Here is a 72089-nt window from a genome sequence, read left to right on the forward strand (position 1 = left end):
TGTGTTGAAAGCTTTTTCTTCAGGATTGAAAGGTATAAAGGTGTAAAGCTCAGAGGATTTAACCTCCATCAGTATTTATCACAAACCCTCCTCTCCTTCCTTCTTTCTGTCCTTCTTTCCTTCCTTCCTGTACTGCAGCAGTTAGTTGCCATAGCCATCAGACCCTAAGACCAGTGAATACACTAACACAGCGATATGGCTGTATTCAATTCACTTTAACCGTTAATCAATACTGATAGAGCCATGTTCCAGTTGATTATCATTCTAAATGTCCCTAATTGAGATTCAAGGTGTAGAAACTAGTCTATTTGACAGATGACATAAACTATACAGTATATTCCAGACTGTTCCATAATGGCAGAGAGAGCAACGTGACCAGGACAACTTGTCTCTGTGTGCCACTCAGACATGCTCCGGAGTCCTAGGGAGGATTATGTTTCAGAACTTGTCAAGATAACAGAATTCACTTTTATCATGTTTGCCAAATACATGTGTTATCTGCTCCATAGAAACTGCTCTACCTAATGAATGGACAAAGATAAGGAAATAATTTACCAGCCTGAGGCTGACTATGCATGTGTGTGTGTGTGTGTGTGTGTGTGTGTGTGTGTGTGTGTGTGTGTGTGTGTGTGTGTGTGTGTGTGTGTGTGTGTGTGTGTGTGTGTGTGTGTGTGCGTGCGTGCCAAGTGTGTGTGTTTTCACAGGGAAAACGGTGTCAAAATGTGTCGAGGGGAGCAGTCAAACAACTGGACAACCTCTGAATATGTATTGGAAAAGACCGTGGTAAGATATGATATATGCTGCATGGTAAGATATGATATATGCTGCATGGTAAGATATGATATATGATATATGCTGCATGGTAAGATATGATATATGCTGCATGGTAAGATATGATATATGCTGCATGGTAAGATATGATATATGCTGCATGGTAAGATATGATATATGCTGCATGGTAAGATATGATATATGCTGCATGGTAAGATATGATATATGCTGCATGGTAAGATAATATATGCTGCATGGTAAGATATGATATATGCCGCATGGTAAGATATGATATATGCTGCATGGTAAGATATGATATATGCTGCATGGTAAGATATGATATATGCTGCATGGTAAGATATGATATATGCTGCATGGTAAGATATTATATATGCCGCATGGTAAGATATGATATATGCTGCATGGTAAGATAATATATGCTGCATGGTAAGATGGTTGCGGTGGCAATTTTTATGAATTGTTCAGCAGGCTAATGGATTGGGGTAGAAGCTGTTGATGAGCCTTTTGGTCCTAGACTTGGCGCTTCGGTACCGCTTGCCGTGCAGTAGCAGAGAAAACATTCTAGAAGTTGCGTGACTGGAGTCTCTGGCAATTTTATGGGCTTTCCTCAGACAACACCTATTATGTACAGTTGGAGTCTGAAGTTTACATACACTTAGGTTGGAGTCATTAAAACTTGTTTTTCAACCACTCCACAAATTTCTTGTTAACAAACTATAGTTTTGGCAAGTCGGTTAGGACATCTACTTTGCCCCATAACACAAGTCATTTTTCCAACAATTGTTTACTGACAGATTATTTCACTTATAATTCACAACTCCAGTCAAATGTTTGGACACCTACTCATTCAAGGGTTTTTCTTAATTATTTTAGATTTTCTCCATTGTAGAATAATAGTGAAGACATCAAATCTATGAAGTACCACATATAGAATCAAGTATTAACCAAAAAAGTGTTAAACATATCAAAATATATTTTAGATTTTTCAAAGTACCCACCTTTTGCCTTGATGACAGTTTTGCACAGTCAATCAATGAATCACATTTATTTATAAAGCTCTTTCTACATGAGCAGATGCCACAAAGTGCTACACAGCAGCCCAGCTTAAAACCCCAAATAGCAAGCAACGCAGATGTAGAAGCACGGTGGCTAGGAAAACTTCACAGACAGAAACCTAGGAAGAAACCTAGAGAGGAACCAGGCTCTGAGGGGTGGCAAATCCTCTTCTGGCTGTGCTGGGTGGAGATTATAAGAGTACATGGTCATTTAAGGCCAGATTGTTCTTCAAGATGTTCAAATGTTCATAGATGAGCAGCAGGGTCCAATAATAATAATCATAGTGGTTGTAGAAGGTGCAACAGGTCAGCACCTCAGGAGTAAATGTCAGTTGTCTTTTCATAGCCGATCATTAAGAAGTTGAGACAGCAGGTGCAGTAGAGAGGGAGAGAGAGATTGTCGAAAACAAGGTAGCACGTCCAGTGAACAGTTACAACGCAACACACTCTTGGCATTCTCTCAACCAGCATCATGAGTAATGCTTTTCCAACAGTCTTCAAGTAGTTCCCAAATATGTTAAGCACTTGTTGGCTGCTTTTCATTCACTCTGCAGTCCAACTCATCCCAAACCCTCTAGTTGGGTTGAGATCAGGGGATTGTGGTGGCCAGGTCATCTGATGCAGCACCACATCAAATCAAATCAAATCAAATTGATTTATATAGCCCTTCGTACATCAGCTGATATCTCAAAGTGCTGTACAGAAACCCAGCCTAAAACCCCAAACAGCAAGCAATGCAGGTGGAGAAGCACGGTGGCTAGGAAAAACTCCCTAGAAAGGCCAATACCTAGGAAGAAACCTAGAGAGGAACCAGGCTATGTGGGGTGGCCAGTCCTCTTCTGGCTGTGCCGGGTGGAGATTATAACAGAACATGGTCAAGATGTTCAATGTTCATAAATGACCAGCATGGTCGAATAATAATAAGGCAGAACAGTTGAAACTAGAGCAGCAGCACAGTCAGGTGGAAGTTGAAACTGGAGCAGCAGCATGGCCAGGTAGACTGGGGACAGCAAGGAGTCATCATGTCAGGTAGTCCTGGGGCATGGTCCTAGGGCTCAGGTCAGTTGAAACTGGAACAGCAGCATGGCCAGGTGGACTGGGGACAGCAAGGAGTCATCATGTCAGGTAGTCCTGGGGCATGGTCCTAGGGCTCAGGTCCTCCGAGAGAGAGAAAGAAAGAGAGAAGGAGAGAATTAGAGAACGCACACTTAGATTCACACAGGACACCGAATAGGACAGGAGAAGTACTCCAGATATAACAAACTGACCCCAGCCCCCCGACACATAAACTACTGCAGCATAAATACTGGAGGCTGAGACAGGAGGGGTCAGGAGACACTGTGGCCCCATCCGAGGACACCCCCGGACAGGGCCAAACAGGAAGGATATAACCCCACCCACTTTGCCAAAGCACAGCCCCCACACCACTAGAGGGATATCTTCAACCACCAACCTACCATCCTGAGACAAGGCTGAGTATAGCCCACAAAGATCTCCGCCACGGCACAACCCAAGGGGGGGGGGGGGGGGGGGGCGCCAACCCAGACAGGATGACCACAACAGTGAATCAACCCACTCAGGTGACGCACCCCCTCCAGGGACGGCATGAGAGAGCCCCAGCAAGCCAGTGACTCAGCCCCTGTAATAGGGTTAGAGGCAGAGAATCCCAGTGGAAAGAGGGGAACCGGCCAGGCAGAGACAGCAAGGGCGGTTCGTTGCTCCAGAGCCTTTCCGTTCACCTTCCCAATCCTGGGCCAGACTACACTCAATCTTATGACCCACTGAAGAGATGAGTCTTCAGTAAAGACTTAAAGGTTGAGACCGAGTTTGCGTCTCTGACATGGGTAGGCAGACCGTTCCATAAAAATGGAGCTCTATAGGAGAAAGCCCTGCCTCCAGCTGTTTGCTTAGAAATTCTAGGGACAATTAGGAGGCCTGCGTCTTGTGACCGTAGCGTACGTATAGGTATGTACGGCAGGACCAAATCAGAGAGATAGGTAGGAGCAAGCCCATGTAATGCTTTGTAGGTTAGCAGTAAATCCTTGAAATCAGCCCTTGCTTTGACAGGAAGCCAGTGTAGAGAGGCTAGCACTGGAGTAATATGATCAAATTTTTTGGTTCTAGTCAGGATTCTAGCAGCCGTATTTAGCACTAACTGAAGTTTATTTAGTGCTTTATCCGGGTAGCCGGAAAATAGAGCATTGCAGTAGTCTAACCTAGAAGTGACAAAAGCATGGATTAATTTTTCTGCATCATTTTTGGACAGAAAGTTTCTGATTTTTGCAATGTTACGTAGATGGAAAAAAGCTGTCCTCGAAATGGTCTTGATATGTTCTTCAAAAGAGAGATCAGGGTCCAGAGTAACGCCGCATCACTTTCCTTCTTGGTCAAATAGCCCTTACTCAGCCTGGAGGTGTGTTTTGGGTCAGTGTCCTGTTGAAAAACAAATGATAGTCCCACTAAGCACAAACCGGATGGGATGGCGTATCGCTGCAGAATGTTGTGATAACCAGCATGGCTAAGTGTGCCTTGAATTCTAAATAATTCACTGACAGTGTCACCAGCAACGCACACCCACACCATCACATCTCCTCCTACATGCTTCATGGTGGGAACCACACATGCGGAGATCATCCATTCACCTACACTGCATCTCACAAAGACGCAGCGGTTGGTACCAAAATTCTCACATTTGAATTCATCAGACCAAAGGAAAGATTTCCACTGGTTTAATGTCCATTGCTCATGTTTCTTGCCCCAATAAGTATCTTCTTCTTAGTGGTGTCCTTTAGTAATGGTTTCCTTGCAGCAATTTGACCATTAAGGCCTGAATCACACAGTCTGCTCTTAACAGTTGATGTTGAGATGTGTCTGCTACTTGAACACTGTGAAGCATTTATTTGGGCTGGAAAGTTTTAGAAATTTTCTGGATTGACTGACCTTTATGTCTTAAAGAAATGATGGACTGTCATTTCTCTCTGCTTATTTGAGCTGTTCTTTCCATAATATGGACTTGGTCTTTTACCAAATCGGGTTATCTTCTGTATTCTACCCCTACCTTGTCACAACACAACTGATTGGCTCAAATGTATTAAGAAGGAAAGAAATTCCACAAATTAACAAGGCACAACTGTTAATTGAAAGCATTCCAGGTGACTACCTCATGAAGCAGGTTGAGAGAATGCCAAGAGTGTGCAAAGCTGTCATCAAGGCAAAGGGTGGCGACTTTGAAAAATCTCAAATCTCAAATACATTTTGATTTGTTTAACTCTTTTCTGGTTACCACGTGATTCCATATGTGTTATTTCATCATATTGATGTCTTCATTATTATTCTACAATGTAGAAAACAGTAAAAATAATGAAAAACACTGGAATGTATAGGTGTGTCCAAACTTTTGACTTGTACTGTATATTTATACACACTACCGTTCAAAAGTTTGAGGTCACTTAGAAACACCAGTCTCAACGTCAACAGTGAAGAGGCGACTCCGGGATGCTAGTGACCACTAGTGACCATATACCATATTTCGTCTTTTGAGCTTCTAGTCATGAAATCGATGATGCCTTCTCAATCACTTTTTATAGCTACTGTTTACAGATCTCCTGGGCCATATACAGCGTTCCTCATTGAGTTCCCTGAATTCCTATCGGACCTTGTAGTCATAGCAGATAATATTCTAATTTGTGGTGACTTTAATATTCACATGGAAAAGTCCACAGACGTACTCCAAAATAATTTCGAAGCCATCATTGACTCATTGGGTTTTGTCCAACATGTCTCTGAACCAACTCACTGTCACAGTCATACTCTGGACCTAGTTTTGTCCCATGGAATACATCTTGTGGATCTCAATGTTTTTCCTCATCATCCTGGACTATCGGACCACCATTTTATTACGTTTGCAATTGCAACAAATAATCTGCTCAGACCCCAACCAAGGAGCATTAAAAGTCGTGCTATAAGTTCACAGACAACCCAAAGATTCCTTAATGCCCTTCCAGACTCCCTCTGCCTACCCAAGGACGTCAGAGGACACAAATCAGTTAACAACCTAACTGAGGAACTCAATTGGACCTTGTGCAATACCCTAGATGCTGTTGCACCCCTAAAAACTAAAAACATTTCTCATAAGAAACTAGCTCCCTGGTATACAGAAAATACCCGAGCTCTGAAGCAAGCTTCCAGAAAAATGGGACGGAAATGGTGCCACACCAAACTGGAAATCTTCCTACTAGCTTGGAAAGACAGTACCGTGCAGTATCGAAGAGCCCTTACTGCTGCCTGATCATCCTATTTTTCCAACTTAATTGAGGAAAATAAGAACAATCCGAAATGTATTTTTGATACTGTCGCAAAGCTAACTAAAAAGCAGCATTCCCCAAGTGAGGATGGCTTTTACTTCAGCAGTAATAAATTCATTAACTTTTTTGAGGAAAAGATCATGATTATTAGAAAGCAAATTACGGACTCCTCTTTAAATCTGCGTATTCTTTCAAAGCTCAGTTGTCCTGAGTCTGCACAACTCTGCCTGGACCTAAGATCAAGAGAGACTCAAGTGTTTTAGTACTATATCTCTTGACACAATGATGAAAATAATCATGGCCTCTAAACCTTCAAGCTGCATACTGGACCCTATTCCAACTAAACTACTGAACGAGCTGCTTCCTGTGCTTGGCCCTCCTATGTTGAACATAATAAACGGCTCTCTATCCACCGGATGTGTACCAAACTCACTAAAAGTGGCAGTAATAAAGCCTCTCTTGAAAAAGCCAAACATTGACCCAGAAAATATAAAAAACTATTGGCCTATATCGAATCTTCCATTCCTCTCAAGCTTCAGTCTGGTTTTAGACCCCATCATAGCACTGAGACTGCACTTGTGAAGGTGGTAAATTATATTTTAATGGCATCAGACCGAGGCTCTACATCTGTCCTCGTGCTCCTAGACCTTAGTGCTGCTTTTGATACCATCGATCACCACATTCTTTTGGAGAGATTGGAAACCCAAATTGGTCTACACGGACAAGTTCTAGCCTGGTTTAGATCTTATCTGTCGGAAAGATATCAGTTTGTCTCTGTGAATGGTTTGTCCTCTGACAAATCAACTGTAAATTTAGGTGATCCTCAAGGTTCCGTTTTAGGACCACTATTGTTTTCACTATATATTTTACCTCTTGGGGATGTCATTTGAAAACATAATGTTAACTTTCACTGCTATGCGGATGACACACAGCTGTACATTTCAATGAAACATGGTGAAGCCCCAAAATTGTCCTCGCTAGAAGCCTGTGTTTCAGACATAAGGAAGTGGATGTCTGCAAACTTTCTATTTTTAAACTCGGACAAAACAGAGATGCTTGTTCTAGGTCCCAAGAAACAAAGAGATCTTCTATTGAAGCTGACAATTACTCTTAATGGTTGTGCAGTCGTCTCAAATAAAACTGTGAAGGACCTCAGCGTTACTCTGGACCCTGATCTCTCTTTTGACGAACATATCAAGACTGTTTCAAGGACAGGTTTTTCCATCTGCGTAACATTGCAAAAATCAGAAACTTTCTGTCCAAAAATTATGCAGAAAAATGTATCCATGCTTTTGTTACTTCTAGGTTAGACTACTGCAATGCTCTACTTTCCGGCTACCCGGATAAAGCACTAAATACATTTCAGTTAGTGCTAAATATGGCTGCTAGAATCCTGACTAGAACCCCAAAAATGGTTCATATTACTCCAGTGCTAGCCTCCCTACACTGGCTTCCTGTCAAGGCAAGAGCTGATTTCAAGGCTAACCTACAAGGCATTACATGGTTTGCTCCTACCTATCTCTCTGATTTGGTCCTGCCGTACATACCATCACGTATGCTACGGTCACAAGACGCAGGCCTCCTAATTGTCCCTAGAATTTCTAAGCAAACAGCTGGAGGCAGGGCTTTCTCCTATAGAGCTCAGTTTTTATGGTATGGTCTGCCTACCCATGTGAGAGACGCAAACTCGGTCTCAACCTTTAAGTCTTTACTGAAGACTCATGTCTTCAGTAGGTCATATGATTGAGTGTAGTCTGGCCCAGGAGTGTGAACGTGAACGGAAAGGCTCTGGAGCAACGAACCATCCTTGCTGTCTCTGCCTGGCCGGTTCCCCTCTTTCCACTGGGATTCTCTGCCTCTAACCCTATTACTGGGGTTGAGTCACTGGCTCACTGGTGCTCTTTCATGCCGTCCCTAGGAGGGGTGCATCACTTGAGTGGGTTGAGTCACTGATGTGGTCATCCTGTCTGGGTTGGCGCACCCCCCTTGGGTTGTGCCGGGGCGGAGATCTTTGTGGGCTATGCTCTGCCTTGTCTCAGGATGGTAAATTGGTGGTTGAAGATATCCCTCTAGTGGTGTGGGGGCTGTGCTTTGGCAAAGTGGGTGGGGTTATATCCTTCCTGTTTGGCCCTGTCCGGGGGTATCATCGGATGGGGCCACAGTGTCTCCTGACCCCTTCTGTCTCAGCCTCCAGTATTTATGCTGCAGTTTTTCATGTGTCAAGGGGCTAGGGTCAGTTTGTTATATCTGGAGTACTTCTCCTGTCTTATTCGGTGTCCTGTGTGAATTTAAGTATGCTCTCTCTAATTCTCTCTTTCTTTCTCTCTCTCTGAGGATCTGAACCCTAGAACCATACCTCAGGACTACCTGGCATGATGACTCCTTGCTGTCCCCAGTCCACCTGGCCGTGCTGCTGCTCCAGTTTCAACTGTTCTGCCTGCGGCTATGGAACCCTGACCTATTCACTTGATGTGCTACCTATCCCAGACCTATTATTTGACCATGCTGGTCATTTATGAAAATTTTTACATCTTGGCCATGTTCTGTTATAATCTCCACCCGGCACAGCCAGAAGAGGACTGGCCACCCATCATAGTCTGGTTCCTCTCTAGGTTTCTTCCTCGGTTTTGGCCTTTCTAGGGAGTTTTTCCTAGCCACCGTGCTTCTACACGTGCATTGCTTGCTGTTTGGTTTCTGTACAGCACTTTGAGATAGCAACTGATGTACGAAGGGCTATATAGATTTTCATTTGATTTGATTTGAGGATAACACAGTGCCCACCTGGCCCCCCCAAAAAAATTCAGAGCGCCAAATTCAAATAAAATACTATAAAATCAAAACTCTCATTAAATCACATATGTAAGATTCCAAATTAAAGCTACACTTGTTGTGAATCCAGCCAACATGTTAGATTTCAAAAAGGCTTTTCGTCGAAAGCATAAGAAGCTATTATCTGATGAAAGCACAACAGTAAACAAAGAGAGCGTAGCATATTTCAACCCTGCAGGCACCACACAAAACGCAGAAATAAAATATAAATCATGCCTTACCTTTGACGAGCTTCTTTTGTTGGCACTCCAATAATGTCCCATAAACATCACAAATGATCCTTTTGTTCGATGAATTCCGTCGATATATATCCAAAATGTCCATTTATTTGGTGCGTTTGATTCTGAAAAAAACTGCTTCCAATTTGCGCAACGTCACTACAAAATATCTCAAAAGTTACTTGTAAACTTTGCCAAAACATTTCAAACTACTTGTGTAATACAACTTTAGGTATTTTTAAACGTTAATAATCAATCAAATTGTAGACGGGACAATCTGTGTTCAATACAGGAAGACAACAAACTCACGCTATTTTTCCAGTCAGGGGCCTTCTCAAAAAGTACACTTCAAATGACACAAATTCAAGATGGCTGTACTTTTTCCTTACACAAAGGAATAACCTCAACCAATTTCCAAAGACTGGTGACATCCAGTGGAAGTGGTAGGAACTGCAAACAAGTGCCTTAGAAATTGCGTTTCCCAATGAAACCTCATTGAATAGACTGACCTCAAAAAAATCTGAATGGTCAGTCCTCTGGGGTTTGCCTGCTACATAAGTTCTGTTATACTCACAGACATGATTCAAACAGTTTTAGAAACGTCAGAGTGTTTTCTATCCAAATGTACTAATACTATGCATATCTTATATTCTTGGCATGAGTAGCAGGAAGTTGAAATTGGGCACATTATTTATCCAAAAGTGAAAATGCTGCCCCCTATCCCAAAGAGGTTTTAAGGAACATATCACTTCTACCTTGCCCAACACCCTAGATCCACTTCAATATGCATACCTCCCCAATAGATCCACAGACGATGCAATCGCCATCGAACTGCACACTGCCCTATCCCATCTGGACAAAATACCTATGTAAGAATGCTGTTCATTGACTATAGCTCAGCCTTCAACATAGTACCCTCCAAGCTCATCATTAAGATTGAGAACCTGGGTCTCAACCCCGCCCTGTGCAATTGGTTCCTGGATTTTCTGGTGGGCCGCACCCAGGTGGTGAAGGTAGGAAACAACACCTCCACTTCGCTGACCCTCAACATAGGGGCCCCCCAAGGGTGCGTGCTCAGCCCCCTTCTGTACTCCCTGTTCACTCATGACTGCGTGGTCACGCATGCCTCCAACTCAATCATCAAGTTTGCAGACAACACAACAGTTGTAGGCCTGATTACCAACAATGACAAGACAGCCTACAGGGAGGAGGTGAAGGCCCTGGCAGTGGTGCCAGGAAAAAACGTATCCCTCATTGTCAACAAAACAAAGGAGCTGACAGTGGACTTCAAGAAAAATGCAGAGAGTGTACGTCCTGATCCACATCGATGGGCTCGAAGTGGAGAAAGGTGATAAGCATCAAGTTCCTCGGTGTACACATCACTGACGATCTGAAATGGTCCACCCACACACCTAGTGTGGTGAAGAGGGCCCAACAGCTGGTCCAACAACACACCCAGTGTGGTGAAAAAGGCCCAACAGCTGGTCCAGCAACACACCCAGTGTGGTGAAGAAGACCCAACAGCTGGTCCAACAATACATCCAGTGTGGTGAAAAAGGCCCAACAGCTGGTCCAACAACACACCCAGTGTGGTGAAGAAGACCCAACAGCTGGTCCAACAACACATCCAGTGTGGTGAAGAAGGCCCAACAGCTAGTCCACCCACAAACCCAGTGTGGTGAAGAAGGCCCATCAGCGTCTCTTCAACCTCAGGAGACTGAAGAACTTCAGCTTGTCACCTAAAACCCTCACAAACTTTTACAGATGCACAATTGAGAGCATCCTGTCGGGCTGTATCACCACCTGGTAGGCAACTGCATTGCCCGCAACCACAGGGCTCTCCAGAGGGTGGTGCGGTCTGCACAGCGCATCACCGGGGGCAAACTATCTGGACTATTTGCATTGTGACCAATACAATTTGATTTGATTATATACATATTTATATATACAGCACCAGTCAGAAGTTTGGACACACCTACTCATTCAAGGGTTTTCTAAATGTTTTATCATTTTCAACATGGTAGAATAATAGTGAAGACATCAAAATGATGAAATAACACATGGAATCATGTAGTAACCAAAAAAAGTGTTAAACAAATTATTCAAAGCAGCCACCCTTTGCCTTGATGACAGATTTGCACACTCTTGGCATGCTCTCAACCAGCTCCATGAGGTAGTCACCTGGAATGCATATCAATTAACAGGTGTGCCTTGTTAAAAGTTAATTTGTGGAATTTCTTTCCTTCTTAATGCGTTTGAGATAATCAGTTGTGTTGTGACAAGGTAGGGGTTGTATGCAGAAGATAGCCCTATTTGGTCAAAGACCAAGTCCATATTTTTGCAAAAACAGCTCAATGAAGCAAAGAAAAACAACAGTCCATCATTACTTTAACACATAAAGGTCAGTCAATCCGGAAAAAGTCATGAACTTTGAAAGATTCTTCAAGTGCAGTCACAAAAACCATCAAGAGCTTTGATGAAACTGGCTCTCATGAGGACTGTGTCACGCCATGAATGTAGAGAGCCTTTTAATGTCTCTATTTGGTTTGGTCAGGGTGTGATTTGGGGTGGGCATTCTATGTTTCGTTTTCTATGATTTGGTGTTTCTATGTTTTGGCCGGGTATGGTTCTCAATCAGGGACAGATGTCTATCGTTGTCTCTGATTGGGAACCATACTTAGGTAGCCCTTTTCCCTCCTTTCTTTGTGGGAAGTTGACTTTGTTTAGGGCACATAGTCTTTGAGCTTTACAGTTTGTTTTTGTAGTGTTATTTGTTTTGTTCAGCGTCATTTTGATTAATAAATGAAAATGTACGCTCACAACCCTACACCTTGGTCCTCTCCTTTCAACAGCCGTGACAGACTGCAATAGGAAAGGAAGACCTAGAGTAACCTCTGCTGCAGAGGATAAGTTCATTAGAGTTAACTGCACCTCTGATTGTAGCCCAAATAAATGCTTCACAGAGTTCAAGTAACAGACACATCTCAATATCAACTATTCAGAGGAGACTGCTTGAATGGTTGAATTTCTGCAAAGAAACCACTACTAAAGGACATCAATAAGAAGAAGAAACCACTACTAAAGGACATCAATAAGAAGAAGAAACCACTACTAAAGGACATCAATAAGAAGAAGAAACCACTACTAAAGGACATCAATAAGAAGAAGAAACCACTACTAAAGGACATCAATAAGAAGAAGAAACCACTACTAAAGGACATCAATAAGAAGAAGAAACCACTACTAAAGGACATCAATAAGAAGAAGAAACCACTACTAAAGGACATCAATAAGAAGAAGAAACCACTACTAAAGGACATCAATAAGAAGAAGAAACCTGCTTGGGCCAAGAAAGTCCAAATTTGAGATTTTTGGTTTCAACTGTCTTTGTGAGACACAGAGTAGGTGAACGGATGATCTCTGCATGTATGGTTCCCTTTACGAAGCATGGAGGAGGAGGTGTAATGGTGTGGGCGTGCTTTCCTGGTGACATAGACTGTGATTTATTTAGAATTCAAGGCACACTTAACCAGCATGGCTACCACAGAATTCTGCAGCAATACACCATCTCATCTGGTTTGCGCTTAGAGGGACTATAAATAGTTTTTCAACAGGACAATGACCCAAAACACAGCTCATGGCTGTGGAAGGGCTATTTGACAAAGGAGAGTGATGGAGTGCTGAATCAGATGACTACCTCATGAAGCTGGTTGAGAGAATGTCAAGAGTGTGCAAAGCTGTCGCCAATGCAAAGGGTGGCTACTTTGAAGAATCTCAAATGTAAAAATATATTTTGATTTGTTTTACACTTTTTTGGTTACTACATTATTCCATATGTGTAATACATCGTTTTGATGTCTTCACTATTATTCTACAATATAGAAAACAGTAAAAATTAAGAAAAAAATTGAATGAGTAGATGTGTCCAAACTTTTGACAGGTACTGTATATTTATATATATATATATATAGTTGAAGTCGGAAGTTTACACACACTTAGGTTGGAGTCATTAAAACTCGTTTTTCAACCACTCCACAAAATTCTTGCTTTAACAAACTATAGTTTTGGCAAGTCGGTTAGGACATCTACTTTGTGCATGACACAAGTAATTTTTCCAACAATTGTTTAATGACAGATTATTTAATTTATATTTCACTGCATCACAATTCCAGTGGGTCAGAAGTTTACATACACTAAGTTGACTGTGCCTTTAAACAGCTTGGAAAATTCCAGAAAAGGACGTCATGGCGTTAGAAGCTTCTGATAGGCTAATTGACATAATTTGAGTCAATTGAACGTTTACCTGTGAATGTATTTCAAGGCCTACCTTCAAACTCAATGTCTTTTTGCTTGACATCATGAGTAAATAAAATAAATCAGCCAAGACCTCAGAATTCTTTTTTTAGACCTCCACAAGTCTGGTTCATCCTTGGGAGCAATTTCCAAATGCCTGAAGGTACCATGTTAATCTGTACAAACAATAGTACGCAAGTATAAATACCATGGGACCACACAGCCGTCATACCGCTCAGAAAGGAGACGCGTTCTGTCTCCTAGAGTTGAACGTACTTTGGTGCAAAAAGTGCATATCAATCCCAGAACAACAGAGAAGGACCTTGTGAAGATGCTTGAGGAAACAGGTACAACAGTATCTTTATCCACATTATAACGAGTCCTATATCGACATAACCTGAAAGGACACTCAGCAAGGAAGTAGCCACTGCTCCAAAACCGCCATAAAAAAAGCCAAACTACGATTTGCAACTGCACATGCGGACAAAGATCGTACTTTTTGGAGAAATGTCCTCTGGTCTAATGAAACAAAAACAGAACTGTTTGGGTACTGATATGTTTGGAGGAAAAAGGTGGAGGCTTGCAAGTCGAAGAACACCATCCCAACCGTGAAGCATGGGGGTGGCAACATCACGTAGTGGGGGTACTTTGCTGCAGGAGGTACTGGTGCGCTTAATAAAATGATGTATAGGGAAAATTATGTGGATATATTGAAGCAACATCTCAAGACATCAGTCAGGAAGTTAAAGCTTGGTTGCAAATGGGTCTTCCAAATGGACAATGACCCCAAGCATTCTTCCAAAGTTGTGGCAAAATGGCAAAAGGACAACAAATTGAAGGTATTGGATTGGCCATCACAAAGCCCTGACCTCAATCCTATGGAACATTTGTTGGCAGAACTGAAAAAGCATGTGTGAGCAAGGAATCCTTCAAACCTGACTCAGTTATACCAGCTCTGTCAGGAAGAATGGGCCAAAATTCACCCAACATGTGTGAAGCTTGTGGAAGGCTACCGGAAACATTTGACCCAAGTTAAACAATTTAAAAGCAATGCTAACATATACTAATGAGTGTGTAAACTTCTGACCCACTGGGAATGTGATGAAAGAAATTAAAAGCTGAAAAAAATATTTATTTCTGTATTATTCTGACATTTCACATTCTTAAAATGAAGTGGTGATCCTAACTGACCTAAGACAGGGAATTTTTACTAGGATTAAATGTCAGGAATTGTGAAAAACTGTGTTTAAATGTATTTGGCTCAGGTGTTGTAACGACGTTCTTCGTTTGTCGAAAGAGAGACGGACCGAAATGCAGCGTGGTGGTTACTCATGACTTTAATGGAAAAGTGACACATGAAATAACTATACAAATACGAAAACAACAAACGGAACGTGAAACCTAATTACAGCCTATCTGGTGAAACTACACAGAGACAGGAACAATCACCCACCAAATACAAAGTGAAACTCAGGCTACCTAAATACGGTTCCCAATCCGAGACAACGAGAATCACCTGACTCAACCACAATCCCAATGCCTACAAAAAACCCAATAAGATAATACAATAACCCCATGTCACACCCTGGCCTGAACAAATAATTAAAGAAAACACAAAATACTAAGACCAAGGCGTGACAGAACCCCCCCCCCCCAAGGTGCGGACTCCCGGACGCACCTCAAAACCATAGGGAGGGTCCGGGTGGGCGTCTGTCCATGGTGGCGGCTCCGGCTCGGGACGTGGACCCCACTCCATAAATGTCATAGTTCCTCCCCTTCGCGTCCTGGGATAATCCACCCTCGCCGCCGACCATGGCCTAATAGTCCTCACCCAGAACCCCACAGAACTGAGGAGCAGCTCGTGACTGAGGGGCATCTCGGGACTGAGGGACAGCTCGGGACTGAGGGGCAGCTCGGGACTGAGGGGCAGCTCGGGACTGAGGGGCAGCTCGGGACTGAGGGGCAGCTCGGGACTGAGGGGCAGCCCGGAACTGAGGGGCAGCCCGGAACTGAGGGGCAGCCCGGTACTGAGAGGAAGCCCGGTACTGAGAGGAAGCCCAGTACTGAGAGGAAGCCCAGTACTGAGAGGAAGCTCAGGTAGGTAGTAGGCTCCGGTAGATCCTGGCTGGCTGGCGGATCTGGAAGATTCAGGTTGACTAGCAGATCTGGAAGATTCTGGTTGACTAGCAGATCTGGAAGATTCTGGTTGACTAGCAGATCTGGAAGATTCTGGTTGACTAGCAGATCTGGAAGATTCTGGTTGACTAGCAGATCTGGAAGATTCTGGTTGACTAGCAGATCTGGAAGATTCTGGTTGACTAGCAGATCTGGAAGATTCTGGTTGACTGGCAGATCTAGAAGATCATGGCTGACTGGCGGATCTAGCTGCTCTATGCAGACTGACAGCTCTGACTGCTCCATGCAGGCTGACAGCTCCTTGCAGACTGGCAGCTCTGGCTGCTTCATGCAGACTGACAGCTCTGACTGCTCCATGCAGGCTGACAGCTCCTTGCAGACTGACAGCTCCCTGCAGACTGGGAGCTCCTTGCAGACTGACAGCTCTGACTGCTCCATGCAGGCTGACAGCTCCTTGCAGACTGACAGCTCCTTGCAGACTGGCAGCTCTTTGCAGACTGACATCTCTGGCTGCTCCATGCAGGCTGACAGCACCCTGCAGACTGGCAGCTCCTTGCAGACTGGCAGCTCCTTGCAGACTGACAGCTCCTTGCAGACTGACAGCTCTTTGCAGACTGACAGCTCTGGCTGCTTCATGCATACTGACAGCTCCCTGCAGACTGGCAACTCAGGCTGCTTCATGCAGACTGACAGCTCTGATTGCTCCATGCAGACTGGCAGCTCCTTGCAGACTAGCAGCTCCTTGCAGACTGGCAGCTCCTTGCAGACTGACAGCACAGGCTGCTCCGAACAGGCAGGAGGCTCCGGCAGCGCTGTAGAGGAGGAAGGCTCTGATAGCGCTGAACAGGCGGGAGACTCCGACAGCGCAGGAGGGAAGGAAGGCTCTGATAGCGCTGGAGAGGCGGGAGACTCCGACAGCGCAGGAGGGACGAGGCGCACTGTAGGCCTGATGCATGGTGCTGGCACTGGTGATACTGGAGCGACGACACGCACAGGAAGCCTGGTGCGGGGAGCTGCTACCGGAGGACTGGTGTGTGGAGGTGGCACTGGATAGACCGGACTGTGCAGGCGTACTGGAGCTCTTGAGCACCGAGCCTGCCCAACCTTACTTGGCTCGATGCCCACTCTAGCCCTGCTAATACGAAGAGCTGGTATGTACCGTACCGGGCTATGCACCCGCACTGGAGACACCGTGCGCTCACTAGCATAACACGGTGCCTGCCCGGTCTCTTTAGCCCCCCGGTAAGCACAGGGAGTTTGCGCAGGTCTCCTACCTGGCATAGCCATACTCCCTGTAAGCCCCCCCCCCAATACATTTTTGGGGCCGACTCTCAGGCTTCCATCCGCGTCGCCGTGCTGCCTCTTCATACCAGCGCCTCTCCGCTTTAGCCGCCTCTAGTTCTTCCTTGGGACGGCGATATTCTCCAGGCTGAGCCCAGGGTCCTTTTCCGTCCAGTTCCTCCTCCCATGTCCAATTCTCCAAGTGATGCAGCCTCTCCCACTGCAACTGCTCTTCACGATTAACAGGGAGAGTTGGCTCAGGTCTGACACCTGACTCATCCACTCTCTCCCTGAGCCCCCCCCCCCAATACATTTTTTGGGGTGACTTTCGGGTTTTGCTCTGCGCCGCCGTGTCTGTTTCTCCAACTCCATTCGCCTATAGCCCTCTTCGCACTGCTCTAGCGAATCCCAGGCGGGCTCAGGAACTCTCTCTGGGTCGGCCGCCCACCTGTCTATTTCCTCCCACGTCGTATACTCCATGCTTCTGCTGTCCATAACTTCCTCATAACAGCGTCTCGTAAGTACCTCCTTTCGCTTTTCCTGCTGTCGCTGCCTGTTACCACGCCGCTCGGTCCGTGTGTGGTGGGTGATTCTGTAACGATGTTCTTCGTTTGTCGAAAGAGAGCCGGACCGAAATGCAGCGTGGTGGTTACTCATGACTTTAATGGAAAAGTGACACATGAAATAACTATACAAATACAAAAACAACAAACGGAACGTGAAACCTAATTACAGCCTATCTGGTGAAACTACACAGAGACAGGAGCAATCACCCACCAAATACAAAGTGAAACTCAGGCTACCTAAATACGGTTCCCAATCCGAGACAACGAGAATCACCTGACTCTGATTGAGAACCGCCTCAGGCAGCCAAGCCTGTACTAGACACACCCCTACTCAACCACAATCCCAATGCCTACAAAAACCCCAATAAGATAATACAATAACCCCATGTCACACCCTGGCCTGAACAAATAATGAAAGAAAACACAAAATACTAAGACCAAGGCGTGACAGGTGTATGTAAACTGACATCAACTTTATATACAATATCTACGCATGTTTCATGGTAAGACTAACCTGATATTACTAATTGAACTTGAGATTTTCTTCTAACTATTAACATTAATAGTAAGTAGTAATCTTTATTGAAAATTAAAATAGCAACAACAACAACAAGCCATCAGTAAAATATATGATCTTCCAGATGATTCAGATATCCACATCACCTCAGAATATTTACATGTAGTCTCCTTCTCTTCCAGATGACTCAGATATCCACATCACCTCAGACCATTTACATGTAGTCTCCTTCTCTTCCAGATGACTCAGATATCCACATCACCTCAGAATATTTACATGTAGTCTCCTTCTCTTCCAGATGACTCAGATATCCACATCACCTCAGACCATTTACATGTAGTCTGTTTCTCTTCCAGATGACTCAGATATCCACATCACCTCAGACCATTTACATGTAGTCTGTTTCTCTTCCAGATGACTCAGATATCCACATCACCTCAGATCATTTACATGTAGTCTCCTTCTCTTCCAGATGACTCAGATATCCACATCACCTCAGACCATTTACATGTAGTCTCCTTCTCTTCCAGATGACTCAGATATCCACATCACCTCAGAATATTTACATGTAGTCTCCTTCTCTTCCAGATGACTCAGATATCCACATCACCTCAGACCATTTACATGTAGTCTGTTTCTCTTCCAGATGACTCAGATATCCACATCACCTCAGACCATTTACATGTAGTCTGTTTCTCTTCCAGATGACTCAGATATCCACATCACCTCAGACCATTTACATGTAGTCTCCTTCTCTTCCAGATGACTCAGATATCCACATCACCTCAGACCATTTACATGTAGTCTCCTTCTCTTCCAGATGACTCAGAGATCCACATCACCTCAGACCATTTACATTTAGTCTCCTTCTCTTCCAGATGTCTCAGATATCCACATAACCTCAGAACATTTACATGTAGTCTCCTTCTCTTCCAGATGACTCAGATATCCACATCACCTCAGACCATTTACATTTAGTCTCCTTCTCTTCCAGATGACTCAGAGATCCACATCACCTCAGACCATTTACATTTAGTCTCCTTCTCTTCCAGATGTCTCAGATATCCACATAACCTCAGAACATTTACATGTAGTCTCCTTCTCTTCCAGATGACTCAGATATCCACATCACCTCAGACCATTTACATGTTTTCTGTTTCTCGCCGTCACTCCAGAAACAGTGTCATATGTCTGTGTGTGGTATATGTAGGTATAGTGTGTATAGACAATTGGTAAACACCCTGTCTTTACATTGAGAGATGGACAGATTGAGTCTAGACATTAGTCTGGTAAACACCCTGTCTTTACATTGAGAGATGGACAGATTGAGCCGAGACATTAGTTTGGTCATCACCCTGTCTTTACATTGAGAGATGGACAGATTGAGACCACACCATGACACATTCTGAGAATACATAGGAAAAACACATATAGACATGATCACTCCTGCATTGAGAATTTTCTCTGACATCTAAAGAACAGACCGTCTGAACAATACAACCCACTAAAATCATCTCCCAATATGCACATTTATAGAGGAATAATGAAGTCAAACCAAAGTATTTTCCTTCTGTGGTGTGAATATTATTTTGCTTTAGAATAGAGTCTTGGCGGTGGTTATTACTGTGAGAAAGCCAGGCAGGTAATGTTTCAGAATAATGCATGATAATGTGTATATCAGCACTCCTGAGAAACAACTTAATGTGGTCAGTCAGGTGGAAAATAAGGAGGAGAGGAGAGGGGGACAACTTCTACTTCTCTATAGTATGATATAATAACATAATATAACTCCACTCATTCCTCTTTCTTTTTTAAAGTAACCCTGAACTAAAAGAGTGGCCTTCTCAGTCAACCTACCGTCACACAGAATCACAATAAACCTCCTCAGTCAACCTACCGTCACACAGAATCACAATAAACCTCCTCAGTCAACCTACCGTCACACAGAATCACAATAAACCTCCTCAGTCAACCTACCGTCACACAGAATCACAATAAACCTCCTCAGTCAACCTACCGTCACACAGAATCACAATAAACCTCCTCAGTCAACCTACCGTCACACAGAATCACAATAAACCTCCTCAGTCAACCTACCGTCACACAGAATCACAATAAACCTCCTCAGTCAACCTACCGTCACACAGAATCACAATAAACCTCCTCAGTCAACCTACCGTCACACAGAATCACAATAAACCCCTCAGTCAACCTACCGTCACACAGAATCACAATAAACCTCCTCAGTCAACCTACCGTCACACAGAATCACAATAAACCTCCTCAGTCAACCTACCGTCACACAGAATCACAATAAACCTCCTCAGTCAACCTACCGTCACACAGAATCACAATAAACCTCCTCAGTCAACCTACCGTCACACAGAATCACAATAAACCTCCTCAGTCAACCTACCGTCACACAGAATCACAATAAACCCCTCAGTCAACCTACCGTCACACAGAATCACAATAAACCCCTCAGTCAACCTACCGTCACACAGAATCACAATAAACCTCCTCAGTCAACCTACCGTCACACAGAATCACAATAAACCTCCTCAGTCAACCTACCGTCACACAGAATCACAATAAACCTCCTCAGTCAACCTACCGTCACACAGAATCACAATAAACCTCCTCAGTCAACCTACCGTCACACAGAATCACAATAAACCCCTCAGTCAACCTACCGTCACACAGAATCACAATAAACCTCCTCAGTCAACCTACCGTCACACAGAATCACAATAAACCTCCTCAGTCAACCTACCGTCACACAGAATCACAATAAACCTCCTCAGTCAACCTACCGTCACACAGAATCACAATAAACCTCCTCAGTCAACCTACCGTCACACAGAATCACAATAAACCCCTCAGTCAACCTACCGTCACACAGAATCACAATAAACCCCTCAGTCAACCTACCGTCACACAGAATCACAATAAACCTCCTCAGTCAACCTACCGTCACACAGAATCACAATAAACCTCCTCAGTCAACCTACCGTCACACAGAATCACAATAAACCTTCTCAGTCAACCTACCGTCACACAGAATCACAATAAACCTCCTCAGTCAACCTACCGTCACACAGAATCACAATAAACCCCTCAGTCAACCTACCGTCACACAGAATCACAATAAACCTCCTCAGTCAACCTACCGTCACACAGAATCACAATAAACCTCCTCAGTCAACCTACCGTCACACAGAATCACAATAAACCTCCTCAGTCAACCTACCGTCACACAGAATCACAATAAACCTCCTCAGTCAACCTACCGTCACACAGAATCACAATAAACCTCCTCAGTCAACCGGCCATCACACATAATCACAATAAACCTCCCCAGTCAACCTACCGTCACACAGAATCACACTCTTTTTTCAACCACTCCACAAAGTTATTGTTAACAAACTATAGTTTTGGCAAGTCTGTTAGGACATCAACTTTGTGCATGACAAAAGTATTTTTTTTAACAATTGTTTAAAGACAGATTATTTCACTTATATTTCCCTGCATCACAATTCCAGTGGGTCAGAAGTTTACATACACTAAGTTGACTGTGCCTTTAAACAGCTTGGAAAATTCCATAAAATGATGTCATGGCTTTAGAAGCTTCTGATAGGCTAATTTATATAATTTGAGTCAATTAGAGTTGAACCTGTGGATGTATTTCAAGGTCTACATTCAAACTCAGTGCCTCTTTGCTTGACATCATGGGAAAACCAAAAGAAATCAGCCAAGACCTCAGAAAAATAATTGTAGACATCCACAAGTCTGGTTCATCCTTGGGAGCAATTTCCAAACACCTGAAGGTACCATGTTTATCTGTACAAATAATAGTACGCAATTATAAACACCATGGGACCACACAGCCCTCATACCGCTCAAGAAGGAGACGCGTTCTGTCTCCTGGAGATGAACGTACTTTGGTGCAAAAAGTGCAAATCAGTCCCAGAACAACAGCAAAGGACCTTTTGAACATGCTGGAGGAAACAGGTACAAAAGTATCTATATCCACAGTAAAACGAGTCGTATGTCGACATAACCTGAAAGGCTTCTCAGCAAGGAAGAAGCCACTGCTCCAAAACCGCCATAAAAAAACCAGATTACGGTTTGCAACTGCACAAGCGGACAAAGATCGTACTTTTTGGAGAAATGTCCTCTGGTCTGATGAACCGAAAATATAACTGTTTGGCAATAATGACCATCACTATGTTTGGAGGAAAAAGGTGGAGGCTTGCAGAAGGGAAAAAGGGAAGGCTTGCAAGCCGAAGAACACCATCCCAACCGTGAAGCACGAGGGTGGCAGCATCATGGTGTGGGGGTGCTTTGCTGCAGGAGGGACTGGTGCACTTCAACAAAATAGATGCCATAATGAGGATGGACATTATGTGGATGGAAATTATGTGGATATATTGAAGCAACATCTCAAGACATCAGTCAGGAAGTTAAAGCTTCGTCACAAATGGGTCTTCTGAATGGACAATGACCCCAAGCATACTTCCAAAGTTGTAGCAAAATGACTTAAGGATAACTAAGTCAAGGTATTGGAGTGGCCATCACAAAGCCCTGACCTCTATCCCATAGAACATTTGTGGGCAGAACTGAAAAAGCGTGTGTGAGCAAGGAGGCCTACAAACCTGACTCCGTTACAGCGTGTGTGAGCAAGGAGGCCTACAAACCTGACTCCGTTACAGCGTGTGTGAGCAAGGAGGCCTACAAACCTGACTCCGTTACAGCGTGTGTGAGCAAGGAGGCCTACAAACCTGACTCCGTTACAGCGTGTGTGAGCAAGGAGGCCTACAAACCTGACTCAGTTACACCAGCTCTGTCAGGAGGAATGGGCCAGAATTCACCCAACTTATTGTGGGAAGCTTGTGGAAAGCTACCTGAAACATTTGACCCAAGTTAAGCAATTTAAAAGCAATGCTACCAAATACTAATTGAGTGTATGTAAACTTCTGACCCACTGGGAATGTGATGAAAGAAATTAAAGCTGAAATATATAATTCTCTCTACTATTATTGTGACATTTCACCTTTTTTTTAAGTGGTGATCCTAACTGACCTAAAACAGGGAATTTTTACAATGATTTGAATGTCAGGAATTGTGAAAAACTGAGTTTAAACGTATTTGGTTAAGGTGTATGTAAACTTCCAACTTCAACTGTACATATATATATATATACACACAAATATATATACAGTATATCACAAAAGTGAGAACACCCATCACATTTTTGTAAATATTTAAGTATATCTTTTCATGTGACAACACTGAAGAAATTACACTTTGCTACAATGTAAAGTAGTGAGTGAGCTTGTATAACAGTGTAAATTTGCTGTCCCCTCAAAATAACTCAACACACAGCCATTAATGTCTAAACCGCTGGCAACAAAAGTGAGTACACCCCTAAGTGAAAATGTCCAAATTGGGCCCAAAGTGTCAATATTTTGTGTGGCCACCATCATTTTCCAGCACTGCCTTAACCCTCTTGGGCATGGAGTTCACCAGAGCTTCACAGGTTGCCACTGGAGTCCCTTCCACTCCTCCATGACGACATCACGGAGCTGGTGGATGTTAGAGACCTTGCACTCCTCCACCTTCTGTTTGAAGATGCCCCACAGATTCTCAACAGGGTTTAGGTCTGGAGACATGCTTGGCCAGTCCATCACCTTTAGCCTCAACTTCTTTAGCAAGGCAGTGGTCGTCTTGGATGTGTGTTTGCGGTCGTTATCATGTTGGAATACTGCCCTGCGGCCCAGTCTCCGAAGGGATGGGATCATGCTCTGCTTCAGTATGTCACAGTACATGTTGGCATTCATGGTTCCCTCAATGAACTGTAGCTGCCCAGTGCCGGCAGCACTCATGCAGCCCCAGACCATGACACTCCCACCACCATGCTTGACTGTAGACAAGACACACTTGTCTTTATACTCCTCACCTGGTTGCCGCCACACACGCTGGACACCATCTGAACCAAATTAGTTTATCTTGGTCTCATCAGACCACAGGACATGGTTCCAGTAATCCATGTCCTTAGTTTGCTTGTCTTCAGCAAACTGTTTGCGGGCTTTCTTGTGCATCATCTTTAGAAGAGGCTTCCTTCTGGGACAACAGCCATGCAGACCAATTTGATGCAGTGTACGGCGTATGGTCTGAGCACGGACAGGCTGACCCCCCACCCCTTCAACCTCTGCAGCAATGCTGGCAGCACTCATACGTCTATTTCCCAAAGACAACCTCTGGGTATGACTCTGGGCACGTGCACTCAACTTCTTTGGTCGACCATGGCGAGGCCTGTTCTGAGTGGAATCTGTCCAGTTAAACCGCTGTATGGCTGCAGCTCAGTTTCAGGGTCTTGGCAATCTTCTTATAGCCCAGGCCATCTTTATGTAGAGCAAAAAAACAATTCAGATCCTCAGAGAGTTCTTTGCCATGAGGTGCCATGTTGAACTTCCAGTGACCAGTCAGTATGAGGGAGTGTGAGAGCGATGACACCAAATTTAACACACCTGATCCCCATTCACACCTGAGACCTTGTAACACTAACGAGTCACATGACACCGGGGAGGGAAAATGGCTAATTGGGCCCAATTTGAACATTTTCTCTTAGGGTTGTACTCACTTTTGTTGCCAGCGGTTTAGACATTAATGGCTGTGTGTTGAGTTATTTTGAGGGGACAGCAAATTTACACTGTTATACAAGCTCACTCACTACTTTACATTGTAGCAAAGTGTCATTTCTTCAGTGTTGTCACATGAAAAGATATACTCAAATATTTCCAAAAATGTGAGGGGTGTACTCACTTTTGTGATATACTGTATATATATACACACACACATACAGTGCCTTGCGAAAGTATTCGGCCCCCTTGAACTTTGCGACCTTTTGCCACATTTCAGGCTTCAAACATAAAGATATAAAACTGTATTTATTGTGAAGAATCAACAACAAGTGGGACACAATCATGAAGTGGAACGACATTTATTGGATATTTCAAACTTTTTTAACAAATCAAAAACTGAAAAATTGGGCGTGCAAAATTATTCAGCCCCCTTAAGTTAATACTTTGTAGCGCTACCTTTTGCTGCGATTACAGCTGTAGGTCGCTTGGGGTATGTCTCTATCAGTTTTCCACATCGAGAGACTGACATTTTTTCCCATTCCTCCTTGCAAAACAGCTCGAGCTCAGTGAGGTTGGATGGAGAGCATTTGTGAACTGCAGTTTTCAGTTCTTTCCACAGATTCTCGATTGGATTCAGGTCTGGACTTTGACTTGGCCATTCTAACACCTGGATATGTTTATTTTTGAACCATTCCATTGTAGATTTTGCTTTATGTTTTGGATCATTGTCTTGTTGGAAGACAAATCTCCGTCCCCGTGTCAGGTCTTTTGCCGACTCCATCAGGTTTTCTTCCAGAATGGTCCTGTATTTGGCTCCATCCATCTTCCCATCAATTTTAACCATCTTCCCTGTCCCTGCTGAAGAAAAGCAGGCCCAAACCATGATGCTGCCACCACCATGTTTGACAGTGGAGATGGTGTGTTCAGGGTGATGCGCTGTGTTGCTTTTACGCCAAACATAACGTTTTGCATTTTGCCAAAAAGTTCAATTTTGGTTTCATCTGACCAGAGCACCTTCTTCCACATGTTTTTTAGCTTTTTCAAGCAGAAATTTGCTTCCTGCAACACTAACTCAAAAAAGTTCTGGGACACTGTAAAGTCCATGGAGAATAAGAACACCTCCCAGCTGCCCACTGCACTGAAGATAGAGAATTTCAATAAGCATTTTTCTACGGCTGGCCATGCTTTCCACCTGGCTACTCCTACCCCGGACAACAGCACTGCACCCCCAACAGCAACTCGCCCAAGCCTTCCCCATTTCTCCTTCTCCCAAATCCATTCAGCTGATGTTCTGAAAGAGCTGCAAAATCTGGACCCCTACAAATCAGCCGGGCTAGACAATCTGGACCCTTTCTTTCTAAAATTATCTGCTGAAATTGTTGCCACCCCTATTACTAGCCTGTTCAACCTCTCTTTCGTGTCGTCTGAGATTCCCAAAGATTGGAAAGCAGCTGCGGTCATCCCCCTCTTCAAAGGGGGGGACACTCTTGACCCAAACTGCTACAGACCTATATCTATCCTACCGTGCCTTTCTAAGGTCTTCGAAAGCCAAGTCAACAAACAGATTACCGACCATTTCGAATCTCACCATACCTTCTCTGCTATGCAATCCGGTTTCAGAGCTGGTCATGGGTGCACCTCAGCCACGCTCAAGGTCCTAAACGATATCTTAACCGCCATCGATAAGAAACATTACTGTGCAGCCGTATTCATTGATCTGGCCAAGGCTTTCGACTCTGTCAATCACCATATCCTCATCGGCAGACTCGACAGCCTTGGTTTCTCAAATGATTGCCTCGCCTGGTTCACCAACTACTTCTCTGATAGAGTTCAGTGTGTCAAATCGGAGGGTCTGCTGGCCGGACCTCTGGCAGTCTCTATGGGGGTGCCACAGGGTTCAATTCTTGGACCGACTCTCTTCTCTGTATACATCAATGAGGTCGCTCTTGCTGCTGGTGAGTCCCTGATCCACCTCTACGCAGACGACACCATTCTGTATACTTCCGGCCCTTCTTTGGACACTGTGTTAACAACCCTCCAGGCAAGCTTCAATGCCATACAACTCTCCTTCCGTGGCCTCCAATTGCTCTTAAATACAAGTAAAACTAAATGCATGCTCTTCAACCGATCGCTACCTGCACCTACCCGCCTGTCCAACATCACTACTCTGGACGGCTCTGACTTAGAATACGGGGACAACTACAAATACTTAGGTGTCTGGTTAGACTGTAAACTCTCCTTCCAGACCCATATCAAACATCTCCAATCCAAAGTTAAATCTAGAATTGGCTTCCTATTTCGCAACAAAGCATCCTTCACTCATGCTGCCAAACATACCCTTGTAAAACTGACCATCCTACCAATCCTCGACTTTGGCGATGTCATTTACAAAATAGCCTCCAATACCCTACTCAACAAATTGGATGCAGTCTATCACAGTGCAATCCGTTTTATCACCAAAGCCCCATATACTACCCACCTATCTCCAAGGTGGCATAGCAGTTCAGACGTCTTTTGTCCTCGTCTTGTCGTGTCCTGTATATATATATATTTACAACTTTTTCACATACATTTTATTTTTATTTTCCATCAACTCATCTTCAAAACACTCTCCTGCAACCCGCCTCACCAATGTATATTTATAAAAAAGTATTATTTACCTCAGATCTGTAATCCTCCAAGAAGCTAGCCAGAAACTCCAAGAAGCTAGCCTGAAACTAGCCAGAAGCTAATCCAGAAGCTAGTTCAGAAGCTAGTTAGCTCCTTTACTGGCAAATCGTTAATATTCAGCTAACCACGGTTTGTGGTCATCAGCTATCCTTTAGCTCGAAAATCTATCGCCAGTTCTGTACGGCGCAGCGCGGCTCGGAACGGAACATACCGGACCAATTTTTCTCTCCATGTCCCTGGACATTCATACCCGGATCTCACAGCTAGCTAGCTGCTATCCGTGTGACCATCGGAGCTAGCAAGCTCCGTCAATCACTCCTGAGTTCCATCAATCACACCTGGGCTGCAGTCACCTATCCGGACCCGTTTTACTGCCTTCGCGGAGCCCCACCGGGCCTTCACAACTGGACTGCCGACGTTATCTACCCGAAGGAGTTATTCGGCCGGCTCCTCCGTCGCGACGTTACCTGAACGCCCATCTGCGGCCTGCTAACCGTTAGCTGTCTTACCGGCTGCTATCTGAATAGACAATCGGACAATTTTTTTATTATTATTTTTTTTAAATTATTTTTTTAATTATTATTATTATATTTTCTTCTTGGGCCTCTATAACTATATCTATTGTTTTTATTTTTGTTGTTGTTGTGTGATTTGGATTAATCCCCTCTACCACACGGAACCCCACTAATCTACTGACGGAACGTAAGGGGTGGCTAACAGACCTCCATCCTATGCTAGCTTGCTACCGATGCCCTGGCTAGCTGTCTAAATCACCAACCAACCTCTCCACTCACCGGACCCTTTTGATCACTCGACTAAGCATGCCTATCCTTAATGTCAATATGTCTTGTCCATTTCTGTTCTGGTTAGTGTTTATTGGCTTATTTCACTGTAGAGCCTCTAGTCCTGCTCACTATACCTTATCCAACCTATTAGTTCCACCACCCACACATGCAATGACATCTCCTGGTTTCAACGATGTTTCTAGAGACAATATCTCTCTCTTCATCACTCAATACCTAGGTTTACCTCCACTGTATTCACATCCTGCCATACATTTGTCTGTACATTATACCTTGATGCTATTTTATCGCCCCCAGAAACCTCCTTTTACTCTATGTTCCAGACGTTCTAGACGACCAATTCTCATAGCTTTTAGCCGTACCCTTATTCTACTCCTCCTATGTTCCTCTGGCGATGTAGAGGTGAATCCAGGCCCTGCAGTGCCTAGCTCCACTCCTATTCCCCAGGCGCTCTCTTTTGACGACTTCTGTAACCGTAATAGCCTTGGTTTCATGCATGTTAACATTAGAAGCCTCCTCCCTAAGTTTGTTCTATTCACTGCTTTAGCACACTCTGCCAACCCGGATGTTCTAGCTGTGTCTGAATCCTGGCTTAGGAAGACCACCAAAAATTCTGAAGTTTTAATTCCAAACTACAACATTTTCAGACAAGATAGAACTGCCAAAGGGGGCGGTGTTGCAATCTACTGCAAAGATAGCCTGCAGAGTTCTGTCCTACTATCCAGGTCTGTACCCAAACAATTTGAACTTCTACTTTTAAAAATCCACCTCTCTAAAAACAAGTCTCTCACCGTTGCCGCCTGCTATAGACCACCCTCTGCCCCCAGCTGTGCTCTGGACACCATATGTGAACTGATTGCCCCCCATCTATCTTCAGAGTTCGTGCTGCTAGGCGACCTAAACTGGAACATGCTTAACACCCCAGCCATCCTACAATCTAAACTTGATGCCCTCAATCTCACACAAATAATCAATGAACCTACCAGGTACCTCCCCAAAACCTTAAACACGGGCACCCTCATAGATATCATCCTAACCAACTTCCCCTCTAAATACACCTCTGCTGTCTTCAACCAAGATCTCAGCGATCACTGCCTCATTGCCTGCATCCGTAATGGGTCAGCGGTCAAACGACCTCCACTCATCACTGTAAAACGCTCCCTGAAACACTTCTGCGAGCAGGCCTTTCTAATCGACCTGGCCGGGGTATCCTGGAAGGATATTGATCTCATCCCGTCAGTAGAGGATGCCTGGATATTTTTTAAAAATGCCTTCCTAACCATCTTAAATAAACATGCCCCATTCAAGAAATTTAGAACCAGGAACAGATATAGCCCTTGGTTCTCCCCAGACCTGACTGCCCTTAACCAACACAAAAACATCCTATGGCGTTCTGCATTAGCATCGAACAGCCCCCGTGATATGCAGCTGTTCAGGGAAGCTAGAAATCATTATACACAGGCAGTTAGAAAAGCCAAGGCTAGCTTTTTCAAGCAGAAATTTGCTTCCTGCAACACTAACTCAAAAAAGTTCTGGGACACTGTAAAGTCCATGGAGAATAAGAACACCTCCTCCCAGCTGCCCACTGCACTGAAGATAGGAAACACTGTCACCACTGATAAATCCACCATAATTGAGAATTTCAATAAGCATTTTTCTACGGCTGGCCATGCTTTCCACCTGGCTACTCCTACCCCGGACAACAGCACTGCACCCCCAACAGCAACTCGCCCAAGCCTTCCCCATTTCTCCTTCTCCCAAATCCATTCAGCTGATGTTCTGAAAGAGCTGCAAAATCTGGACCCCTACAAATCAGCCGGGCTAGACAATCTGGACCCTTTCTTTCTAAAATTATCTGCCGAAATTGTTGCCACCCCTATTACTAGCCTGTTCAACCTCTCTTTCGTGTCGTCTGAGATTCCCAAAGATTGGAAAGCAGCTGCGGTCATCCCCCTCTTCAAAGGGGGGGACACTCTTGACCCAAACTGCTACAGACCTATATCTATCCTACCGTGCCTTTCTAAGGTCTTCGAAAGCCAAGTCAACAAACAGATTACCGACCATTTCGAATCTCACCATACCTTCTCTGCTATGCAATCTGGTTTCAGAGCTGGTCATGGGTGCACCTCAGCCACGCTCAAGGTCCTAAACGATATCTTAACCGCCATCGATAAGAAACATTACTGTGCAGCCGTATTCATTGATCTGGCCAAGGCTTTCGACTCTGTCAATCACCATATCCTCATCGGCAGACTCGACAGCCTTGGTTTCTCAAATGATTGCCTCGCCTGGTTCACCAACTACTTCTCTGATAGAGTTCAGTGTGTCAAGTCGGAGGGTCTGCTGGCCGGACCTCTGGCAGTCTCTATGGGGGTGCCACAGGGTTCAATTCTTGGACCGACTCTCTTCTCTGTATACATCAATGAGGTCGCTCTTGCTGCTGGTGAGTCCCTGATCCACCTCTACGCAGACGACACCATTCTGTATACTTCCGGCCCTTCTTTGGACACTGTGTTAACAACCCTCCAGGCAAGCTTCAATGCCATACAACTCTCCTTCCGTGGCCTCCAATTGCTCTTAAATACAAGTAAAACTAAATGCATGCTCTTCAACCGATCGCTACCTGCACCTACCCGCCTGTCCAACATCACTACTCTGGACGGCTCTGACTTAGAATACGTGGACAACTACAAATACTTAGGTGTCTGGTTAGACTGTAAACTCTCCTTCCAGACCCATATCAAACATCTCCAATCCAAAGTTAAATCTAGAATTGGCTTCCTATTTCGCAACAAAGCATCCTTCACTCATGCTGCCAAACATACCCTTGTAAAACTGACCATCCTACCAATCCTCGACTTTGGCGATGTCATTTACAAAATAGCCTCCAATACCCTACTCAACAAATTGGATGCAGTCTATCACAGTGCAATCCGTTTTATCACCAAAGCCCCATATACTACCCACCATTGCGACCTGTACGCTCTCGTTGGCTGGCCCTCGCTTCATACTCGTCGCCAAACCCACTGGCTCCATGTCATCTACAAGACCCTGCTAGGTAAAGTCCCCCCTTATCTCAGCTCGCTGGTCACCATAGCATCTCCCACCTGTAGCACACGCTCCAGCAGGTATATCTCTCTAGTCACCCCCAAGACCAATTCTTTCTTTGGCCGCCTCTCCTTCCAGTTCTCTGCTGCCAATGACTGGAACGAACTACAAAAATCTCTGAAACTGGAAACACTTATCTCCCTCACTAGCTTTAAGCACCAACTGTCAGAGCAGCTCACAGATTACTGCACCTGTACATAGCCCACCTAAAATTTAGCCCAAACAACTACCTCTTTCCCAACTGTATTTAATTTTTATTTATTTATTTATTTTGCTCCTTTGCACCCCATTATTTTTTTATTTCTACTTTGCACATTCTTCCATTGCAAAACTACCATTCCAGTATTTTACTTGCTATATTGTATTTACTTTGCCATCATGGCCTTTTTTTGCCTTTACCTCCCTTCTCACCTCATTTGCTCACATTGTATATAGACTTGTTTATACTGCATTATTGACTGTATGTTTGTTTTTACTCCATGTGTAACTCTGTGTCGTTTTATCTGTCGAACTGCTTTGCTTTATCTTGGCCAGGTCGCAATTGTAAATGAGAACTTGTTCTCAACTTGCCTACCTGGTTAAATAAAGGTAAAATAAAAATAAATAAAAAAATTGCGACCTGTACGCTCTCGTTGGCTGGCCCTCGCTTCATACTCGTCGCCAAACCCACTGGCTCCATGTCATCTACAAGACCCTGCTAGGTAAAGTCCCCCCTTATCTCAGCTCGCTGGTCACCATAGCATCTCCCACCTGTAGCACACGCTCCAGCAGGTATATCTCTCTAGTCACCCCCAAAACCAATTCTTTCTTTGGCCGCCTCTCCTTCCAGTTCTCTGCTGCCAATGACTGGAACGAACTACAAAAATCTCTGAAACTGGAAACACTTATCTCCCTCACTAGCTTTAAGCACCAACTGTCAGAGCAGCTCACAGATTACTGCACCTGTACATAGCCCACCTATAATTTAGCCCAAACAACTACCTCTTTCCCAACTGTATTTAATTTTAATTTACTAATTTATTTTGCTCCTTTGCACCCCATTATTTTTTATTTCTACTTTGCACATTCTTCCATTGCAAAACTACCATTCCAGTATTTTACTTGCTATATTGTATTTACTTTGCCATCATGGCCTTTTTTGCCTTTACCTCCCTTCTCACCTCATTTGCTCACATTGTATATAGACTTGTTTATACTGCATTATTGACTGTATGTTTGGTTTTTTACTCCATGTGTAACTCTGTGTCGTTTTATCTGTCGAACTGCTTTGCTTTATCTTGGCCAGGTCGCAATTGTAAATGAGAACTTGTTCTCAACTTGCCTACCTGGTTAAATAAAGGTAAAATAAATAAATAAATGTTTGATGTGTCTCCCAGGTGGCTTGTGGCAAACTTTAAACAACACTTTTTATGGATATCTTTAAGAAATGGCTTTCTTCTTGCCACTCTTCCATGATGGCCAGATTTGTGCAATATACGACTGATTGTTGTCCTATGGACAGAGTCTCCCACCTCAGCTGTAGATCTCTGCAGTTCATCCAAAGTGATCATGGGCCTCTTGGCTGCATCTCTGATCAGTCTTCTCCTTGTATGAGCTGAAAGTTTAGAGGGACGGCCAGGTCTTGGTAGATTTACAGTGGTCTGATACTCCTTCCATTTCAATATTATCGCTTGCACAATGCTCCTTGGGATGTTTAATGCTTGGGAAATCTTTTTGTATCCAAATCCGGCTTTAAACTTCTTCCCAACAGTATCTCGGACCTGCCTGGTGTGTTCCTTGTTCTTCATGATGCTCTCTGCGCTTTTAACGGACCTCTGAGACTATCACAGTGCAGGTGCATTTATACGGAGACTTGATTACACACAGGTGGATTGTATTTATCATCATTAGTCATTTAGGTCAACATTGGATCATTCAGAGATCCTCACTGAACTTCTGGAGAGAGTTTGCTGCACTGAAAGTAAAGGGGCTGAATAATTTTGCACGCCCAATTATTCAGTTTTTGATTTGTTAAAAAAGTTTGAAATATCCAGTAAATGTCGTTCCACTTCATGATTGTGTCCCACTTATTGTTGATTCTTCACAAAAAAATACAGTTTTATATCTCTATGTTTGAAGCCTGAAATGTGGCAAAAGGTCGCAAAGTTCAAGGGGGCCGAATACTTTCTCAAGGCACTGTAACATATATATGTGTGTGTGTGTGTGTGTGTGTGTGTGTGTGTGTGTGTGTGTGTGTGTGTGTGTGTGTGTGTGTGTGTGTGTGTGTGTGTGTGTATATGTATATGTATATGTATATACACACACACTACCGTTCAAATGTTTGGAGTCTCTTTATTTAGACAGAGAGTCAATGCTGAGACCAAGGTGCATTTATTTAGACAGGGAGTCAATGCTGAGACCAAGGTGCATTTATTTAGACAGGGAGTCAATGCTGAGACCAAGGTGCATTTATTTAGACAGGGAGTCAATGCTGAGACCAAGGTGCATTTATTTAGACAGGGAGTCAATGCTGAGACCAAGGTGCATTTATTTAGACAGGGACTCAATGCTGAGACCAAGGTGCATTTATTTAGACAGGGAGTCAATGCTGAGACCAAGGTGTATTTATTTAGACAGGGAGTCAAAGCTGAGACCAAGGTGTATTTATTTAGACAGGGAGTCAATGCTGAGATCATGGTCTATTTATTTAGACAGGGAGTCAATGCTGAGATCATGGTCTATTTATTTAGACAGGGAGTCAATGCTGAGATCATGGTCTATTTATTTAGACAGGGAGTCAATGCTGAGACCAAGCTCTTTTCCAGATGAGCCCTGAATAGCACCGCAATTCACATCAAAATGCAATAAACACATTAAACCTCATGTTCATATATACAATAAAATACACTACTATAGAATCAAATTAAATAAGAATTGTCACATGCGCCGAATACCACAGCTGTAGAGCTTACCGTGAAATGCTGACTTACAAGCCATTACCTTAAGGCTAGGCATCCCGTTAGCGGGACAACTACCGGTGAAACTGGAGGACGCGCAATTAAAATACATCATCAAAACATTATATTGGTTGAAAGCTTCAATTCTTGTTAGTCTAACTGCACTGTAGTGTCGTTTTGTTAGATAACATCCACCATGGATCAATACTAACCACAGCCATGAGCAGCCATGCAGTAGAGCCACATACACAGACCAGCTGGGTGCCATGCAGGGCCTGTAACCCCCAGCCCCAAACCTTCCACAGAACCGGACAGGATAGACCTTCCTATCTACAGTACGGGACAGGACAGGATAGACCTAAAACATTCCTATCTACAGTATAGTACTGTACAGTAAAGGACAAAATAAGACAGGACAGAACTAAATCATTCCTATCTACAGTACAGTCCGGGACAGGACAGGATAGACCTAAAACAATCCTATCTACAGTACAGTACAAGACAGGATAGACCTAAAACAATCCTATCTACAGTACAGTACAGGACAGGATAGACCTAAAACATTCCTATCTACAGTACAGTACGGGACAGGACAGGATAGACCTAAAACATTCCTATCTACAGTACAGTACAGGACAGGATAGACCTAAAACATTCCTATCTACAGTACAGTACAGGACAGGACAGGACAGACCTAAAACATTCCTATCTACAGTACAGTACGGTACAGGACAGGATAGACCTAAAACAATCCTATCTACAGTACAGTACAGGACAGGATAGACCTAAAACATTCCTATCTACAGTACAGTACGGGACAGGACAGGATAAACCTAAAACATTCCTATCTACAGTACAGTACAGGACAGGATAGACCTAAAACATTCCTATCTACACTACAGTACAGGACAGGACAGGACATACCTAAAACATTCCTATCTACAGTACAGTACGGTACAGGACAGGATAGACCTAAAACATTCCTATCTACAGTACAGTACAAGACAGGATAGACCTAAAACATTCCTAACTACAGGGCAGGACAGGACTGAACAGGACAGAACTAAAACATTCCTATCTACAGTACAGTACGGGACAGGACAGGATAGACCTAAAACAATCCTATCTACAGTACAGTATAAGACAGGATAGACCTAAAACATTCCTATCTACAGGGCAGGACAGGACTGAACAGGACAGAACTAAAACATTCCTATCTACAGTACAGTACGGGACAGGACAGGATAGACCTAAAACAATCCTATCTACAGTACAGTATAAGACAGGATAGACCTAAAACATTCCTATCTACAGTACAGTACAAGACAGGACGGGATAGACCTAAAACATTCCTATCTACAGTACAGTACGGGACAGGATAGACCTAAAACATTCCTATCTACAGTACAGTACGGGACAGGACAGGATAGACCTAAAACATTCCTTTCTACAGTACAGTACAAGACAGGACAGGATAGACCTAAAACATTCCTATCTACAGTACAGTACAAGACAGGATAGACCTAAAACATTCCTATCTACAGTACAGTACAAGACAGGATAGACCTAAAACAATCCTATCTACAGTACAGTACAAGACAGGATAGACCTAAAACAATCCTATCTACAGTACAGTACAGGACAGGATAGACCTAAAACATTCCTATCTACAGTACAGTACGGGACAGGATAGACCTAAAACATTCCTATCTACAGTACAGTACAAGACAGGATAGACCTAAAACATTCCTATCTACAGGGCAGGACAGGAATGAACAGGACAGAACTAAAACATTCCTATCTACAGTACAGTACAGTACAGGAATGTACAGGGCAGGACAGGACTGAACAGGACAGAACTAAAACATTCCTATCTACAGTACAGGACAGTATATGACCGTGCAGGGCAAGACAGGGCAGATCTAAGACCTTCCTATCTACAGTACAGTACGGGACAGGACAGAACTAAAACATTCCTATCTACAGTACAGGACAGTACAGGAATGTACAGGGCAGGACAGGACTGAACAGGACAGAACTAAAACATTCCTATCTACAGTACAGTACGGGACAGGATAGACCTAAAACATTCCTATCTACAGTACAATACGGGACAGGACAGGATAGACCTAAAACATTCCTTTCTACAGTACAGTACAAGACAGGACAGGATAGACCTAAAACATTCCTATCTACAGTACAGTACAAGACAGGATAGACCTAAAACATTCCTATCTACAGTACAGTACAGGACAGGATAGACCTAAAACATTCCTATCTACAGTACAGTACGGGACAGGACAGGATAGACCTAAAACATTCCTATCTACAGTACAGTACAAGACAGGACAGGATAGACCTAAAACATTCCTATCTACAGTACAGTACGGGACAGGAGAGGATAGACCTAAAACATTCCTATCTACAGTACAGTACAAGACAGGAATGTACAGGGCAGGACAGGACTGAACAGGACAGAACTAAAACATTCCTATCTACAGTACAGTACGGGACAGGATAGACCTAAAACATTCCTATCTACAGTACAGTACGGGACAGGACAGGATAGACCTAAAACATTCCTTTCTACAGTACAGTACAAGACAGGACAGGATAGACCTAAAACATTCCTATCTACAGTACAGTACAAGACAGGATAGACCTAAAACATTCCTATCTACAGTACAGTACAAGACAGGATAGACCTAAAACAATCCTATCTACAGTACAGTACAAGACAGGATAGACCTAAAACAATCCTATCTACAGTACAATACAGGACAGGATAGACCTAAAACATTCCTATCTACAGTACAGTACGGGACAGGACAGGATAGACCTAAAACATTCCTATCTACAGTACAGTACAAGACAGGACAGGATAGACCTAAAACATTCCTATCTACAGTACAGTACGGGACAGGAGAGGATAGACCTAAAACATTCCTATCTACAGTACAGTACAGGACAGGATAGACCTAAAACAATCCTATCTACAGTACAGTACGGGACAGGATAGACCTAAAACATTCCTATCTACAGTACAGTACAAGACAGGATAGACCTAAAACATTCCTATCTACAGGGCAGGACAGGACTGAACAGGACAGAACTAAAACATTCCTATCTACAGTACAGGACAGTACAGTACGGGACAGGACAGAACTAAAACATTCCTATCTACAGTACAGGACAGTACAGGAATGTACAGGGCAGGACAGGACTGAACAGGACAGAACTAAAACATTCCTATCTACAGTACAGTACAGGACAGGATAGACCTAAAACATTCCTATCTACAGTACAGTACGGGACAGGAGAGGATAGACCTAAAACATTCCTATCTACAGTACAGTACAAGACAGGAATGTACAGGGCAGGACAGGACTGAACAGGACAGAACTAAAACATTCCTATCTACAGTACAGTACGGGACAGGATAGACCTAAAACATTCCTATCTACAGTACAGTACGGGACAGGACAGGATAGACCTAAAACATTCCTTTCTACAGTACAGTACAAGACAGGACAGGATAGACCTAAAACATTCCTATCTACAGTACAGTACAAGACAGGATAGACCTAAAACATTCCTATCTACAGTACAGTACAAGACAGGATAGACCTAAAACAATCCTATCTACAGTACAGTACAAGACAGGATAGACCTAAAACAATCCTATCTACAGTACAATACAGGACAGGATAGACCTAAAACATTCCTATCTACAGTACAGTACGGGACAGGACAGGATAGACCTAAAACATTCCTATCTACAGTACAGTACAAGACAGGACAGGATAGACCTAAAACATTCCTATCTACAGTACAGTACGGGACAGGAGAGGATAGACCTAAAACATTCCTATCTACAGTACAGTACAGGACAGGATAGACCTAAAACAATCCTATCTACAGTACAGTACGGGACAGGATAGACCTAAAACATTCCTATCTACAGTACAGTACAAGACAGGATAGACCTAAAACATTCCTATCTACAGGGCAGGACAGGACTGAACAGGACAGAACTAAAACATTCCTATCTACAGTACAGGACAGTACAGTACGGGACAGGACAGAACTAAAACATTCCTATCTACAGTACAGGACAGTACAGGAATGTACAGGGCAGGACAGGACTGAACAGGACAGAACTAAAACATTCCTATCTACAGTACAGTACAGTACAGGAATGTACAGGGCAGGACAGGACTGAACAGGACAGAACTAAAACATTCCTATCTACAGTACAGGACAGTATATGACCGTACAGGGCAGGACAGGGCAGATCTAAAACCTTCCTATCTACAGTACAGTCCAACTTTAAACCTTGCCTCTCTGACTGAACACAAAGTCTCTGTCTCCCTCTCTTTCCTTTGTCTAGAAATAGAGCTACAGACAGACAGCATGTTTCTCCTTCCATCAGCTGCATTATAAAGTCCTGATTCCATATTCATCCCCATAATGCGGAGATACACTGTGAGTGGGTGAGTTTGTGATTATCCAGAAGATGTAGCCCAGGCACTTACAATTATTTATTCATAATGCACCTACTGAACACAAATGCACTTTATTGTCTCATTCTGCATCTTATTTTAGCGCTAAACCAGGAGAATGTCTGCTTTAATGACAGAGCCATGTTAATATGACAGTGGATAGGCCTGGGGATGAGATGGAGGCATGATGTGGAAACCCAATCACAAGTTCCTTCAATCACAGAGACAGAGAACAACCAAGCATTTGAATATTTTGACCTGAAAGTATTACAAATTTAAAATGTTAATCTTTTAACATGTAGTTTCTTTTTGTAGCTCTCCATTTGGTCATTTCTGGATAAAAGCAGCCAGGGAATGAGTCAGTACCCCGAGCAGCCAGGGAATGAGTCAGTACCCCGAGCAGCCAGGGAATGAGTCAGTACCCCGAGCAGCCAGGGAATGAGTCAGTACCCCGAGCAGCCAAGGAATGAGTCAGTACCCCGAGCAGCCAGGGAATGAGTCAGTACCCCGAGCAGCCAGGGAATGAGTCAGTACCCCGAGCAGCCAGGGAATGAGTCAGTACCCCGAGCAGCCAGGGAATGAGTCAGTACCCCGAGCAGCCAGGGAATGAGTCAGTACCCCGAGCAACCAGGGAATGAGTCAGTACCCCGAGCAGCCAGGGAATGAGTCAGTACCCCGAGCAGCCAGGGAATGAGTCAGTACCCTGAGCAGTTATAAACAGAATATAATTATCCAACCGGCCATCTCCCCCATTACAGTCTGTCAATAGAGGATACAATATGCCTGCTTCCCTACCTCTTCTCCTCTACATGATGCCTGCTTCCCTACCTCTTCCCCTCTACATGATGCCTGCTTCCCTACCTCTTCTCCTCTACATGATGCCTGCTTCCCTACCTCTTCTCCTCTACATTATGCCTGCTTCCCTACCTCTTCTCCTCTACATGATGCCTGCTTCCCTACCTCTTCTCCTCTACATTATGCCTGCTTCCCTACCTCTTCTCCTCTACATGATGCCTGCTTCCCTACCTCTTCCCCTCTACATGATGCCTGCTTCCCTACCTCTTCTCCTCTACATTATTCCTGCTTCCCTACCTCTTCTCCTCTACATGATGCCTGCTTCCCTACCTCTTCTCCTCTACATTATACCTGCTTCCCTACCTCTTCTCCTCTACATGATGCCTGCTTCCCTACCTCTTCTCCTCTACATTATACCTGCTTCCCAACCTCTTCCCCTCTACATTATTCCTGCTTCCCTACCTCTTCTCCTCTACATGATGCCTGCTTCCCTACCTCTTCTCCTCTACATGATGCCTGCTTCCCTACCTCTTCTCCTCTACATTATGCCTGCGTCCCTACCTCTTCTCCTCTACATGATGTCTGCTTCCCTACCTCTTCTCCTCTACATTATACCTGCTTCCCTACCTCTTCTCCTCTACATTATACCTGCTTCCCTACCTCTTCTCCTCTACATGATTCCTGCTTCCCTACCTCTTCTCCTCTACATTATACCTGCTTCCCTACCTCTTCTCCTCTACATGATTCCTGCTTCCCTACCTCTTCTCCTCTACATTATGCCTGTGTCATGTCCTGACTGTCTATCGTTGTCTCTGATTGAGAACCATACTTAGGCAGCCTGTTTTCCCACTATGATTTGGTGGGTAGTTGTTTTCTGTTTTGTGTTGCTGCACCTTACAGGCCTGTTTCGTTTGTCGGTTTGTTGTTTTTGTTCAGTATTCATCTTTATTAAAATTATTATGAATACGTACCACGCTGCACTTTGGTCCTCTTCTCCTTCTCCCGACGACAAATGTTACAGCCTGCTTCCCTACCTCTTCACCTCTACATTATGCCTGCTTCCCTATTGCTTCTCCTCTTAACAATGCACACTTCCATCATCTTCTCCTCAACATTAGGCCTGCTTCACTATCTATTCTCCTCTAAATTATGCCTCTTCCATACCTCTCCACTACATTATACATACTGCCCTAAATATTCATATCTACATTATGCCTGCTTCCCTATCTATTTTCTTCTACATAATGCCTGCTTTCCTATATCCTTCCCTCTACATTATCCCTACTTCCATATATTTTTTCCTCTACATTATGCTTGCTTCCCTGTCTCTTTTCCTCTACATTATGCTTGCTTCCCTGTCTCTTTTCCTCTACATTATGCTTGCTTCCCTGTCTCTTCTCCTCTACATTATACCTGCTTCCCTACCTCTACTCCTCTACATTATACCTGCTTCCCTACCTCTATTCCTATACATTATACCTGCTTCCCTACCTCTATTCCTATACATTATACCTGCTTCCCTAACTCTACTCCTCTACATTATACCTGATTCCCTACCTCTACTCCTCTACATTATACCTGCTTCCCTACCTCTACTCCTCTACATTATACCTGCTTCCCTACCTCTACTCCTCTACATTATACCTGCTTCCCTACCTCTACTCCTCTACATTATACCTGCTTCCCTACCTCTACTCCTCTACATTATACCTGCTTCCCTACCTCTACTCCTCTACATTATACCTGCTTCCCTACCTCTACTCCTCTACATTATACCTGCTTCCCTACCTCTACTCCTCTACATTATACCTGCTTCCCTACCTCTACTCCTCTACATTATACCTGCTTCCCTACCTCTACTCCTCTACATTATACCTGCTTCCCTACCTCTACTCCTCTACATTATACCTGCTTCCCTACCTCTACTCCTCTACATTATACCTGCTTCCCTACCTCTACTCCTCTACATTATACCTGCTTCCCTACCTCTACTCCTCTACATTGTTCCTACTTCCCTACCTCTCCTCTGCATTATACCTGAACCCTGTGTCAAACATTTCCATCAAAAGGTGCAAAGTTATGGGCAAAGACACAAAACAACCTGATTAAATTAAATATGTTTCTTAATCAAATAACTTAGAAACAATCCCTTTTTGTGCAGTATTGATTTACCATCCTTACAAACCACCTAATGTCAAAATAAATGAATGTATTGTACATAGGTTGGTCGTCTAGGTATTTTATTGTTTTTACATAAAAGGCTGTAAAAACACCAGGAAACAGCTCCAAGTGATGTTTATTTATGAAGTCGGTTCGCAAGTATTCCCACGTATATCAGAGAGACACGTGATCGTATGCGCGTGAATCTACACCAGGCCAAAAATCTGCAATCCCCGCCTCTTTCCCTCACTAGCTCTCACTAATTCAACCCCCCCTCTTCCCCTCACTAGCTCTCACTAATTCAACCCCCCCTCTTCCCCTCACTAGCTCTCACTAATTCAACCCCCCCTCTTCCCTAACTAGCTCTCACTAATTCAACCCCCCCTCTTCCCCTCACTAGGTCTCACTAATTCAACCCCCCCTCTTCCATCACTAGCTCTCACTAATTCAAACCCCCCTCTTCCCTCACTAGCTCTCACTAATTCAACCCCCCCTCACTAGCTTTCACTATTTCAACCCCCCCTCTTCCCTCACGAGCTCTCACTAATTCAACCCCCCTCTTCCCTCACTAGCTCTCACTAATTCAACCCCCCCTCTTCCCCTCACTGTCCCCAGTCCCCTCACCAGACAGCCTGGGGAGGACTGAGGCTTGACCCCAGTTTACCAGTCAGCCTGGGGGGGGGGGGGGGGGGGCTGGGGCTTGGGCACAGTTTACCATTTGGCTTGGGGGGCTGAGGCTTGACCCCAGTTTACCAGTCAGCCTGGGGGGGCTGAGGCTTGGGGCTAGTTTACCATTCGGCCTGTGGGGCTGAGGCTTGGGACCAGTTTACCAGTCAGCCTGTGGGGCTGAGGCTTGGGACCAGTTTACCAGTCAGTCTGGTGGACTGAGGCTTGGGACCAGTTTACCAGTCAGTCTGGTGGACTGAGGCTTGGGGCTAGTTTACCATTCGGCCTGTGGGGCTGAGGCTTGGGACCAGTTTACCAGTCAGCCTGGGGGGGTTGAGGCTTGGGGACAGTTTACCAGTCAGTCTGGGGGGGTTGAGGCTTGGGACCAGTTTACCAGTCAGCCTGGGGGGGTTGAGGCTTGGGACCAGTTTACCAGTCAGTCTGGGGGGGTTGAGGCTTGGGACCAGTTTACCAGTCAGTCTGGTGGACTGAGGCTTGGGGACAGTTTACCATTCGGCCTGTGGGGCTGAGGCTTGGGACCAGTTTACCAGTCAGCCTGGGGGGGTTGAGTGTTCTTAATCAGACAACATGCCTGCTGGGTGTGTGAAGAGGAGAAAGATCCATTGGTATATGTAGCTTCTGAAGAATCTCCATTGATGCATTAGCACATTGTATATATCTATACTGTATCTACAGATTGAGTACTTACAGGAAACCCATCAGAAACTGCTCTATCAAAACTGCATCAAACACCTGCACTGTGACAGTAAAATATAATTGTAATGTTTAGATCAATATTCCCATCAATATTCCATTTGGTCATAGAGACTACACAGGCTAATGTTTTACCAGACAAGCAGAATTTCTAACCTTGGATAGTCTGTTCTGTTCTGTTAGACCTGAGACCATGAGACAACACTGAGGCAGCACTGAGACAGCCGAGAGACAGCCCTACCATAGGCCAGCCTGGAACCAGCTCCCGGGTATTAGTACTAACACTGTCAGAGTACAAACCTTCCACTGCACCTGTCCTCTAACATTCAGCTCTGCATCATCATAGAATAGTCATATGTTTGAGGTAGGTCTCAGAATAGTCATTTATCTTTACATTAGGCTTAGGTCTCAGAATAATAATTTAGCTTTACATTAGGCTTAGGTCTCAGAATAGTAATTTAGCTGTACATCAGGCTTAGTTCTCAGAATAGTCATTTAGCTTTACATTAGGCTTAGGTCTCAGAATAGTCATTTAGCTTTACATTAGGATTAGGTCTCAGAATAGTCATTTAGCTTTACATTAGGGTTAGATCTCAGAATAGTCATTTAGCTTTACATTAGGGTTAGATCTCAGAATAGTCATTTAGCTTTACATTAGGGTTAGATCTCAGAATAGTCATTTAGCTTTACATTAGGGTTAGATCTCAGAATAGTCATTTTGCTTTACATTAGGCTTAGGTCTCAGAATAGTCATTTAGCTTTACATTAGGCTTAGGTCTCAGAATAGTCATTTAGCTTTACAGTAGGGTTAGGTCTCAGAATAGTCATTTAGCTTTACAGTAGGGTTAGGTCTCAGAATAGTCATTTAGCTTTACAGTAGGGTTAGGTCTCAGAATAGTCATTTAGCTTTACAGTAGGGTTAGGTCTCAAGCCACTGAAACTGACTAAATGAATGTGTATGATGTCCCTCAACACCTATAGCTACTTCAGGCAGCACAGCTCCAAACTCAATAGGACTGCTGTGAAATTAGTCTCAAATGAATAAGATGTTTTATGTCTGAGTCCTACATTTGTTTCTACACAAAGCAGTCATAACATACCCTTGTTCAAACTGGTATGCATGTACAAGACCAATACAAGTGAACGCCTTTATCATTAAGTGTTGAATACATGTATTGCATTTCAATGTATGATTCATTCAACAAGCTCTCAGTCTCACTTCAGAATTAGATGTTAATAAAATGTCGAAGTTGTTCTAAACATCAAATTGCGAAGTGTTTGGTTACTTCTCTGTGTCATTCCAATGATACGTCCGAATTCTTACGGTTAGGCATTAACTCAATGGTTAAAGTAAGGTTTGAGATCATTTTAATATTTGTATTTTAAGCCTAACGTTCTATCGCTGGATTCGAACAGGCGACCTTCAGCTGGAACCAGAAGTTGCTGCTGACACACATCCGCCATTTCGCCCACAAACACATTTTAAGAGTAATAGCACTAAGTGTTGCCCCAAGTTACCGGTTTTCCACGTCATCTCCCGTGGTCTTCAAAACATGGATGGCTAACGAATACTGACTTGTACCACCGGTGGCCTGTCTGGATTAATTGACATATTGAGATCCAATTAAATGTTTAACCTTTATTGGTCCGAATAATATACGAATGTTACTGTAAATTGCAATCTATCCTCATAAAAGGAGCATCTTGGTATATTTTTTTCAATATGTATAATAATTCCATGATACAGAGACGGTCATGGCGAGATGAACATTTTGTAAATTGTTTCACAGTCAGTCTCAGTAGTGGGAAGTGATGTTGATGCGAGGTTATCCTGCACTGCGCTGCTCTCCCAGTGTTCTGGCTGCGTCATTAATCAACCAGAGAAATTATGAAGTGACAGGTTAATGAATTGAATGTTATAGAAACTGGAAACTCAAGTTAACGATGCATTTAACAAGACTCAACAATTATTACAGTAGCGCAACGATAGGTCCACTCTCTCGGGATATACAGACCTATCCACTCAAATGCATAACTTTATAAGAGCATTGAGTCAAAGTTGACAAAAAATAAACGTTTTCCCCCTCAGAAACATCGCAAACATACAGATAACTATTCTGACGTGTTATTTATAAGCATGGTTTTATTTCAAAGTAAAACAGATATGACAAACTGTAGAAAAGCTAAGCCATGAATTCCAGTGTGCAGTTCAGGTGATTAATACGAGTCATGAGTGATGATGCTGTCTAAATAAGATACGTGCATCTGTCTTCATTTATATAGTAAGATTAAAGCCATTATTCACTTTATGATAAGACTGATAGATAATGATCTATTATCATTTACATTTAAACTCCAATGAACTTCTGCCAACCGACCTCCCATACAGTACATCCAGTAGGCCTGTTGCCATATTGTTGTACATTAAAGGACACTTCATAACAATCATATACCGCTCTACATTAAATGGACGCCGTCTGTCACAGAAGAGCGCTCTCTTTTTGAAACGCTAAACCAGAATGAACCTCCGAGCAGCCTTCATTTCGATCTGAAAGCATACACTGGGTAATCTAAATATTTCATAGGGACGTGATAACACAAGCAGGATAATGAAAATGGATACGGAGAGGCCGCCTGGACAATACAGTTTACTGCACACGTCCATCAAACGTCCCTGTCTTTTCCATTGTGGAACACATGAGTACAGCAAAGCCCAAGTTTTAGATGATCTAAAGTGGTTAAATAGATTTTACTGTAATAACCAAGCAAACATTATGTGTTATGAAATCAAAAACATGAGGTCAGTTTTAGATGTCATTATTCGTAATAAAAAAATGGAAAACAAAACTATCAATGAGGGCAAATGTAGATTAACTTGAAAGAACCCCCAAGTGTGTGTGCGTGTGTGTGTCCAAATACCACCAGTTTCTCAAATCAAAGGAAACATCTTGTCGAAACCAAGTGATGTAAAATTTGCCCCAAAACCAGAACGACCTACAGCCCAATATTTTGTTTAAAATGTATTTAGCCTTGGCTTGTTTATCCAATTGATTTCGTTGAGATTAAAATATATTTTGCAATGAATTTGAACAATGACTTTGTTTTTTTATTAAACGCCCCCAAAAAGTGTGAATAAATATGTGTGAATAATTAAGTGTGAATAATTAAGTGTGGCTTCTGGTGTCATTTACAGTTTAATGCAAATGAAAAGTCCTGTCAGTTCGGTCTCGTCCTCTGACCTGGCGCTCATGTTCCCGGTAAATGTTAAATGTGACTGTTTTGGTCTGAGGTGTCACACTAATTCAATTGATCGACAGAACACTCTGTTTATAAACTCTACAAGAAACTTGCCTCATACAGTCTTAACTTAATTTGAGCACAGGTTATTTCATCTGTAGATGTGCGGTAATTATGCTGTGGGTAGCCTATGATATTGTGTTGGCGGGTCTCGAGGTAGCCATCCATCACCCTCCTCGAGCTGTCACCCAGGGCTTGGCGTTCCAGCTGGGAACAGAGGAGAACATCATCATTAATTTGAGTGTGACCCCGGGCTATTCACATGTCTGAACCCAGGCTTCTCTAAGCAAGTCAGCACACCGTGGAACCCGTCTCTGCCCGCTGCCCTACCCAGCTGAGACCCAGACCCACCCCGGCCCCAGAGCAGACCCAGCCCGTCCTTAAAGTAGACCCAGACCCACATCACACCCCCAGCCCTCTGACACTCCACACATTAAAGTTATTGGAGAAATGACTTCCAGCTTTAGGCTCGGAAATTAACGGAGAGCAAACTCCGACTCTGTCATTTTGCCAAGAGGAGAATAACACGAGAGGGAAATTCTGAAAATGTGATACAACATAATTTTTTTCTTCAGAGATTTAAACGTTTTATGAAGATGAAGTTAAACTTAATTGCAGTGGCATTTATCGAAATCAATGTTAATTGGTGTTAACCAAATAATGACCAAATCTCAAGGGAACCAAGTGAAGATGGGGCCATGATGAGATCGAATAACACTTTAATGTTCAGTAAATTTGTATTATTGGCAAAGCTGGTAAAATACTACAAATCCCCCGCGTTTGTTTTGTGAACTATCCACATTGAAATAGTCTCCATGTGTATATGTTCATCAATGGCCTCTATAATTACTAACGGGAGTAATTATAATTACAATCAAACACCTCCCTCCTGCTTCTCATGTTTAATTGCACCTATGAGATCTACATCGAGATAAGGAATGGTATATTCAAATCTTGGGTTCATTGATTCATTGAATTTCAATCCGGTTAAAAGTCTCAAAGTCTTTGTCCCGCTCCCTATTACTTGTCCGATGTTTATCCCCAGAAATGCATATTAAAGTTACAGTCTAGACACTGAGTGGGTTTCTTCTGACGTCAGAGGCACTGGTGTTTAAAACAACCTGCATCAGGGCTGAGGTTTTTTATACTAGTGTTTTTTTATAAAGCAAAATATGTATTTCTGACATCAAAGTCATCAGTCTGGACAAATATATTTCATTGTCTAAATTCATTTGCACATTATACGAGTTAAAAAGACACGTGGAAAAGAGAGGGCGCATTTTGGAGAGGCGTTTTGGGGGCATTTTAACAAATTAAACATGGTAGTGTGGCTCGCCCTATAAGCCTCCAGCCTACTGCCTGTGCTTACCAATCAATTGGTACATTGAAACAGTGCAAGGCTACGTTACTATAGCGAGGAGACCTGCAGGCTCGCTTTATCTCCGGATATTGGGACCTCTCTACAATGTCATTTCCACAATTCGGATATCCCTACTCGTCTGCACCACAAGTAAGTTACCTTCTCGCTTATCAACTGAATATTCGGTCAGATTTCATCACTATTGATTCTTATATTGATTAAATGTTGATCATGTGATTCACTTTCAACAAGAAAGGAGACAGCATTGTATATTAATGCACTGTATCGGAATTGTATTATGTTACCGTAAATGGCTCATGATACCTGCTCTTTGAACGGTAAAGGTAAGGAGGGTAACCAGAACCAGGCGCAGTCCGACCTATCGTCAACTGATTTCTACTAGTTAATAGCCTCGGAACGTGTGTTTTTCATCTGATATCCAACATGCCGACCTGTTTTGTGGACATGCGGTGCTGTTGTGTCGGGGGCTGGATAGATAACCCAACTGGTGTCTTTTTGGCAATCATCCAGAACATGTCTTTTGGGAAAAGCATATGGGGATTCTGGAAACATTTGACATATTTTAATTATAAGGGTTGTTTTGCAATTAGCCTAAGCATCAATAGCACTAATTCACTGTATTCTATTTTTTTTATTGCCCACTGTACGTTGTAAATAAGTTGTTATGTTCTTGCATTTCAGTTCCTCATGACAACCAACTCGTTGACAACTTGCTGCGAGTCAAGCGGCAGAAGCATCGCTGACTCCAGGGTGACAGCCTCCGCCCAGACGCCGGTCTACTGCCCAGTGTACGAGAGCCGGTTGTTGGCCACCGCCAGACAAGAGCTGAGCTCCGCAGCTGCTCTGGGGGTGTATGGGAACCCGTACACCGGGAGTCAAGGCTATGGAAATTACGTTACTTATGGAACCGACGCGTCTGCTTTTTACTCGCTGGTATGGTTACTATAATATAGTATGATATCATAATAATTCTACTCATCTCTCCATGGCAGTGACGCTGTATCTATAGCATGTAGCCTACAGTCACAGAGCTGTATCTATATATCCTATAATCACAGAGCTGTATCTATATAGCCTACAGTCACAGAGCTGTATCTATATAGCCTATAGTCACAGAGCTGTATCTATATAGCCTTTAGCCTAGTCACAGAGCTGTATCTATATAGCCTATAGTCACAGAGCTGTATCTATATAGCCTATAGCCTAGTCACAGAGCTGTATCTATATAGACTACAGTCACAGAGCTGTATCTATATAGCCTATAGTCACAGAGCTGTATCTATATAGCCTATAGCCTAGTCACAGAGCTGTATCTATATAGCCTATAGTCTAGTCACAGAGCTGTATCTATATAGCCTATAGCCTAGTCACAGAGCTGTATCTATATAGCCTATAGTCTAGTCACAGAGCTGTATCTATATTGCCTATAGTCACAGAGCTGTATCTATATAGCCTCCAGTCACAGAGCTGTATCTATATAGCCTATAGTCACAGAGCTGTATCTATATAGCCTACAGTCACAGAGCTGTATCTATATAGCCTATAGTCACAGAGCTGTATCTATATAGCCTATAGCCTAGTCACAGAGCTGTATCTATATAGACTACAGTCACAGAGCTGTATCTATATAGCCTTTAGCCTAGTCACAGAGCTGTATCTATATAGCCTATAGTCACAGAGCTGTATCTATATAGCCTATAGTCTAGTCACAGAGCTGTATCTATATTGCCTATAGTCACAGAGCTGTATCTATATAGCCTCCAGTCACAGAGCTGTATCTATATAGCCTATAGTCACAGAGCTGTATCTATATAGCCTACAGTCACAGAGCTGTATCTATATAGCCTATAGTCTAGTCACAGAGCTGTATCTATATAACATATAGTCACAGAGCTGTATCTATATAGCCTATAGTCACAGAGCTGTATCTATATAGCCTATAGTCACAGAGCTGTATCTATATAGCCTTTAGTCACAGAGCTGTATCTATATAGCCTATAGTCACAGAGCTGTATCTATATAGCCTATAGCCTAGTCACAGAGATTTATCTGTATAGACTACAGTCACAGAACTGTATCTATATAGCCTATAGTCACAGAGCTGTATCTATATAGCCTATAGTCACAGAGCTGTATCTATATAGCCTATAGTCACAGAGCTGTATCTATATAGCCTATAGTCTAGTCACAGAGCTGTATCTATATAGCCTATAGCCTAGTCACAGAGATGTATCTGTATAGACTACAGTCTAAAGTCACAGGACGCCGCTTTACACATACGGTCTGACTGTTCTTGATGCACAAAACCTGTCTTCACAGTGAAACAACTGCAGGCTATGACTGAATAGCCAAGTGCAACTTTTAATGAAAAAGTTGAGTTTGGCAAGTGATAGTGTCAGGTGAAAATATGTACTGTAACCTGCAATATGCCACCTATGTTAAGAATGGATTTCTTTAATTCTTTAACTACAACTTATACTACAGTGTGCTCGATTATGTCTCTGTCATTGTTTCCCTGTATTCATTAGTTAGAATGCCTACAATAACACAGATATAACTTGACTTTGCTATTGAACAACATGTTTAGTTACTGTTATTGTGTTTGTGTGTGTGTATTGAAATGGGAACACTAGACTTTATGAGTGAAATTATTAAAACACATAAATGATTAAGAAACAGTATACCTGTTAATAAGAAACAGTATACATGTTATTAAGAAACAGTATACATGTTATTAAGAAACAGTATACATGTTATTAAGAAACAGTATACATGTTAATAAGAAACAGTATACATGTTAATAAGTAACAGTATACATGTTAATAAGAAACAGTATACATGTTATTAAGAAACATTATACATGTTATTAAGAAACAGTATACATGTTATTAAGAAACAGTATACATGTTATTAAGAAACAGTATACATGTTAATAAGTAACAGTATACATGTTATTATATATTTAAGTATAACAGTCCATTAATGTCAATAGTGTCACATTTTCCTGACTGACAGTCTGTCTTGTTGCAGGGGACATTCGATACCAAAGATGCAACAGCTCCCGCGCATGCAGGGATAACCCAGGCTACAGCGTACTACCCCATTGACCCCACTCTGGGACATTATCAGTACGACAGGTAGGGTTACTATAATAATAACAATAATAATAATGTACTACCCCATTGACCCCACTCTGGGACATTATCAGTACGACAGGTAGGGTTACTATAATAATAACAATAATAATAATGTACTACCCCATTGACCCCACTCTGGGACATTATCAGTACGACAGGTAGGGTTACTATAATAATAACAATAATAATAATGTACTACCCCATTGACCCCACTCTGGGACATTATCAGTACGACAGGTAGGGTTACTATAATAATAACAATAATAATAATGTACTACCCCATTGACCCCACTCTGGGACATTATCAGTACGACAGGTAGGGTTACTATAATAATAACAATAATAATAATGTACTACCCCATTGACCCCACTCTGGGACATTATCAGTACGACAGGTAGGGTTACTATAATAATAACAATAATAATAATGTACTACCCCATTGACCCCACTCTGGGACATTATCAGTACGACAGGTAGGGTTACTATAATAATAATAATAGTAATAATAAGAATTGTGTACTACCTATATGACCTTACTCTTGCACAGTACTAATATGACAGCTATGGTTAACATAATAATATTAATAATAATCATAATAATGATAAGATTCACCATAATAATCATAATAATAACAATAATGATAACAGCAATAAGAATAAGAATAACAATGAGAATAATAATCATCATCAAATTATTATTATTATTAATAATAAAACAAACAATAATGATGATTGTAATAATATTCCTAATAGTAATAATGTTAATATAATTTACTATGTGTGTAATCCTGCTCAGTACCAGTATGCCAGGTATGGTTACTATAATAATAATAATTTACTATGTGTGTAATCCTGCTCAGTACCAGTATGCCAGGTATGGTTACTATAATAATAATAATTTACTATGTGTGTAATCCTGCTCAGTACCAGTATGCCAGGTATGGTTACTATAATAATAATAATTTACTATGTGTGTAATCCTGCTCAGTACCAGTATGCCAGGTATGGTTACTATAATAATAATAATTTACTATGTGTGTAATCCTGCTCAGTACCAGTATGCCAGGTATGGTTACTATAATAATAATAATTTACTATGTGTGTAATCCTGCTCAGTACCAGTATGCCAGGTATGGTTACTATAATAATAATAATTTACTATGTGTGTGATCCTGCTCAGTACCAGTATGCCAGGTATGGTTACTATAATAATAATAATTTACTATGTGTGTAATCCTGCTCAGTACCAGTATGCCAGGTATGGTTACTATAATAATAATAATTTACTATGTGTGTAATCCTGCTCAGTACCAGTATGCCAGGTATGGTTACTATAATAATAATAATTTACTATGTGTGTAATCCTGCTCAGTACCAGTATGCCAGGTATGGTTACTATAATAATAATAATTTACTATGTGTGTGATCCTGCTCAGTACCAGTATGCCAGGTATGGTTACTATAATAATAATAATTTACTATGTGTGTAATCCTGCTCAGTACCAGTATGCCAGGTATGGTTACTATAATAATAATAATTTACTATGTGTGTAATCCTGCTCAGTACCAGTATGCCAGGTATGGTTACTATAATAATAATAATTTACTATGTGTGTAATCCTGCTCAGTACCAGTATGCCAGGTATGGTTACTATAATAATAATAATTTACTATGTGTGTGATCCTGCTCAGTACCAATATGAGTTAGCAACATTACACACATAATTATGTTCTGTCAAATGGTAGCCCATTTCCCAATCCTTCATATGTGTGTTCACTGACATAAGTCACCTTACCTGTAAGTTAACAACTATTAGAAAACCCCCTGTCTGTTAGAGTACTGGCTTCCAAATGGTCTGTGAATTTCATGCCTGATCAAATTCATAGGATTAGTTGATGAGTTGCCAAACTTGAAACTGTTCTTATTGAAGTGTATAATAGGCTTACATGAACTCCACTAGAGAAGTCGGACATAGTTATATCCCTGGGCTTAGCCTCCAGGAGGACCCAAAGTGCTGAATATTACACTAATGCTTTAGGCCCTTTCACCTGGGGCTGCATCATTACACTCAATCAGACAATTCTCCAGTCTGTTTGCCCCAGTCTTCTGGATGGAGAGACAGCTAGCTTAGCGGTGCCCTGTGTTTACTCACCTAGCAGTCAGTCTTCTGGATGGAGAGACAGCTAGCTTAGCGGTGCTCTGTGTCTATTCACCTAGCAGTCAGTCTTCTGGATGGAGAGACAGCTAGCCTGTGGGTGCCCTGTGTTTATTCACCTAACAGTCAGTCTTCTGGATGGAGAGACAGCTAGCTTAGCGGTGCTCTGAGTTTATTCACCTAGCAGTCAGTCTTCAGGATGGAGAGACAGCTAGCCTATGGGTGCCCTGTGTTTACTCACCTAACAGGGCTTGAGCACACTCATATAGGGACATTATTCTTTTGTAAAAGCTCCCTGGGGGTATGTTGGGCTGCAGTGTACTGCTAGATGAATCAACACTATGCATTTCTAATGGACAGGACACAAGGAGTTGTTATCTTGCCTCTCTTCTGCTACAGGACCCTATATATAGATATATAGGCCTACTGTTACATAGAAACATTGTTGTAACTCATCTTCACTACTAGATATGGCTGTATGGATGGAGGGACCAGGAGGAAGAACGCCACCCGGGAGACAACCAGCACACTGAAGGCCTGGCTACAGGAGCACAGGAAGAACCCCTACCCCACCAAGGGAGAGAAGATCATGTTGGCCATCATTACTAAAATGACCCTGACGCAGGTGTCCACCTGGTTTGCAAACGCCAGGAGGAGGCTGAAGAAGGAGAACAAGATGACGTGGCCTCCGAGGAACAAGTGTTCTGATGAGAAGAGATATGATGAGGATGATGAGGCGTCTCAGGAGGAGAACATCAACAGTGAGAACAACGATGATGGTCAGTCCTGGTTCTTTATACAACAAATTAACAGTGTTCTAGTCCTGGTTCTTCATGTAACAAATTAACAGTGTTCTAGTGATGATTCTTTATGTAACAAATTAACAGTGTTCTAGTCCTGGTTCTTTATGTAAAACACTAACAGGTGAATAGTCCTGGTTCTTCATTTTATTTTTAACTAGGCAAGTCAGTTAAGAACAAATTCTTATTTATAATGATGGCCTAGGAACAGTGGGTTAACTGCCTTGTTCAGGGGCGGAATGACAGATGTTTACCTTGTCAGCTCGGGGATTCGATCCAGCAACCTTTCGGTTACTTGTCCACTAGGCTACCTGCTGCCCTTTATGCAACACATTAACAGTGGAATAGACCTTTACCAGAGGAAGTATGACCCTAAATGTATCATGGAAATGGCTTAATGGCCTAATGGAAATGAAAACACTTTGGGCTGCTTTAGGATGTTTTTTAGATACATTAAAAAGTGAACTGAAAAGCTTGTATGCACAAGATGCACATACATCTAGTTACCACAATGTTACCATGTTATGACCCATTTATTCTGCTGTAATGCAAAGTGCTATGAAACTGCATGGACATCTACCTCATCTTCTTTGAATAGGCATATCTGCCAGGCCTAAGCTCGTTTCAATGATGTGATGCTGAATGCTTCAATGACATTTGACAGTGATACTTTGTATTACAGTTTGATTCCCCTCTTATCGCTGATGTCTCATATCCGTTAATTTCCAGAGAAAGATAAGGATCTCGTGCTGAGTGACCTGGATGACTTCGACATGATCGAATCAGAGAGCTCGGAGTGCGAGCTCAAACACCAGTACCTCATGAACACTCACATGACGACAACTGACTGTTCGAACGACCATCTGAAGGACACATCTTTAAAGATCAGCATACCCGTGTCCCTGGGCGGGGAGCAGCAGCACAGTAAAACCTCACCTGAGGGCTGCGACAGCCGGCAGGGGAAAGCTTGCTACCAACAACAGATACTGGACGGCAAACCACGGATTTGGTCGTTGGCCCAGACGGCCACGTCTCTGAACCAGGCGGAGTACCCGTCCTGTATGTTGAGGTGTCAGCCTCAGCCGGGCCTGCCCGCCTCTCCGGCCGCCTCCTCCCCTATCACGGTTCTAGACAGACGGCAGGACTCTCCCGTTACAACTCTCAGAAACTGGGTGGATGGGGTTTTCCATGACCCGTTGTTCAGACACAGTACTTTGAACCAGGCCCTGACCAACACCACGGTCTCGTGGACCACGACCACCAAGGGTTCGATACTAGAGACCGGTGCTCTGGAAAGTTCTGTTGGGAGCGTCAAAGGACTTCCGTCTCTACAGCACCAAGACTCCACTAAGGACAATATGAATTTCCCTAAAACTGTTAACAAACACTTCTGCTCTTAACACACCAAACCTGCTTTAGTTTATTATTCCGTGGGGGTTACTTTTTTGTTGTTGCAAGGATATATTTATGTAATCATATTGACATTTCACTGGTGAAACTTCCAAACAGGATTCGTTTGAGCGTATTGCTATTTCGTTAAAAAGCACGTAGGCCCGCCTACAAATCTACTGTATCTAAATGTATAACTGACAGTTAACATTAGAAATATGTTTTTTTACACTATTCTTTTTCTTATAGCATGCAGATGTTAATCATTTATATTAAACATTCTTTAAAAAACAGCCGTCATTAATCGATGGTTTGTGAGTATCACTGATGAAAGAAAAAAGTCACAAATAACCAGTTCTCCTAAAATTGAAGGAGTGTGTTTCAAGTTTGTTCACAAATAAAACGTCGGTTTCTGATGAGATCGTGTTCAGATTGCGTCAATGATGGTCGCTGTCCAATGTGATGAAATTATAGCCTATAACGTTTAAGAATTTGCGATAACAAAATTATCTTTGCGTCTTCATCGCCTTGTCTTTAGCTTATCCTATATTTTTATTTGCTTTTGTCGCCGTTAAGAGATCGTCCGAAGTAGAGAAATACAATGTTTACCATTTCGTTCTGGCAAGTGTTGCTTTATAGGTCTATTCACAAGGACCTATTTCTTCAAACACGCATAATTCAAGCCAATAATGACTGACAGTACAGAAAACGTTATGTTTTTTAAAGCTGTTAAATCTATAATCATAAATGTAGTTTTTGAGTCAGTCAACGTCTCCTCTCTCACAGTGACAGGGGGATGAGAGAGAGAGAGAGAGAGAGAGAGAGAGAGAGAAAGAGCCTTCAACAATAATACCAGCTGGCGGGAGATGTGGCTTATTACTCCGCCATAAATAGCCTATAATTGGGATATATTCCTTCATAGCTCTGTCAGACTATCGATCTCCACTCCTCCTGATAATACGATGGAGACATCTAAACCTGATCTTTGATCTCTGATCCAGCTGGAAGAGGGCTCACTTATTCCATGTGGCCGCTAATATTGGCAACAGCCGAGATCATCTGGAGTCAAGTTTTCATCCAGACACTAACCCCTCAATTCTGAGTGCTCTCCAGCCGCCTGCTGAAGGGCTTTACCAGAAGACACGTCTTGGAGTGAAAAGGGCAACGGAACCTGAATTAGTTGTTCCAGATAAAAGGGCAAAAATAAAGAGTGGAGGGTACTTGACAGTAATGGCCTGTGTGAGCTCCTAGGGGACAGCGGGCCTGAGAGGGAAAGAGAGCTCCTCAGAGAGAAAGCTGCTCTGAGAGAGATGAGGCGTTTTAATGTGAAGCCAAACGATTGAGATCTTCCCTGGAACAAGTAGAACAGAGCTGCCGGCTGGACAAAGTATTTATCCTGTCTGGATGTTTTTATTTGTTCTGCCGGACCAGTTTTACCTTCAGCACCATATTGATATTGTAGCAGGATAGAGAAGTTGACGTTATTTTTTGTCATTTTATTTTACCTTTATTTTACTAGGCAAGTCAGTTAAGAACAAATTCTTATTTTCAATGACGGACTAGGAACTGTGGGTTAACCGCCTGTTCAGGGGCAGAACGACAGATTTGTACCTTGTCAGCTCCGGGGTTTGAACTTGCAACCTTCCGGTTATACCGAAACATAACAGGCATTTACAATTCAATAGCAACTGAAATACAAGAGACAGCAATATGACTTGGTGGGAACATTTAACAAGCATGTTATTGTTTTTATTTTAGGGACTAAAACAGGTATGTCTTCCTTTCAATGAGCACACGGGAAGCAAGATGCTTTCGAGATTTGTGTCAAATATAAACATACAAAAATAGACTACATATTTTACAAATGGTCACCGATAAACTGAAAGATCAATTCATATTTGTAAGAGAATAACATTGAGGACAATTCTACTGAACTTTTTCACCAAAGGGGCGATTACCCTTTTCTATTTCAGCAGAAAAAGAGAGCGAGAGAGAGAAGTGTTTTTTAACAGGCAGACCAAATCATTCATCCGTAGCGAATTCAAACACACAGAGGAGCGGAGGGTAAATTAGCAGCGCTGCCTTCTACATAGAGACCAAATAAAAGTGTAATCAGCGACGCGTTGCTTTTCATTAAGCGGGTTTGACAGGAGCATATTCCGCTTCGACAGGGGAGCAGGACCCAGGAAATAAACTACTGTCAGACTCAGAGTCATAAGATAATTCCTTCAGCTCCATTAACAACTCTTAGCCGCAGGAAACGGGCTCCCAGAAAACATCTCCAAATCTAAAAGCGCTATCGACCTGCAGCCCTCTGCTGATGGTTCCGAGAGGGGTTTTTCAACTTAAGGGACGTCGCCGTCCAGCAGAGGTAATAGACTTTGACACAACACATTAACTGGGAAATAAGACGGAGGAGAAGAGCAGCCCCAGTTAAACGACACTTAAACGTTACCTATTAGAGGTTTAAAACTTAAATAAGATGTAAGCCCAAGGTGCCTCCAGACACACATTATAATAAAATAGCTCATCATCGAATGTAGAAATGATTAGGGACGAATAAGAGCAGACATATACCATAGGTATATCTAACGTCTGAGGTACACAAGTAAGCAAACGGTCCTTTTTGAAATATTATATTGTGGATGTTTGAAATAATCTATTTCTTATCTGTCGTGTAACTGCAGTTGAGACCACAATGTCAAGGATAATTTGTAGACAACATAAATTACTGACCAGGAGATTTATTCACTTAATTTGAGGATCAACTGACGCTGTGGTGTCTAACTGAAACAAATCGGACTGTTTCTTATAGCTGTATAATATGCTGTATGTGTATGAAGAGTAAAGATAAAAACAGCTCGGACGATGTTTTAATGATGAAAATGTTTCAAAAATATTCTCAGGATTCAGGACATTTTGTCCAGAAGTGTTTGGGCCAACACACTGTCTCCCCAGAGAACACAGATCACATTAATACGACAGTCATAAATATATTTACACATCATTACATTCGGAATAATGACTGGGTTTCTGTATAGTACTTTGTGACATCGGCTGTTGTAAAAATGGCTTTATAAATACATTTCATTGATTGATTGATTGATTGATTGCTACTTTAATTGACATTTGAATCTATTAATTCGATATTCAGGTATTAAATGTATAAAAAGGGGTTTGAGAAAAAATGTAATGAAGAGGAAGGAAGACTGCGAGACCTTTTTGTTCAATCTATTTTCAACTGCTCCAACAAACACACAGAAATCACAATAAACACATTCCAAAGGCCCAAAGGTATAGAATCACAGCCCCCAAATACTTCGTCCACTTCCACTGTCCTCCATGAGTTGGTCAATCATTTCCTTATTTAGAGATGTGAAGATGGCTACAGAGTGAACTGGAAAGTGATATGAGCCAGTTACAGGGTTAGATATCAACTGGTTACAGGGTTAGATATGAGATGGTTACAGGGTTAGATATCAACTGGTTATAGGGTTAGAAATGAGATTGTTACAGGATTAGATATCAACTGGTTATAGGGTTAGATATTAACTGGTTATAGGGTTAGATATGAGATGGTTATAGGGTTAGATATGAGATGGTTATAGGGTTAGATATCAACTGGTTATAGTGTTAGATATCAGATGGTTACAGGGTTAGATATCAGCTGGTTACAGGGTTAGATATCAACTGGTTATAGCGTTAGATATGAGATGGTTATAGGGTTAGATATCAGATGGTAATAGGGTTAGATATGAGATGGTTATAGAGTTAGATATCAACTGGTTATAGGGTTAGATATCAACTGGTTATAGGGTTAGATGTGAGATGGTTATAGGGTTAGATATCAACTGGTTATAGGATTAGATATCAACTGGTTATAGGGTTAGATATCAACTGGTTATAGGGTTAGATATCAACTGGTTATAGGGTTAGATATCAACTGGTTATAGGGTTAGATATCAACTGGTTATAGGGTTAGATATCAACTGGTTATAGGGTTAGATATCAACTGGTTATAGGGTTAGATATGAGATGGTTCCAGGGTTAGATGTGAGATGGTTACAGGGTTAGATATCAGCTGGTTATAGGGTTAGATATCAACTGGTTATAGGGTTAGATATGAGATGGTTATAGGGTTAGATATCAACTGGTTATAGGGTTAGATATCAACTGGTTATAGGGTTAGATATCAGCTGGTTATAGGGTTAGATATCAACTGGTTATAGGGTTAGATATGAGATGGTTACAGGGTTAGATATCAGCTGGTTACAGGGTTAGATATCAACTGGTTATAGCGTTAGATATGAGATGGTTACAGGGTTAGATATGAGATCGTTACAGGGTTAGATATCAACTGGTTATAGGGTTAGATATGAGATGGTTACAGGGTTAGATATGAGATGGTTACAGGGTTAGATATCAACTGGTTATAGGGTTAGATATGAGATGGTTATAGGGTTAGATATCAACTGGTTATAGGGTTAGATATCAACTGGTTATAGGGTTAGATATCAGCTGGTTATAGGGTTAGATATCAACTGGTTATAGGGTTAGATATGAGATGGTTACAGGGTTAGATATCAGCTGGTTACGGGGTTAGATATCAACTGGTTATAGCGTTAGATATGAGATGGTTACAGGGTTAGATATGAGATGGTTACAGGGTTAGATATCAACTGGTTATAGGGTTAGATATGAGATGGTTACAGGGTTAGATATGAGATGGTTACAGGGTTAGATATCAACTGGTTATATGGTTAGATATCAACTGGTTATAGGGTTAGATATGAGATGGTTACAGGGTTAGATATCAGCTGGTTATAGGGTTAGATATCAACTGGTTATAGGGTTAGATATCAACTGGTTATAGGGTTAGATATGAGATGGTTACAGGGTTAGATATCAGCTGGTTATAGGGTTAGATATGAGATGGTTACAGGGTTAGATATCAGCTGGTTATAGGGTTAGATATCAACTGGTTATAGGGTTAGATATCAACTGGTTATAGGGTTAGATATGAGATGGTTACAGGGTTAGATATCAGCTGGTTATAGGGTTAGATATCAACTGGTTATAGGGTTAGATATGAGATGGTTACAGGGTTAGATGTGAGATGGTTACTTGGTTAGATATCAACTGGTTATAGGGTTAGATATGAGATGGTTATAGGGTTAGTGTTACGGTTTTCTAGGTGTGAAGGATAGTCGGAACAAAATGCAGCGTGTAGATTGCGATCCATGTTTAATGAACAGCGTGAAACACGAATAAACACAAAACACTACAAAACAAAGAACGTAACGAAAACCGAAACAGCCTATACTTGTGTAAATAAATAAAGAGATAGGAACAACGACACTAAGGACAATCACCCACGACAAACTCAAAGAATATGGCTGCCTAAATATGGTTCCCAATCACAGACAACGATAAACACCTGCCTCTGATTGAGAACTACTCCAGACAGCCATAGACTTTGCTAGATAACCCCACTAGCTACAATCCTAATACATACACACCAAAACCCCAAGACAAAACACACCACAATACAAAAACCCCATGCCACACCCTGGCCTGACCCAATACATGAAGATAAACACAAAATACTTAGACCAGGGCGTGACAGAACCCCCCCCCCCCTAAGGTGCGGACTCCTGAACGCACCTCAAAACAATAGGGAGGGTCCGGGTGGGCGTCTGTCCATGGTGGCGGCTCCGGCGCGGGACGTGGACCCCACTCAGTCAATGTCTTAGTCCCCTTTCCTCGCGTCCCTGGATAGTCCACCCTCGCCGCCGACCATGGCCTAGTAGTCTTCACCCTGAACCCCACTGGACTGAGGAGCAGATCGGGACTGAAGGAGCAGATCGGGACTGAAGGACAGCTCGGGACTGAGGCAGCTCGGGACTGAGGGGAAGCTCGGGAGTGAGAGAAAGCTCGGGAGTGAGAGAAAGCTCGGGAGTGAGAGAAAGCTTGGGAGTGAGAGAAAGCTCGGGAGTGAGAGAAAGCTCGGGAGTGAGAGAAAGCTCAGGAGTGAGAGGAAGCTCAGGCAGGTAGGTAGATCTACCAGATCCTGGCTGGCTGGTGGTTTCAGCAGATCCTGGCTGACTGGCAGATCCTGGCTGACTGGCGGATCCTGGCTGACCGGCGGATCCTGGCCGACTGGCGGATCCTGGCCGACTGGCGGATCCTGTCCGACTGGCGGATCCTGGCCGACTGGCAGATCCTGGCCGACTGGCAGATCCTGGCCGACTGGCAGTTCTGGCAGATCCCGGCTGACTGGCGGATCTGGAAGAGTCTGGCCGACTGGCAGATCTGGAAGAGTCTGGCTGACTGGCAGATCTGGAAGAGTCTGGCTGACTGACGGATCTGTAAGAGTCTGGCTGACTGGCGGATCTGGAAGAGTCTGGCTGACTGGCGGATCTGGAAGAGTCTGGCTGACTGGCGGATCTGGAAGAGTCTGGCTGACTGGCGGATCCTGGCAGACTGAAAGATCTGGCTGCTCCATGCTGACTGGCGGCTCTGGCTGCTCCACGCTGACTGGCGGCTCTGGCTGCTCCATGTAGGCTGACAGCTCTGGCGGCTTCTTACAGACTGGCAGCTCTGGCGGCTCCGTGCAGACTGGCAGCTCCTTGCAGACTGGCAGCTCCTTACAGACTGACAGCTCCTTGCAGACTGACAGCTCCATGCAGACTGGCAGCTCCTTGCAGACTGACAGCTCCGTGCAGACTGGCAGCTCATTGCAGACTGGCAGCTCCTTGCAGACTGGCTGCTCGGGCTGCTTCATGCAGACTGACAGCTCTGGCTGCTCCATGCAGACTGACAGCTCTGGCTGCTCCATGCAGACTGACATCTCTGGCTGCTCCATGCAGACTGACAGCTCTGGCTGCTCCATGCAGGCTGGCAGCTCTGGCTGCTCCATGCAGGCTGGCAGCTCTGGCTGCGCTGAACAGGCGGGAGACTCCGGCAGCGCAGGAGAGGAGAGAGGCTCTGGCTGCGCTGAACAGACGGGAGACTCCGGCAGCGCAGGAGAGGAGAAAGGCTCCGGCTGCGCTGAACAGACGGGAGACTCCGGCAGCGCAGGAGAGGAGAAAGGCTCCGGCAGCGCTGGAGAGGCGAGGCACACTGTAGGCCTGATGCGTGGTGCTGGTACTGGTGGTACTGAACCGAGAACACGCACAGGAAGCCTGGTGCGGGGAGCTTCTACCGGAAGGCTGGAGTGTGGAGGTGGCACAGGATGGGCTAGACCGTGAAGGCGTACTGGAGATCTTGAGAGCAGTGCTGGCACAGGACGTGCAAGGCTAGGGATGTGCACAGGAGGCCTGGTGCGTGAGGCTGGCACCAACTTCACCAGCCGACTAACAGGCACCTCAGGACGAGTATGGAGCGCTAACCCAGGTGCCATCAAATCCCCGACACGTTCCGTCGGGCGAATTCCATGCAAAAAGCACCAACACTTAGATATGGCTTAGATATGAGATGGTTACAGGGTTTGATATGAGATGGTTACAGGGTTAGATATCAGCTAGTTATAGGGATAGCTATGAGATGGTTACAGGGTTAGATATCAGATGGTTATAGGGTTAGATATCAGCTGGTTATAGGGTTAGATATGAGATGGATATAGGGTTAGATATCAACTGGTTATAGGGTTAGATATGAGATGGTTATAGGGTTAGATATGAGATGGTTACAGGGTTAGATATGAGATGGTTACAGGGTTAGATATCAACTGGTTACAGGGTTAGATATCAACTGGTTATAGGGTTAGATATGAGATGGTTACAGGGTTAGATATCAACTGGTTACAAGGTTAGATATCAACAGGTTATAGGGTTAGATATCAACTGGTTATAGGGTTAGATATCAGCTGGTTACAGGGTTAGATATCAACTGTTTATAGGGTTAGATATGAGATGGTTACAGGGTTAGATATGAGATGGTTATAGGGTTAGATATCAACTGGTTATAGGGTTATATATGAGATGGTTACAGGGTTAGATATCAGCTGGTTATACGGGTAGATATCAGCTGGTTATAGGGTTAGATATCAGCTGGTTATAGGGTTAGATATCAACTGGTTATAGGGTTAGATATGAGATGGTTAAAGGGTTAGATGTCAACTGGTTATAGGGTTAGATATGAGATGGTTACAGGGTTAGATATGAGATGGTTATAGGGTTAGATATGAGATGGTTACAGGGTTAGATATGAGATGGTTACAGGGTTAGATTTCAACTGGTTATAAGGTTAGATATCAACTGGTTATAGGGTTAGATATCAACTGGTTATAGGGTTAGATATGAGATGATTACAGGGTTAGATATGAGATGGTTATAGGGTTAGATATCAACTGGTTATAGGGTTAGATATCAGATGGTTACAGGGTTAGATATCAGCTGGTTACAGGGTTAGATATCAACTGGTTATAGCGTTAGATATGAGATGGTTACAGGGTTAGATATGAGATGGTTACAGGGTTAGATATGAGATTGTTACAGGATTAGATATCAACTGGTTATAGGGTTAGATATCAACTGGTTATAGGGTTAGATATGAGATGGTTATAGGGTTAGATATCAGCTGGTTATAGGGTTAGATATGAGATGGTTATAGGGTTAGATATCAGATGGTAATAGGGTTAGATATGAGATGGTTATAGAGTTAGATATCAACTGGTTATAGGGTTAGATATCAACTGGTTATAGGGTTAGATGTGAGATGGTTATAGGGTTAGATATCAACTGGTTATAGGATTAGATATCAACTGGTTATAGGGTTAGATATCAACTGGTTATAGGGTTAGATATCAACTGGTTATAGGGTTAGATATCAACTGGTTATAGGGTTAGATATCAACTGGTTATAGGGTTAGATATCAACTGGTTATAGGGTTAGATATCAACTGGTTATAGGGTTAGATATGAGATGGTTCCAGGGTTAGATGTGAGATGGTTACAGGGTTAGATATCAGCTGGTTATAGGGTTAGATATCAACTGGTTATAGGGTTAGATATGAGATGGTTATAGGGTTAGATATCAACTGGTTATAGGGTTAGATATCAACTGGTTATAGGGTTAGATATCAGCTGGTTATAGGGTTAGATATCAACTGGTTATAGGGTTAGATATGAGATGGTTACAGGGTTAGATATCAGCTGGTTACAGGGTTAGATATCAACTGGTTATAGCGTTAGATATGAGATGGTTACAGGGTTAGATATGAGATCGTTACAGGGTTAGATATCAACTGGTTATAGGGTTAGATATGAGATGGTTACAGGGTTAGATATGAGATGGTTACAGGGTTAGATATCAACTGGTTATAGGGTTAGATATGAGATGGTTATAGGGTTAGATATCAACTGGTTATAGGGTTAGATATCAACTGGTTATAGGGTTAGATATCAGCTGGTTATAGGGTTAGATATCAACTGGTTATAGGGTTAGATATGAGATGGTTACAGGGTTAGATATCAGCTGGTTACGGGGTTAGATATCAACTGGTTATAGCGTTAGATATGAGATGGTTACAGGGTTAGATATGAGATGGTTACAGGGTTAGATATCAACTGGTTATAGGGTTAGATATGAGATGGTTACAGGGTTAGATATGAGATGGTTACAGGGTTAGATATCAACTGGTTATATGGTTAGATATCAACTGGTTATAGGGTTAGATATGAGATGGTTACAGGGTTAGATATCAGCTGGTTATAGGGTTAGATATCAACTGGTTATAGGGTTAGATATCAACTGGTTATAGGGTTAGATATGAGATGGTTACAGGGTTAGATATCAGCTGGTTATAGGGTTAGATATGAGATGGTTACAGGGTTAGATATCAGCTGGTTATAGGGTTAGATATCAACTGGTTATAGGGTTAGATATCAACTGGTTATAGGGTTAGATATGAGATGGTTACAGGGTTAGATATCAGCTGGTTATAGGGTTAGATATCAACTGGTTATAGGGTTAGATATGAGATGGTTACAGGGTTAGATGTGAGATGGTTACTTGGTTAGATATCAACTGGTTATAGGGTTAGATATGAGATGGTTATAGGGTTAGTGTTACGGTTTTCTAGGTGTGAAGGATAGTCGGAACAAAATGCAGCGTGTAGATTGCGATCCATGTTTAATGAACAGCGTGAAACACGAATAAACACAAAACACTACAAAACAAAGAACGTAACGAAAACCGAAACAGCCTATACTTGTGTAAATAAATAAAGAGATAGGAACAACGACACTAAGGACAATCACCCACGACAAACTCAAAGAATATGGCTGCCTAAATATGGTTCCCAATCACAGACAACGATAAACACCTGCCTCTGATTGAGAACTACTCCAGACAGCCATAGACTTTGCTAGATAACCCCACTAGCTACAATCCTAATACATACACACCAAAACCCCAAGACAAAACACACCACAATACAAAAACCCCATGCCACACCCTGGCCTGACCCAATACATGAAGATAAACACAAAATACTTAGACCAGGGCGTGACAGAACCCCCCCCCCCCTAAGGTGCGGACTCCTGAACGCACCTCAAAACAATAGGGAGGGTCCGGGTGGGCGTCTGTCCATGGTGGCGGCTCCGGCGCGGGACGTGGACCCCACTCAGTCAATGTCTTAGTCCCCTTTCCTCGCGTCCCTGGATAGTCCACCCTCGCCGCCGACCATGGCCTAGTAGTCTTCACCCTGAACCCCACTGGACTGAGGAGCAGATCGGGACTGAAGGAGCAGATCGGGACTGAAGGACAGCTCGGGACTGAGGCAGCTCGGGACTGAGGGGAAGCTCGGGAGTGAGAGAAAGCTCGGGAGTGAGAGAAAGCTCGGGAGTGAGAGAAAGCTTGGGAGTGAGAGAAAGCTCGGGAGTGAGAGAAAGCTCGGGAGTGAGAGAAAGCTCAGGAGTGAGAGGAAGCTCAGGCAGGTAGGTAGATCTACCAGATCCTGGCTGGCTGGTGGTTTCAGCAGATCCTGGCTGACTGGCAGATCCTGGCTGACTGGCGGATCCTGGCTGACCGGCGGATCCTGGCCGACTGGCGGATCCTGGCCGACTGGCGGATCCTGTCCGACTGGCGGATCCTGGCCGACTGGCAGATCCTGGCCGACTGGCAGATCCTGGCCGACTGGCAGTTCTGGCAGATCCCGGCTGACTGGCGGATCTGGAAGAGTCTGGCCGACTGGCAGATCTGGAAGAGTCTGGCTGACTGGCAGATCTGGAAGAGTCTGGCTGACTGACGGATCTGTAAGAGTCTGGCTGACTGGCGGATCTGGAAGAGTCTGGCTGACTGGCGGATCTGGAAGAGTCTGGCTGACTGGCGGATCTGGAAGAGTCTGGCTGACTGGCGGATCCTGGCAGACTGAAAGATCTGGCTGCTCCATGCTGACTGGCGGCTCTGGCTGCTCCACGCTGACTGGCGGCTCTGGCTGCTCCATGTAGGCTGACAGCTCTGGCGGCTTCTTACAGACTGGCAGCTCTGGCGGCTCCGTGCAGACTGGCAGCTCCTTGCAGACTGGCAGCTCCTTACAGACTGACAGCTCCTTGCAGACTGACAGCTCCATGCAGACTGGCAGCTCCTTGCAGACTGACAGCTCCGTGCAGACTGGCAGCTCATTGCAGACTGGCAGCTCCTTGCAGACTGGCTGCTCGGGCTGCTTCATGCAGACTGACAGCTCTGGCTGCTCCATGCAGACTGACAGCTCTGGCTGCTCCATGCAGACTGACATCTCTGGCTGCTCCATGCAGACTGACAGCTCTGGCTGCTCCATGCAGGCTGGCAGCTCTGGCTGCTCCATGCAGGCTGGCAGCTCTGGCTGCGCTGAACAGGCGGGAGACTCCGGCAGCGCAGGAGAGGAGAGAGGCTCTGGCTGCGCTGAACAGACGGGAGACTCCGGCAGCGCAGGAGAGGAGAAAGGCTCCGGCTGCGCTGAACAGACGGGAGACTCCGGCAGCGCAGGAGAGGAGAAAGGCTCCGGCAGCGCTGGAGAGGCGAGGCACACTGTAGGCCTGATGCGTGGTGCTGGTACTGGTGGTACTGAACCGAGAACACGCACAGGAAGCCTGGTGCGGGGAGCTGCTACCGGAAGGCTGGAGTGTGGAGGTGGCACAGGATGGGCTAGACCGTGAAGGCGTACTGGAGATCTTGAGAGCAGTGCTGGCACAGGACGTGCAAGGCTAGGGATGTGCACAGGAGGCCTGGTGCGTGAGGCTGGCACCAACTTCACCAGCCGACTAACAGGCACCTCAGGACGAGTATGGAGCGCTAACCCAGGTGCCATCAAATCCCCGACACGTTCCGTCGGGCGAATTCCATGCAAAAAGCACCAACACTTAGATATGGCTTAGATATGAGATGGTTACAGGGTTTGATATGAGATGGTTACAGGGTTAGATATCAGCTAGTTATAGGGATAGCTATGAGATGGTTACAGGGTTAGATATCAGATGGTTATAGGGTTAGATATCAGCTGGTTATAGGGTTAGATATGAGATGGATATAGGGTTAGATATCAACTGGGTATAGGGTTAGATATGAGATGGTTATAGGGTTAGATATCAACTGGTTATAGGGTTAGATATGAGATGGTTATAGGGTTAGATATGAGATGGTTACAGGGTTAGATATGAGATGGTTACAGGGTTAGATATCAACTGGTTACAGGGTTAGATATCAACTGGTTATAGGGTTAGATATGAGATGGTTACAGGGTTAGATATCAACTGGTTACAAGGTTAGATATCAACAGGTTATAGGGTTAGATATCAACTGGTTATAGGGTTAGATATCAGCTGGTTACAGGGTTAGATATCAACTGTTTATAGGGTTAGATATGAGATGGTTACAGGGTTAGATATGAGATGGTTATAGGGTTAGATATCAACTGGTTATAGGGTTATATATGAGATGGTTACAGGGTTAGATATCAGCTGGTTATACGGGTAGATATCAGCTGGTTATAGGGTTAGATATCAGCTGGTTATAGGGTTAGATATCAACTGGTTATAGGGTTAGATATGAGATGGTTAAAGGGTTAGATGTCAACTGGTTATAGGGTTAGATATGAGATGGTTACAGGGTTAGATATGAGATGGTTATAGGGTTAGATATGAGATGGTTACAGGGTTAGATATGAGATGGTTACAGGGTTAGATTTCAACTGGTTATAAGGTTAGATATCAACTGGTTATAGGGTTAGATATCAACTGGTTATAGGGTTAGATATGAGATGATTACAGGGTTAGATATCAACTGGTTATAGGGTTAGATATCAACTGGTTATAGGGTTAGATGTGAGATGGTTATAGGGTTAGATATCAACTGGTTATAGGGTTAGATATGAGATGGTTATAGGGTTAGATATGAGATGGTTACAGGGTTAGATATGAGATGGTTACAGGGTTAGATATCAACTGGTTATAGGGTTAGATATCAACTGGTTATAGGGTTAGATGTGAGATGGTTACAGGGTTAGATATGAGATGGTTACAGGTTTAGATATCAACTGGTTATAGGGTTAGATATGAGATGGTTACAGGGTTAGATATGAGATGGTTAAAGGGTTAGATATGAGATGGTTACAGGGTTAGATATCAGCTGGTTACAGGTTTAGATATGAGATGGTTATAGGGTTAGATATCAGCTGGTTACAGGGTTAGATGTGAGATGGTTATAGGGTTAGATATCAGCTGGTTACAGGGTTAGATATGAGATGGTTATAGGGTTAGATATCAGCTGGTTACAGGGTTAGATGTGAGATGGTTATAGGGTTAGATATCAGCTGGTTACAGGGTTAGATATGAGATGGTTATAGGGTTAGATATCAGCTGGTTATAGGGTTAGATATCAACTGGTTATAGGGTTAGATATGAGATGGTTACAGGGTTAGATATCAACTGGTTACAGGGTTTGATATCACCTGGTTACAGGGTTAGATATCAACTGGTTATAGGCTTAGATATAAGATAGTTATAGGGTTAGATATCAGCTGGTTACAGGGTTAGATATCAACTGGTTACAGGGTTAGATATCAACTGGTTATAGGCTTAGATATGAGATGGTTACAGGGTTTGATATGAGATGGTTACAGGGTTAGATATCAGATGGTTATAGGGTTAGATATCAGCTGGTTATAGGGTTAGATATGAGATGGTTATAGGGTTAGATATCAACTGGTTATAGGGTTAGATATGAGGTGGTTATAGTGTTAGATATCAACTGATTATAGGGTTAGATATGAGATGGTTATAGGGTTAGATATGAGATGGTTACAGGGTTGGATATGAGATGGTTACAGGGTTAGATATCATCTGGTTACAGGGTTAGATATCAACTGGTTATAGGGTTAGATATCAACTGGTTATAGGGTTAGATATCAGCTGGTTACAGGGTTAGATATCAACTGGTTACAGGGTTTGATATCACCTGGTTACAGGGTTAGATATCAACTGGTTATAGGCTTAGATATAAGATGGTTATAGGGTTAGATATCAGCTGGTTACAGGGTTAGATATCAACTGGTTACAGGGTTAGATATCAACTGGTTATAGGCTTAGATATGAGATGGATGGTTATAGGGTTAGATATGAGATGGTTACAGGGTTAGAAATGAGATGGTTACAGGGTTAGATATCAACTGTCTATAGGGTTAGATATGAGATGGTTACAGGGTTAGATATGAGATGGTTATAGGGTTAGATATGAGATGGTTACAGGGTTAGATATCAGCTGGTTACATTGTTAGATATGAGATGGTTACAGGGCTAGATATGAGATGGTTACAGGGTTAGATATGAGATGGTTACAGGGTTAGATATGAGATGGTTCCAGGGTTAGATATCAACTGGTTATAGGGTTAGATATCAGCTGGTTACAGGGTTAGATGTGAGATGGTTATAGGGTTAGATATGAGATGGTTACAGGGTTAGATATCAACTGGTTATAGGGTTAGATATGAGATGGTTATAGGGTTAGATATCAACTGGTTACAGGGTTAGATATCAACTGGTTATAGGCTTAGATATGAGATGGTTACAGGGTTAGAAATCAACTGGTTATAGGGTTAGATATGAGATGGTTACAGGGTTAGATATCAACTGGTTATAGGGTTAGATATCAGCTGGTTATAGGGTTAGATATGAAATGGTTACAGGGTTAGATATCAGCTGGTTATAGGGTTAGATATGAGATGGTTATAGGGTTAGATATCAACTGGTTATAGGGTTAGATATCAACTGGTTATAGGGTTAGATATCAGCTGGTTATAGGGTTAGATATCAACTGGTTATAGGGTTAGATATGAGATGGTTACAGGGTTAGATATCAGATGGTTACAGGGTTAGATATCAACTGGTTATAGCGTTAGATATGAGATGGTTACAGGGTTAGATATGAGATCGTTACAGGGTTAGATATCAACTGGTTATAGGGTTAGATATGAGATGGTTACAGGGTTAGATATGAGATGGTTACAGGGTTAGATATCAACTGGTTATAGGGTTAGATATGAGATGGTTATAGGGTTAGATATCAACTGGTTATAGGGTTAGATATCAACTGGTTATAGGGTTAGATATCAGCTGGTTATAGGGTTAGATATCAACTGGTTATAGGGTTAGATATGAGATGGTTACAGGGTTAGATATCAGCTGGTTACGGGGTTAGATATCAACTGGTTATAGCGTTAGATATGAGATGGTTATAGGGTTAGATATGAGATGGTTATAGGGTTAGATATGAGATGGTTACAGGGTTAGATATCAACTGGTTACAGGGTTAGATATCAACTGGTTATAGGGTTAGATATCAACTGGTTATAGGGTTAGATATCAGCTGGTTACAGGGTTAGATATCAACTGTTAATAGGGTTAGATATGAGATGGTTACAGGGTTAGATATCAGATGGTTATAGGGTTAGATATCAGCTGGTTATAGGGTTAGATATGAGATGGTTATAGGGTTAGATATCAACTGGTTATAGGGTTAGATATGAGATGGTTATAGGGTTAGATATCAACTGGTTACAGGGTTAGAAATGAGATGGTTACAGGGTTAGATATCAACTGGTTATAGGGTTAGATATGAGATGGTTACAGGGTTAGATATGAGATGGTTATAGGGTTAGATATGAGATGGTTACAGGGTTAGATATCAGCTGGTTACAGGGTTAGATATGAGATGGTTACAGGGCTAGATATGAGATGGTTACAGGGTTAGATATGAGATGGTTACAGGGTTAGATATGAGATGGTTCCAGGGTTAGATATCAACTGGTTATAGGGTTAGATATCAGCTGGTTACAGGGTTAGATGTGAGATGGTTATAGGGTTAGATATGAGATGGTTACAGGGTTAGATATCAACTGGTTATAGGGTTAGATATGAGATGGTTATAGGGTTAGATATCAGCTGGTTATAGGGTTAGATATGAGATGGTTATAGGGTTAGATATGAGATGGTTACAGGGTTAGATATCAACTGGTTATAGGGTTAGATATGAGATGGTTACAGGGTTAGATATCAACTTGTTATAGCGTTAGATATCAGCTGGTTATAGGGTTAGATATGAAATGGTTACAGGGTTAGATATCAGCTGGTTATAGGGTTAGATATCAACTGGTTATAGGGTTAGATAACAACTGGTTATAGGGTTAGATATCAGCTGGTTATAGGGTTAGATATCAACTGGTTATAGGGTTAGATATGAGATGGTTACAGGGTTAGATATCAACTGGTTATAGGGTTAGATATGAGATGGTTACAGGGTTAGATATGAGATGGTTATAGGGTTAGATATGAGATGGTAATAGGGTTAGATATCAGATGGTTATAGGGTTATATATGAGATGGTTACAGGGTTAGATATCAGCTGGTTATACGGGTAGATATCAGCTGGTTATAGGGTTAGATATCAGCTGGTTATAGGGTTA

The 72089-nt window shown here is 43.0% G+C and overlaps 1 protein-coding gene across 1 annotated transcript; it reads left to right on the top strand.

The window, feature by feature from the left end:
* The first annotated feature begins 47751 nt into the window (after window positions 1–47751).
* LOC116359303 (iroquois-class homeodomain protein irx-4-A) lies at window positions 47752–55569 on the top strand. Its single transcript, XM_031812095.1, has 5 exons — window positions 47752–47796; window positions 48349–48600; window positions 50698–50804; window positions 53430–53740; window positions 54491–55569. Exons 1-5 carry the CDS (start codon window positions 47752–47754, stop codon window positions 55159–55161), a joined length of 1386 nt encoding a protein of 461 aa, XP_031667955.1. The 3' UTR covers window positions 55162–55569.
* Window positions 55570–72089: the final 16520 nt, after the last annotated feature.

The sequence above is a fragment of the Oncorhynchus kisutch genome, unplaced genomic scaffold (assembly GCF_002021735.2).
Source record: "Oncorhynchus kisutch isolate 150728-3 unplaced genomic scaffold, Okis_V2 Okis02a-Okis13b_hom, whole genome shotgun sequence".
In the NCBI taxonomy this organism is placed as follows: Eukaryota; Metazoa; Chordata; class Actinopteri; order Salmoniformes; family Salmonidae; genus Oncorhynchus; species Oncorhynchus kisutch.

Excerpts from the sequence above, each read along its gene's own strand:
- LOC116359303 (XM_031812095.1), top strand. The coding sequence starts at position 47,752 with ATGTCATTTCCACAATTCGGATATCCCTACTCGTCTGCACCACAA. Across the intron at positions 47,797-48,348 it reads CCTACTCGTCTGCACCACAA|TTCCTCATGACAACCAACTC; the intron begins GTAAGTTACCTT and ends CTTGCATTTCAG. Across the intron at positions 50,805-53,429 it reads GGACATTATCAGTACGACAG|ATATGGCTGTATGGATGGAG; the intron begins GTAGGGTTACTA and ends CTTCACTACTAG.